Source organism: Lycium barbarum, chromosome 6 (assembly GCF_019175385.1).
Source record: "Lycium barbarum isolate Lr01 chromosome 6, ASM1917538v2, whole genome shotgun sequence".
In the NCBI taxonomy this organism is placed as follows: Eukaryota; Viridiplantae; Streptophyta; class Magnoliopsida; order Solanales; family Solanaceae; genus Lycium; species Lycium barbarum.
In genome coordinates, this window is record NC_083342.1 from 122,126,924 (window position 1) to 122,183,151 (window position 56,228).

At 34.7% G+C, this 56,228-nt stretch overlaps 5 protein-coding genes across 5 annotated transcripts; 4 read left to right on the plus strand and 1 right to left on the minus strand.

The window, feature by feature from the left end:
• Positions 1–545: 545 nt before the first annotated feature.
• LOC132598459 (transcription factor bHLH149) lies at positions 546–2,071 on the plus strand. Its single transcript, XM_060311329.1, has 2 exons — positions 546–704; positions 1,339–2,071. The coding sequence occupies exon 2, from the start codon at positions 1,398–1,400 to the stop codon at positions 1,977–1,979; it is 582 nt and encodes a 193-aa protein (XP_060167312.1). The 5' UTR covers positions 546–704; positions 1,339–1,397; the 3' UTR covers positions 1,980–2,071.
• A 14,518-nt stretch (positions 2,072–16,589) lies between these two features.
• Positions 16,590–17,210, plus strand: LOC132644562 (3'-5' exonuclease-like). Its single transcript, XM_060361153.1, has one exon. The coding sequence runs from the start codon at positions 16,590–16,592 to the stop codon at positions 17,208–17,210; it is 621 nt and encodes a 206-aa protein (XP_060217136.1).
• An 18,789-nt stretch (positions 17,211–35,999) lies between these two features.
• On the plus strand, positions 36,000–38,042 carry LOC132644565 (uncharacterized). Its single transcript, XM_060361156.1, has 3 exons — positions 36,000–36,572; positions 36,729–37,343; positions 37,497–38,042. The coding sequence occupies exons 1-3, from the start codon at positions 36,000–36,002 to the stop codon at positions 38,040–38,042; spliced, it is 1,734 nt and encodes a 577-aa protein (XP_060217139.1).
• A 5,609-nt stretch (positions 38,043–43,651) lies between these two features.
• Positions 43,652–47,547, plus strand: LOC132598460 (uncharacterized). Its single transcript, XM_060311330.1, has 4 exons — positions 43,652–43,867; positions 44,794–45,383; positions 46,399–46,452; positions 47,165–47,547. Exons 2-3 carry the CDS (start codon positions 44,840–44,842, stop codon positions 46,419–46,421), a joined length of 567 nt encoding a protein of 188 aa, XP_060167313.1. The 5' UTR covers positions 43,652–43,867; positions 44,794–44,839; the 3' UTR covers positions 46,422–46,452; positions 47,165–47,547.
• A 281-nt stretch (positions 47,548–47,828) lies between these two features.
• On the minus strand, positions 47,829–50,834 carry LOC132598461 (uncharacterized). The gene is made up of 3 exons (XM_060311331.1): positions 50,622–50,834; positions 50,402–50,550; positions 47,829–48,122 (listed from the first exon to the last, which is right to left on the minus strand). Exons 1-3 carry the CDS (start codon positions 50,719–50,721, stop codon positions 48,045–48,047), a joined length of 327 nt encoding a protein of 108 aa, XP_060167314.1. The 5' UTR covers positions 50,722–50,834; the 3' UTR covers positions 47,829–48,044.
• Between the last annotated feature and the right edge of the window lie 5,394 nt (positions 50,835–56,228).

The window sequence follows — 56,228 nt, forward strand, 5'->3', positions numbered from 1 at the left end:
GTATCTCTATTTCTGTTAATTGTGAAACCTGATTGTTTTCTATCAAATAGTTAATTCCCTGTTTCTTGTTTGCCTATATTGTAGTTTGCTAATTTTCTTGGAAAACTGTTGCTACTTGCTACGGTATTTTTACTAATATTGAATCCAATATTTCAATCTTCTTGGTTATATTCCTATCCCTTTTTTTTTTTGGAGGATATCAGTATCTTCTTTATAACCTATAATGTAAAAATATTACATTTTGAGTCACTTTAAAGGCAGGTAATTTCCTTGACTACATGTGATTTTATCATTCATTTTTCTCTTAGATTTAACCGATACATCGCCCGATAACCGTCTGATAATTGCTAATTCGATACCGAACCAACCAATATCTTATAGGTTGACTAGCGGATTAGCACTTTTAAAAGTCAATAACCGTTAAGTCGAACCGTTAAGCGTAATTATCCGTCCAATCCGCCCGACTAGGGGAAGAGAGAACCTCGGTGAACGAAAATGAAAGAGAGAGAAGGGGAAAAGGAAAAAAGGCAATAAACAAGAGACACGTGGGTTGTCGCCTTCTCCTTTTCCAATACAAAACTCACCCCTTCCCCCTTCCCATTTCCTTCAAACTCTCTTCTCTCCCATTTTCTCTCTCTACAATAATAATCCTTCTTCTCTCCTCGGCTACCTACCTCCCCGCCGCCGCCGCACTCACGACTCAGGTATTGTTTTGCAACTCAACTTGTGTTGTTTCGTTTTTGTTTCTTTTAGCTAGCGTTTGGCCATCCTCAAACATCTGTTTCCCATTAAATTTTGAAAATTTATCTCCACAGTTTTTTTCGAGTAAACAAAAATGCGCTCACATCACTTTTTGGGAGAAATTTCACATATCCACTCACAAAATTTTATTTTTTCACAAGTAAAATGCATTTTTTTTTTGGGAGAAATTTCACTTTCACTCACATTTTTTTTTTTTTTTTTTTTTGCAAGTAAATGCATTTCCAAACGAAACTTTAAGTTCCAAAAACTCAAATTTTCAATCTTCAACTTCAAAATCTATGGCCAAAACGGAGCTTGCTTTCGTTATTGTGCTCTGATTTTCAACTTTTCTTTTGTTTGAACTGAGATTCATGAGAATCGAAAAAAGTTCTGAATTTCTTTTCAATTCATTCTATGAAAGGAGTATCATATTACTACTACCTTATATGTGTATAGATTTAGGTACGGAACACAAAAGCGTTATTTCTGATTCACCTTATTTAGTATATATTTGCACACAGAAGAATCAGTTTCAAAAAAAGCTTATACTAACCTGTTAGCAGAATCTCATCGCCTCTTTTTCCTTTTTTTCTGCAGTTTGCATCTATCATCACAACCGTACAATTCACGAGAATCATTTCGACATTCGCATACTGATGTCGTCATCTTCAACCATCTCGAATCCCGATGCAAACTCCAATCGCACACGAGAATCAAAGCGCAAAAAGAGAAGAAAAATCGAAGTTGAACCGCAAAACACAAACCTTGATCAATCTAAGTGGAGAACTGATACAGAACAACAGATCTACTCTTCTAAGCTTCTCCAAGCACTCCGTCAAGTTCGCCGGAGTAACGACAATCCGTCACGCGCCGTCAGGGAAACCGCCGATAGAGTACTCGCCGTTACAGCAAAAGGACGGAGTCGTTGGAGTAGAGCTATTCTAACTGGTCGGCTTAGCTTAAGGCTTAGCCAAATCAATAAAAAGCATAAGAAAGCTAAGCTGAATAGCGGTAATAATATAAAGTCGAGAAAACCAGTGGTGAAGAAGAGATTACCGGCTTTGCAACGGAAAGTTCGTGTTCTAGGCCGTTTAGTTCCAGGCTGTCAGAAACTGCCGTTTCCGAACCTTCTAGAAGAAACTACTGATTATATATCAGCTTTAGAGATGCAAATCCGAGCCATGACTTTTCTCACTGGTCTCCTTAGCGCCGGTGGAACAGCCGATCGGCTCGGCTAAATGGCTCGTTATTCTTTTTTTTATTTGTTAATAATTGAGAGTTTTTATATTGGTGTATTTTATTCTATACATGATGCCTCTTTATTTTTTCCTGTTTTGCTTTCAAAGTTTCTGCCCTCTCTTGTCTCTTCCACCTTCTTTACCTTTGAATTTTTTTTATTTCTTTGATTATGTTTGTAGTATTCTCTTTTTTGTTTCTTTTGATGTCTTGCCGTTGGATTAACATTATATATCTATTTGTTAATTAATTTATTCATCAATTATTGGTTGATTAATTAGACATGCCAGCTAAATTCTTCTGTAGTCGAACGATCAATTGTTTGATTCCCTTCCAATTTATTTGCTAATGAAGTTTAAATAAATTTAAGTTCAAGTTGAGTAAATAGAAAACAACTAAGGTATTGGGTGGCAGATGATGATATAATGTAAATACTGAATAATCATGTCGATTATTTACTCAAAAAATAAAAATAAAAAAAACTAAGGTATTGGGTAAACCCGCCATCTAGGGCATTTGCCATTGGGTAGTAAAATAACGTATGGGTACAAAGAATCGATATTAGGTACCAATATCTGTTGATTGATTATTCATTGGCGTGCTTTCAAATCTTGATTATCTATTTGAAATGGAACTGTATAAACTGTTCACTGATCGAGCTATATTGAAATACTATTAACACTTAATTACAGGATTTGCTCATAAACAAATGGTTAGTTATACTCCTTCCGTCTCATATAAGTCTCATTTTAGCAAAAAAAAAACACGCATATTAAAAAATTAATAATGCAATGTAAAATTTATTAAATTATTATTACATAATAAAAATAAATCATTTTTTTCATGAATGAATAATAATCCTTTTGACATTGGAAATTTAACAATATCAAATTATTATGTTGCCTGTCTAATCATCATTTAGATATTATTTTAATTTTTTAATTTTTGTGTACGGATAGATTTGAAAAAAAAAACTAGTTAATTTCTTCTATCTTGATTTCTTAATATAATACTTATTATGAGATAAATATTTTTTATTAGGATGATACTTATTATGAAACGGAAGGATTGCTGTTAAGGCAATGGGTTGGAAGGATGAGGGGGATTAGGGGGCCGAAGTGGCTAACCAAACCCCACAATGCATGAGTGAAAGGCTGGCAAGTGGGAGAATAGGCCAAAAGATGAGTCTACAAAAGCGAGAGAGAGAGAGAGACTCTCTTCACGTGCTCCATTTTGAACTCCTCTTTCCTTTTGCCCCCACCCACTATCTCACCCCCATGTGACATGTATGAGTTAACGCTTTGAAACACCCACTATTTCTAATCTCTATTCTCCCCCAACCCCACCCCTTTATTTTCAGCAACGTGAAAGTTTTCTATGTTTAATAGGAGTACTATTTTCGTTTTTAGTAGGCGTTTGAATATGTGATTTTATCTCATGAGATGAAATTAGTATTTGGACATATAATTTCATCTCTAATTTCATCTCATGAGATAAAATTTTAAATCTTCTAAAAAGGCATGATTTGAAATCATATTTTCAAAAAATATAAATATAAAATTTGATTCGTACGTTTATATTTTGTAAAAAAAGACCCATAAGTTGATAGATATATTTACCAACCATAAGTTGGTAGATATATTGTTCGTACCATGTGGGAGGATTATATTAAAAAGCAGTTACATTACTATTCATGTTAAATTTTCCTTTTTATTGAACTAACGTTTGATCAATTGATATTGTATTTTTTTAAAAAGACCTTCTAGTAACGTATTAATTTTATTATGAATCATGATTTACTCATTTGGTAAGATTTTATAAGAATTGGAAAAATTTTAATGGTTTTCACAACTTGTGGGGTTTTTATGTTTATAAAAAAAAAAAATTGCTAAGAAATTCAAATTGCATGTCCAAACATGACTTCATCTCATGAGATGAAGTCATGTCGAAACGGCTCCATAATCGTAATGTTTGAGTTAGTTTACGCTCGGACTAATTTATAGGATACTTCTTATCTCTCATCATCCATCAATAGTCGGAGAGATGAAAAGAAATTACCTATTATATAGTAATCTTTTTTTATTTCTATTGGAGTTTAAATTTGTAACTTAATGCTTTTCAACACACTTCATTGACTACTAGGCCATATCCTTAAGTCTTTTTTTTTTTTTTTTTTTGATTTGGTATTATCTTGCTAATTTTCACTTTGAACCCCCTTAGAAGTTTGAAATGATTTATACTCAAGCCTTCCGAGGTTTTAAGAAGTGCTGTCCTTTATGATAAGGTCGAGAGACATTATTTGTCCAATAATAAAGGGTTATCTGTAAACAAATCTCTAATTTTGAAAATTGACACTTACTCATATATAAAAACAATTACTCCCTTTGTCCTAATTTATTTGACACACTTTCCTTTTTAGTTAGTTCAAAAAAGAATAACACATATCCTTATCTGGCAATATTTAACTTTAAACTTAGTACCTTTTACGCTTAACGAGATGATCTATAACCAAACAAATATCTTTGACTTGTTTTAGACTACAAAATTCAAAGCTCTTTATTTATTTCTTAAACTCCGGACTCAATCAAACTACATCACATAAATTGGAACAAAGAAAATAGATTTTTTCTCAAAAGAATTGTAAAACTTAAACACCAAAAAAGGAGTGTACATTTTCTCATACTTTAAGGGCTCAATATCATTTTCAAAACCTCGAAGGCATTAGGTGAAACTATCCTAACAGAAATACATACTTCAATATTTGCAACTTCAGAAATTGTACCTCTAACTTGCACAGGGGGCGGAGCTAAGGGTTCAATTTCTAACTTTTTGCCTAACTTTCCCTTTATAAGGACATGACACATTAAGAGCAAATTTGGTAAGACGACAAATAGTGCCACAACAATGAGATTAGGTATATATCCCACAATTTCTTCTTCAATTCTCTTTACCCGAACCAATATGTTCAATTTCACCTCATGATTGAAAAATTATGAGAATCTAGGAAGATGCTACTATATATTTATGAAATTATAAGGAAATAATGAAGTAAGAACGTGGAGTAAATTGATAAATATCCCACCAGAAATGTGTAGAATTGGAATCCCCTTATTCACCATTGAAAATATTCCACCATCATCCTACTTATAGCATGTACAAAAACTAAAATCTTCGCTATATTTTTGTTTGATTGGATACTATATCTCAACCTTCCCCTTTTAGTATCTCCATTATGCCTATAGATGGCATGAATTCAGAATGAATTTTGTCTTACTTAGTATAGTTACTACCAAAACTACTTTCAACATAAATATAAATCGATAATAGTTAATATATAGTACTCAACTAAAGGAAGCTATATGCAAATTTACTTGAGCAAAATCCTCAATTAACTCATTCAGTCGGGGGAAACTAAAAATCTCATCCTCCCTTTATCCGATATTACACCTAAATGGCTAAATATCCTACCATGTAAAGTGGAATTGAAGCGAGTATTAGATGATTAACTGAAAATCATCATCTATACATGCAATATTAATGCGTTTCTAGAAAATATGTGTGCCTTACAAACTAATAGTGGGATATTTTATCTCAAATATTGTTGAAAAATCGAAAAATAAATTAATATACCCAATTATCACTAATTAAGTATGGTGTGTGGGTGTTTGTAATTGTGATCCAAGCAATAAACCTTGCGTGCTACAAAATGAATGAAAGAGGTGTTAGCGTGGAATAATTGTCATCTATACCATGCCCCCAAATAGGACTTTTCTACAGTCAAAACAGCTAACACGTGGACCGCCATCAACCTTCATCTCAATTTTTCAAGTCATCAACTAAATCACAACAACAAAAAGAAATACAACAAGTGAGACTTTAAAAAAAAAAAAAAAGAATTAGTTAAAAGTAAATCACGAAATGGGAAAAAGACATAATAGAAAGGAACTATGAATAAATGTGGAAGGACTGCTTCAACTTTCCCACAATACTTATTTCAGTGGGGAAAAAAATAATCCAATTGCTCCAATCTCTTCATAGATGCATAATTTAAGGCACAAAAAATATTTTAGAAAATTCATCCAAGATACTTCATTATGCTGAGAATTAAGTTAAGTAAATCGTCAGTGAGGCTAGTAACAAGAAACTTCAGCAGTTTTTTCTTGCTTTAAAATGTGTGATTTCTATATACCTCATTAGATATATAAACTAACGTTAGCATAAAGAAGTGACACCAATTTCGGCTTTTGGATTTCGTTTGGTTTCGATTATGAAACAGGTTTTACAATGTGGGAAAAATGTTTGTTTGAATAGCCTAAGAATGTTAATCATCGTGAACACATTTTGTACTTTTTTGTTCCTGAAAAGCATTTTGTTTTACTTTCAGAAAATAAAGTACTAAGTATATTTTTTTATGTGACCAGCGAGATATTTTCTTACTTTAAGAACAAACATCGTTTCAGTTCTCACAATTCTTTTCTAATACAAATTTGTAATTACGAAAATGAAAAATGCTCGTGCATGATGTTGCTTTGACATTATTATACGATTTCTTCCATGCTTGATATGCAATTAATATCCATCTATTGTGAATGAGCAATATTAGCAGAACTAAGAGCAATTAAGCAAATGACATCTTCTCGCGAACGATAAGCGTGCGAATCAGTTTATTAGTAATTTCATCAAAACTGGTTTAATTTTTTAAAAGTTGTTTCTAGTGATTAGACTTCAATCATAAATCTATCTGTAACTTTTCATGTGATGTATGGTATGCACAAAGTTCATTGTCATTATCATTATCCATCAGGATTAGGTTCTTCAACTTGAAATAATTGTAATAAATTTTGTGGTCTTAAGAATTTTGTCTGTTAGTTTTCATTATCAATATCCATCAAGATTTAAACTATTTTTAAGTTGAAAATGCAGAGATTAACCAAGAGTCGTGTTATTTTAATTAAATATGTTATACAAGACTAGACAATACCATTACTAAACACATCTTGCTGGAAAATTTAAGTACTCTAGAGCTTCTTAAATTCGATTATAACTATTTCTTTCATCACCAAACTTTCGTTAGAATTTTGAGTGGTCACGTATGTAGTCAAAGTAAACAAACTTAAAAAGGGGGAGAAAAGAAGTGGAAAAAGGGGGTTCAAATTATCTACCAAAAGTGGAAAACACAAAGAAGGTGGCCTACATGGGAAAACAAAGAAGGGAATATATATATATATCGGGGTGTCTTAGTTGAAGTCACATGGTAGCATGTGGAATTGTAGTGTGTGGATATGTTGCTGAATTAATGGAAAAGCTAAAGATATTATGTTTGTTAGGCTGAGAGGCCTACACGAACCAATTAGAAAAAACTATACTGTATCACTCTCTCTCTATATATTTTTAGTGTAGACTATCGGTTTTTTTAAAAAAGTCGTATCAGATGTTTACAGCATAATTAATGCAGGACATATGTTTTGTATATAACAACAATTAAGAGATATCTATTCTCACTTTAATTTATACTCCTACTTGTGCGATTTTAAAGTTATAACTGATCTGATTCAGGGTAAATTAACATCAAGTACGAATAAAAAAAAATTTCAAAATGTAACCTTGTCTTATTGAACTTTAGCTACTACTTTTGTGTTGCTCACAGAATGGACATACTTTTGGGTCATGATTAGCGTAGGTATCAATCCTTATCGGTCTTTATGACCCTTGTTACCTTTACATTAACTTAAATAGCACAAAAAAAAAAAAATTGAATCAAACTAGTATAAAAAAAAAAAAGAACATAAGTAGTATTCACGCACGAAATTCGTGCGTGAAAGGACCAAACTGCAAAAACACAGTTTTGGCCTTTCACGCATGAATTTCGTGCGTGAATGGGGTCACCAAAAAAAAAAGAGAACATTAGTAATCATGCACTAATTTTGTGCATTAATGTTGGAGTTTTTTTTTTTTTTTTTTTTTTTTTTTTTGCGTTACCTTTCCAATCACGTTTTTTTTCATACTTTGGGCAAAGATTAGTCATGTTTTAAAATCCCAAAATATCAATATTTTATATAAAACTTAATATTTTTTTTTGCGTACAATAATGTCGGTTCATTACATGAAGTCCACCTAAACGTTTGGATCATCGTTTTAGGGGTTCTAAAGTGCCCCAAAGCAAGTTTTGAAACTTGTAATATTTATAGGGTTTTGATTTAAGTGTTTTATTATATTTGAATATACAAATTTAAATATTTAATTTAATAATAATTCATCCAATACGAGAGGTCTATACTAATTAAAAAATAATTCATTCCATTTAATTACAATACAATTGAATTAGGGTAAATTAACATCAAGTACGAATAAAAAAAAAATTCAAAATGTAACCTCGTCTTATTGAACTTTAGCTACTACTTTTGTGTTGCTCACAGAATGGACATACTTTTGGGTCATGATTAGCGTAGGTATCAATCCTTATCGGTCTTTATGACCCTTGTTACCTTTACATTATTATTTCTCCTAGACTACATGTGCAGAAAGAAAATGTACATTAATTTGTATCCGACAAGGAAGAAATTATTTTATACTGAGATTTAACAGATAAAATAGTTGATTTAGGAACTTTTGTGAACATTACTCAACTATTCCTAAATCAAATGAATAGAGCTATTTGAAAACGAAAATAAAATTAACAAAAGTTCTATTAAAAATGTTGATTTTGTAAAACAAATGAATCTATTTGAAAACGAAAATAAAATTAGCAAAAATTGGATGGAGAAATTTAATTAGTTTATCAAATAGGATTATGTGTATTATGGAATTAGGAGTAGTAAATTAAAGAAACGGGAGATGTTTTCAGTTGGGATTGGGAGTATGGCACACGTATATGAAAATACACACATGTGAAATCCAACCTGGGAAGTGGGAAGTCACTAGGCTAAGCCCATCTGATTTTGACTGAATGCCATTTTGGCACAATCATTGGATTAAGGACCACCATTTCTATGTATTTATTCCTCCTTCTACAGCATTCTCATGCCATCTTGTGGAGTTCTATTGAATAACATTAAGTAATAAGCAACTGATAGAATTTAAAAATAAAAAAATAAAATCTAATTGAAAGGCAAAAAATGAATATTGAAACAAACACTATAAGAAAAAAAAAAAAAGGTCTTTAACGGCTGAATATTAATGATGTTTTTTTAAGGAGTAGATGTTATTCTTTCATATTTATATATTTGATTTAAAATGACTTTAACGGTAACCAAAAAAAAAAAACTTAACTGCTATAAATGCATTTTTAACGATCGAGTTTATTTCTGTTTATAAAATAGTAATCGTTAAAAGTTAAATTTGTTGTGGTGAAATATGGATAAGAAGAGCTAGGAGGAATTGGTAGGCCAATAAGTAAACGTGTCCAACTTTAAAGCAGTCATATGAGATGTCTACATTTAGAGCCCGTTTGGATTGGCTTACAGCTTAAAGCTGTTTGCAGCTTATAAGCTGAAAAAAATAAGTTGGGGTAGTCCAACTTATTTTTTTTGGCTTATAAGTTGTTTTCAGCTTATAAGCTGCTTTAGATAAACTAAGTCAAATGGGTCCAATTATTTTTTTGAGCTTATTTTAAGCATAAAATGACTTTAAGCTGGCCAGCCAAACACTCAAAAAAGCTGAAAACAGCTTATAAGCCAACTTATAAGCCAATCCAAACGGGCTCTTAGTAGGCGTTTGGCCATAGAAATAATTTTTTTTTTTTTTTTTAAATTTTGGAGTTGAAGTTATATTTGGCCATAGTTTTTTAAAATAGTATATTTTTGTTGAAATGTACTTTTTCAACAAGGTTTTGGTTGTGAAAAATAAATTTTTCTTGTTTTTCAAATTTCATGACCAAATACTAATTTTTAAAAAAAGTGAAAAAAATTTCGGAAAAAAGTGAATAATTCTTATGGCCAAACCGATCCTTAGAAAGTTCTTAAAACAAACAAAAATATACTCTCTAAATCTGAGATGAAAGTCCAATTCTAGTAACAAGGCGGGTATGAATTACTAATAGTTAAATAATTGCACTTTTACCTTCTGTGTCAACTTAACAAATTGAGCTAATACGATTAATATTTGGAATAGGAGATAAAATTTGTCTTCCATATATACATATATGAATGAATAATTAAAAACAATAATAAATAAATATATCATTTATTTTTGAATTATTTTCGAGAAAGGTCATTTTCCACGTTACCACATCCACGTGTGGAGTAGTGTAGACTAATTAAACAATTAAGAAACCAACAAAAGATCCAAAATGGAGATGTTATAAATATGAGGGTCAATTTTTGTCCCAAGTCGAGGGATCAAATTTTTCATGCCTTTGTCCCGATACATCTCGCCATAATACTTGTCTATTTTAAATTTAATAGGAGTAACAAATATGCGACCTGCATAAAGCATTTTCTATCAATTTTGTCCTCTATTGATCATGAGACCAGTAGAAATTAAGGCCCATTCTAGAAACATATCTTTTTTTTCATTTTCATTTTTTTTTTGGGTACAACCATATGGTATTAGTACATACTGATATGATTAATTCATAGTTGCGTTGCTATGGCCTATTAAAGAGAAAAAATTGCCCTACTTTCTTCATTCTCGTGACTTGATTCTGAGATCTCTGATTATGAGTCGAGAACTTTTATTTATTCTATAATACTCTTTAATAATTTATTTTTCTTGTTTTAGTTCCCTCTTCGTCCCTCCTTTCTGTTTGATTATCGTTTTAGTGAATCGAAAGCCAATTAAAATTAAGAGGCTTCCCATCAATAAGACGGAATATGGGCCATATCATATGGCCAGCTATGGTCAAGATCCGCTTCATTGTGTGTAGGGTTCACACTTTGGATTTTACTTCTTCATTACATCCTTGCATTGAGTTATCTAAGTCCCCACCTCCCTAATCCTTCTTAATCTTTTTGATATTCAAAGTCATCAAGATATCCTTCAGAGAATTTAGAAATTGAGTCGTGATTGAGCTTAGGGCAAAAAGTAACTACGTTTTGGTCATGCATATTAGTTTCTTTTTTTAACTAATAAATATCTAAGGTGGAATTTGGTTTGACACTTTTGCAGGCCGGCCCTATTTCACAAAACATTTTCAGAAAAGCTTTTACGTTAAAAGTGCCTCGAATTTTGAGAAAATACTAAAAAGAAACTATAGGAACACACGTTTTTCCTTCACGTAACTTTTCTAAAACATTTTATAACCAAGGAAAAAAAAATACTGTCCAAAAAACTAAGTAGCTCGCTTTAGTATAGTTACTTGATGACATCTTTGGTCCATTAACCTAAGTACCTGTCGAGTGTTCTTCATCCAGCTGAATTATAAGTTGAAGGAACAAACATATTATGAATTCTTTCCTAGCCGTGCATAGAACTTAGTCTGCTATTACTAATTGTATGATATTAAGTTGGCCCTTTGTTTTTTGTTTTTTGTTTTTCCTACTGACTGGTGAGCTCCCCCACATCCTAAAACCCAAGTTAATTAATAAGTGGATCATTATCAAAAGGGTTATCCCTAATTATTTCCTTAGGCCCAAGGGCATAGCCAGAGGCTGGGTGTAAGGGAACCCCTTTATCGTAAAACACGTTTTATAAATAGGCATAAATTATAGTATGTATTTTTAGTTTATATATGAATTGTTGAATTTCCTTAACATTTAAAAAAGATCAAAAAATGCTTTAAGCCATCGATTCAAATTCCAAGTATATTTACCTGAATCCCCTTATTTAAATTCCTGGTTTCGCTGTCGCTGAGGTCCCATGCAGGGGCGAATTTATGTTTAAAAAATGGGTCACGTGAACACATGGTCACATGACTAAACTCGGTATATTATGTATATAATCCTTAAAATATATCTAACACTACAAGAGAACATGAAATTAGCTACGGCATTTGTCGGTAATCCCTAGCTAATCCGTCGCTAAATAGCTCCTCGCTAATTAGATTTTCTTATAATCCGTCGCTAATCCGTAGCTAAATGAGATTAGCATGGAATTTTGCTGTTTAGCTACGAAAATTTGTCCATCGCTAATTCCATGTTTTCTTGTAGTGTAATATTAACTGAAGGAACACATGGTCAAACAAGTCTCGGTGGAGCACTGATTAAATGATGGGTTTAATTCCTATAGGTTGTGGGATTGAACCTGACTAAATGCACTTTTGCGTCTTTTATTTTTAAATTTTCTAAGTCTGTAATGGTGAACCAATCCTCTTAAAATTCTGAATTCGCCTATGGTCACACGCACTGAAGAGATGCACATGCGCATGGGGTTGCAGTACGTGCAAAAGAATCCAAGCATTTGCTGTTTCGATGATGAGATATCCTTTTTTTTTTTTTTTTTTTTTGCTTTTCAATACCATTCAATGGCTTTCGTACATCAGCTATCACTTTTACTAGCTGCATATACATATGCATACTCTGTGAGTCTGTTCATTACATTATGCACATATACTCCAAAACAATGGTGAGGTGGAATTGCAGACAATAGTCACTCTCATCCATCTTTAGTTTCTCTGGTGTAGGCAGTAACACGTGCGCTTAGATTATGATGGCCATATTTATAACGACGATAACTCTCTACAGTTTTCGGTTGCAATTTATGACAGTATCCATCGGTCGCCAAGTTTGGATTTTTAGCGAAGATTTCAAGATTTAATATATATACGTAGTTTTTATTTGTTGGCACTACTAGAAAAAGGGGTTTCTCCCACCAATATTTGGTGCGAAATATGTGCTACAAAACATAATTTTCCCACCTCATTTCCATCGAGCCAGCTTACTTGGAAAAACGCATGGGAAACAGGTTCCCATTGAAATACTAAAAAACTTCATAATTTTTCTGTGTGAAAACACTACGTTTTTTCCACCGACATTCAGTACGAAATAACCACTGAATATTTTTTGGTGGAAAATCAGTGAGAAATAGAGATATTTTAGGAGTGTGGATACCCCCATATCGGCGGTGATGTGATCCTTTGATCTCGTTAGAATTTCTTGGACAATATATATATTCATTTTTTGAACTAGTTTTTGAGTTAAGTTAGACCCAATAATTATTTTTATCATGACATGAGAGTCACACTCATCTCAATTCAATTGAACACCATTCACCTGATGGCGGGTGTAGCTCCGCCCTTGGTGTCCTTTGATAAAGATGAACTATCCATATATGTAGAGCACCATGACAGAACTTTTTTCTTTCAATTATAATAAGTTAAGAGACGTAAATATTCTGATAAACAAGGCAATTTTAAAAAGTCTTACAAATGTAATGTCCAGAGCTAGTAAAGACAATGTTACATGGGCTCACAATACGTGCTGATAATTAATGCTGTCAAATATAAATATATCTACGTATTCACCAGAGATTTCCATTGTTTTATTCATTACCATCTTCAATTCAGTTAGGTTAGAAGCTGGAAATTTACTAGTTATTTCACTTTCAACATCTCTGGACCAGCACGCGCAAAACCAAGGACGTCAAACTTATAAGCCTATGTTTGGTACAAAAGTTGCTACTTTAGGGGAATTGTATTCAGATTTATTTCCTACAAGGTAGTGGTAAATTAATGCTTGATGATCAGTTCTGGGTGATATTTTGGGCAGATATATAATTGATTGTCACATGCACCATCGATTTACGCATCGCGGCACCACATGCCACAATGATTATATTGTGGTCCGTTATATATATTTGCCAATTTTGCTTGTCCTTACTCTGATTATCGTCGTCCATAGAATAGCATATTATAGTCTTTTCAAATGCAATAAAGTTACATAATATATATATATATATATTCATTTACCTTTGATATGAAGGATATTTCTATTGGTTTGCTTAGGTATCGTATCATACCGTAGTTATGAATGATCATGGTCGTTGCTTTCTGTTCATACAAAATATACAATATTGGCTGTTGGAATTGGGCTGTCTGTATAAACTAGGCTTTTTTTTTTATCCTTTTTATCATATTCTTGATCCTGTGTGGAGACAGGATGTGCTCGTTATACCTTCATAACAAGATGTGAGAGTATTTTTAATTAGTTGGATAGTATATGCTCAAGTTTTGTGAATTTAAAGAATGACAGTGCTTAGTGTTATATTTGGAGGATAAAGTCAAACTAACCTCAAAGATAAAAGGATTAAAATTTGCCAAAAACTCAGATGGAATACTATAAGTAGTACAATTTCAAGAAGTACTTTGAAATCTCTGGTAAACGGTATGGCTCTTGGAGTATACAGTTTTTATCCTAGCAATAACAAGAGCATCAATAATTAGAACAAAATATTTAATGTTGTTTTTTCCACTTCTAAATAAATATCTCAAGATAGTTTATTTTCAACAAAATAAATCTCGTTTATTACAGTCTGTTTGGCCATAAATACCAAAAACAAATTCACTTTTTTTGGAATTTTTGAAGTTGGAGTTGGAGTTGTGTTTGGCCATAGTTTTTGAAATTGTAGTTTTTAGTGAAATGTAGTGTAAAAAAGTGAAGAAAGTTTGAAAAACAAGTTTTTCTTGTTTTTGGTATTCCGGAATACAACTCTGGAGTTGTATTCCGAATATTTATGGCCAAACGCCTAAAAGTAATAAAAAAAGTGAAAAAAAATTCCGGAAAAAAAGTGAATAATTTTTATAGCCAAACGGCTACTAAGTTATATTTTTGACTTGTCAATTTCCACACTAGCGCATCCACGTGTAGACTGACAATTGTTGGATCTGGAGGACCACAAACAAATCCAAATGGAGATGTTGTCCCAGGTCAAGGGATCATATTTTCATGTCCTTGTGTCCCAATAAATCTTGCGACGTCACAAAAACGTCTCTATTTTTAAAATTTAATTTAATACTAACACATTTACCCCCTGTAAAAGCATTTCCTATCAATTTTGTCCTCTAGCATTAATGCTCATGGGTCCAACAGAAGGGCAAAATGAGAACTACGATCCTCTTCTTCTCATATTTTTTAATCTTCTTTTTGCTTATATAAACTTTTGGTTAGAAAGAAAATGTTCCTTCCGTCTCAAATTATGTCACAATTTTCTTATATTGGTCTCAAAGAAAATATTATACTTTTTATTTATAAATAATTTAACTTTAAACTTTCCAAGATCTTCAATTGTTTAATTTCAGTTCTTCTTTTTCTTTTTCAAGATCACTCCAATTTGCTTTCTTTTTCCTTGACTGCTATCTAAATATTAAAAATTTATAATTAAGCTCAATTGTATATTTTCCATTATTAAAATACTAGGAAATCATTTAACTTGGAGCATAAACATCACAATTTAGACATTTTCTCCAAATATGAGTTAAACGTGACTGTTGTAGAATGAAAATCATGGGCTTTTTTTCAGATAAAGGCTGGTGGCCCAAAGGCCTTGGTGGAGCATTAGTTTTCTGGAATAGAATCCGCAGATAGACACTTTTTAGCTTATGTAATTCAAAAAATAAGCATGGACGTGGAGTTTCAAATTCCAAAGGATAAAACTTCCTAGTTATTGTAATGGAGTTTACGACTATTATTCAATTACAAAATTGAAAAGTCGCTAGCTCGAACTATTTTTACAACGGAAATTTAAAGTATGTGTTTTATTTGGTCCATCCTAGGTTCAAACTTATCTTCAAAATTTAAAGCGAGTTCTTGAAGCAAAGATATAATGAAAAAATGAGTCGAGGGAATTAATGAAATGAGTTTAAAACTATGCACTGTTAAAATAATATTTACAAAATTAGTTCTCTTAAAGATAATTGAAATAACTCGATTAAATAACATTGATCGTAACTTAAAATAAATGGTTAATAAAATATAATACTCCCTCCGTCCCAGAATAAGTGTCATCTTAGCCAAAAACACGCATATTAAGAAATCAATAATGCAATGTGAAGTTTACTAGATTACCTTTATATAATAAAAATAAATTATTTTTTCCTTTTGATTAGAGCATGCATGCACGAGTAGTACTAATTCTTTTGATATTGGGAACCCAACAACCAAGTTACTATGTGACTTTTTTAATCATCATTTAGATGTTATTTTAACTTGTCAGTTTTGTCTAAGGGTAGAGTTGGAAAAAATTAGCTAATTTATGTTTTGGTTTCCTAAGGTGACACTTATTATGAGATAATTTTTTTTAGCTAAGGTGACACTTATTATAGGACGAAGGGAGTAACATGTTAAATTACACTGATAATCTACTCGTTGTGAATGTATATAATTAAACACTAATGAAATTATCGTCGAAACTTTTGACCCTACTGATTTTCATTTTCCAACATCCTATGGAGACGATGTATCAGAATTTAAAAGATAAACTCTCTCCTTGGAAGTTTAAACAAAATTAACATAGAGTAAAAATCAAACCTGTAAAAGCATTAATAGGACAGCTAAATTTTGAAGAACCCGTCAGTCATCCCTATTTACTTTTGGCAATCTGCGTGCATGGAGTATTTAATAGACCATTCATTTTCCAAAAAAGATTAATTAATAAACACATAATCTCCCTACCATAAAATGTCATACGAGCCATCTACCAAAATGCATCAATCCTGATTTTATTATCACAACTTAACAAATATGTACTCATCACATGGTAGCACTAGCTCTGGCACCACCTCAAGGTACCACATCAAATTTGGTGGACAAACAATTGAAACAACAGTGACTGACAAAGCTGCAATTGCCAATCAATGGGCTAGTGAAATGCTTTCCAAATATTCTGGAAAACAAACAGTTGTGGGCTTAGACACTGAATGGAGGCCCACTTTCATGCCATACACTAGCAACAAATCAGCCACACTCCAACTCTGCATTAACAACTCGTGTCTGATAGTGCAGTTGTTCTATTTGGACGAAATCCCACAAACCCTGAAAAAATTCTTGGCTAATCCTAATTTTATATTTGTTGGAATTGAGGTTGCTGAAGATATCCTTAAACTGAAGAATGAGTATGGGTTGGTTTGTAGTAGTAAAGCTGATATTCGTGATGTTGCTAAGAATAAGTGGCCTGGTAGATTTTCACGTCCAGGTTTGAAGGATCTTGCTAATGCAATATGTGGGCTTTATATGGCTAAGCCAAAACATGTTTGTCAAAGCAATTGGGAGGCAAGGGTTCTTAATGATGGACAAGTTGAGTATGCATGCATTGATGCGTATGCTTCCTACGAGATTGGTCATAAGCTCCTTATGGAAACTTGAAGCTAATTTGAAGTTTAAGTGGTCCAAATATGTGGTTTACTGTTATGTCTGTTTAATTTGTCAATGATATTAATCAGCGACGTCTGAAGTAAAAATGTTTTTGTTTCAGTGTGTTTAGGCTATTGCCGTGTGTTTCTTTATGTGTAATCTCGAATGCATCTAAATTGCCATTCGTGAAAGTTGATAACTCCATCGATAGGAGCTTGAATTACTAAGATAGAATGAAGAGGAAGCTTAAGGAATAAGAAAACTTGAATAAGAAGCTAATGTATGGAGCATGAATGAGAAGAAGAGAGGAGAGAATTCAGTTATAGAGAGATGATTTCTAGAATCTTCAATGATATAGAAATGATTCCATCATATGAAATATACTCTACTTGCTTGTATATATACACCTCACACTTAGTTGAACTACCTTGAGTTAGTTAACTCTAACTACCTAACCATCTAGAGTAGTTAGTTATAACTACCTAACCATGACAGCTTGCATAATCTTTACATGATGTATGCTCATGTTAACACTCCTCCTCAAGCTCATGGTTTAAACAAGTTCATTACTCCAAGTTGTTTGAGTAGGTGCTAGTGTTGTGCCTTGCCTAGTCCCTTTGTTAGCAAGTCTGCTAGTTGATCATCAGTGTGCACATACTCAGTTTTAAGTAGCCCTTGACAGATTCTTTTTCTCACAAAATGACAATCAATGTCTATATGCTTGGTTCTCTCATGGAATATAGGATTGGCAGCAATTTGGATAGCAACCTTGCTGTCACATATCATCTTCACTGGTACTTCAACTTCTACTCCAAATTCTCTCAATAGTCCAATTAACCAAGTTACCTCAGCTGCACATGTAGCCATGCTTCTAAACTCAGCCTCAGCTAAGCTTCTAGACACAGTTTCCTGTTTGTTTGACTTCCATGACACTAAAGCTCCTCCAAACTTGACTAGATACCCTGTAATTGACCTCCTAGGCTCCAAACATGCACCCCAATCTGAGTCACAATAGGCTATCAACTTAGTAGCATCTTCAACGGGAATGAACAAGCCTAATCAAGGTTCCTCTTTTACATATCTGATTACTTTAAGTGCTGATTCCATATGTGAAGTTTTTGGACAATGCATATATTGACTTAGTACCTGAACTGAGAAAGCCAAGTCTGGTCTGGTCATGGTAAGATATAGTAGTCTTTCTACCAGCCTTTGGTACTTGCTAGGGTCCTGAAGCAACTCATCATTTACAGCCTGACTCTTCTTATTGTTTTTACTTGGAGAGGCCTGACTACTATCCTCGGGCTTTTGTTTATTTGTTGTTTAATCATTCTCAGTATTGTTGCTTCAGGTGCATTGATCATACTGGAATGAGGTCAATTTCTGATTAAGTTCAAGAGGAGTACCAGCTGTTTTCGCTCCTCCTAAACCAGATTATGCTATTAGCTCTAGAGCATACTTTCTTTGAGATAGTATGATCCCTTTATTTGATCTTGCACATTCAATTCCAAGAAAGAACTTGAGCTCACCCAAGTCTTTCATCTTGAATCTCTTCTGTAAATTTCTTCTAGTGTCACACAATAGTTGTTGACTGTTACCAGTTATCAAGAGATCATCTACATAGACTAGAATGATCACAGTGTCACTACCAGACTTCCTTGTAAACAAAGAGTAATCATAGTGACTCTGTTGGAACCCCATATGCAACAAAGATTCAGTTAACTTCAAGTTCCACTGTCTAGGGGCTTGCTTAAGCCCATACAGTGACTTATGTAGTTTGCAGACCTTATGAGACTCCCCCTGTCTGGCAAACCCTTCAGGAATCTTCATGTACACCTCTTCTAGGAGATTACCATTCAAGAAAGCATTATGAACATCCATTTGGTAAATGAACCAGTGCTTGGCAGCAGCTAAAGCAACAACTGATCTAACTGTAACCATTTTTGCAACAGGACTAAATGTTTCTCCATAATCCAGACCCTCTTGTTGGCTGTATCCTTTGGCAACAAGTCTAGCTTTGAACCTCTCCACTTGACCATTAGACTTGTATTTGATTTTATAAACCTATCTGCAGCCAATAGGCTTTTTTCCAGAAGTTAAGTCAACCAAACTCCAAGTTTTGTTGGCCTCTAAGGCATCAATCTCTAACTGCATTGCTTGCACCCATTGAGGATCAGCAGAGGCTTCCTTAAAGGAGGAAGGCTCAACATGAGCTGAATAGGCAGTCAAGATATGTTTATAAAAGGGTGAAAGATGATTATATGACACATGATTGGATAGGGAGTATAGACAGGAATTGCTTGTGGATGTGGTGATATAGTCTTGCATCCATAGTGGTGGTTTGACAGCTTTGGATGGTTTCCTGGTAGCTATAGGTACAGGTGGGGAGACATGAGTATGTTCATCTTGTGGAGGTGATAGTGGTGTAGGTGTGGGACGGGACCTTGGTTCAAGGGATTCAACAGTAATAGGACAGGGCTCACTATGATGTGATAAAGAATTAACAGACTGAGACAGAGTGGGAGATAGGAGGTTTAAGACAGGAAAAACTAGGTTGGATGAGGTTTGCATGTGTTTAAAGGGAAATAGTTCTTCATGGAATATTTCATGTCTATTAACAAACAAGGATTTATTGTGCAGGTCATATAGGATATATCCTTTCTGAGTGGATGAGTAGCCAAGGAGAGCTGCTGGTATAGCTTTGGGAGAGAACTCGTCAGAAATTTTGGGACAAGAGCATAACATAAACATCCAAGAACTCTGAGGTGGCTGAGTGATGGAGGGTGTGAGTACAACAGCTCAAAAGGTGATTTGAACTTCAGTAATTTAGAGGGAATTCTATTAATAATATAAACAGCAGTTGAGACACACTCTCCCCAAAATCTCAAAGGAATAGAGGCCTGAAATCTGATAGCTCTAGCCATGTCAAGAATGGTTCTGTGTTTCCTCTCAGCAATACCATTTTGCTGAGGTGTGTACACACATGATGACTGATGAATTATCCCATAGTCATTAAGCATAGTTTGACACTCAGAACTGAAGAATTCTCCCCCATTATCAGTTCTGAGTGTTTTCACGGAAGTGGAAAACACATTTTTAACTTAAGTTAAGAATTGTCTGAGAACTACAATAGTGTCAGCTTTAGAGGTTATCGGAAAGATCCAAGTATATCTAGAGAAATCATCCACAATGGTTACAAAGTACCTTTTATTATTCTGGGTAGGAACTCTATAAGGTCCCTAAATGTCACAATGCACCAGTTCAAACAAAGATTGTGAGATATGAGTACTGATAGGAAAAGACAGCTTAGGTTGTTTAACTAAAGGAAAAATAGGGCAATGAGAATGATCTGCAGATAGTGAGTTTCTAAAGAACTCATGCTTCTTTATTATATCAACAGGAGCATGTCCTAATCTCTTATGCCACAAAGAACTAGACTCAGATAGACCAGCAGTATTAGCAACTTCCCTTATAGGTTGAAGTGAAGACTGATGAGATCCTCTTTCCCTTAGTATGTAAAGGCCACACTCTTTTTTACCAATCCCCTTGACCTGTCCAGTGTAGAGATCCTGAAAAATGCAGAAATTAGGAAAGAAAGATGCTGAGCACTTTAGTTCTTTTGTGAGCTGAGATACAGATAGGAGACTATATTTGAACTCTGGCACAAACAGAACATTGGTGAGGAGATGATCTTCAAATATATTTGACTCTCCAACATGAGACACTGGCACTACACTATCATTAGGTAGATGCACTTTATTCCTATTAGCATTTCAACTTTTGATGTCATGTGATTAGAGGCTCCAGTATCAACAATCCACTCTTTTTTCACATATTTGGACACCAAAGCAGTTAAAACACTACCTCCTACTGCTGCTTTAGCAGATGTTTCTGGTGATGCAGTGTCACTTCCCTTTGACAGCAACTGTAGAATATGCCTGTATTGATCCTGAGTGAAGAATGCTGCAGGTGGAGCCTGTGCTGGATTTGCAGCCATGTGTGCTACAGGTTGACTAGGTGCAACTTGATTTGCATGTGGTCCATTTTTTCTCTTTGTTTTCCAACCTGGTGGATATCCCACTATTTTGAAGCACTGCTCCCTAGTATGTCCCTTATAACCACACACTTCACATATTATGAACTGTTTCTGTGACTTCAAATGGTTCCCAGAGTGACCACTGCTTGGTGCACCACCACTTCCTCCTGGAACAGTACCACCTACATGACCACTTCCAATTCCACTCCCTTTGTGACTGAAGAATGTTGTTCCTTCAATACTTCCAGACCTCAAACTTGCATGAGCAGCACTAGCTAGATTTCTTTGACTTTCCTGATCAACTATGAGCGAATAAGCTTTGTTTAAGCTCGGAGTGGGGGACATCATGAGAATCTGACCTCTAGCTTGTGTATAAGACTCATTAAGTCCCATAAGAAACTGTAGGAGTCTCTGGTACTCAAAATATTCCATGAATTTCTTTGATTCAGGACAAGGACATCCAGGACAAGGCATTGTTGCATCAAGTTCATTCCAAAAGTCACTTAGTTTTGAAAAGTAATCTGAGACTGACATAGTTCCTTGTGTGCAAGTGTGAATTTCCTTATGCAGATAAAACACTTGAGATCCATTGACCTTATCAAATCTTTCCTTTAACTCACACCAGACCTTGTGAGCATCAAATGCATACACAACACTACTAAGCAAGCCAGGTCTGACTGCACTCATGATCTATGAGAGTACTACAGCATTGCACTTCTCCCACAGATCATGCAGTTCTTCAGAAAAGCTATTTTTTGGATATCTACCATCAACAAATCCTAGTTTTCCTTTTCCTACCAATCCAATTCTCATGTACCTACTCCATAATGCATAGTTTTCTGAACCAATTAACTGCATAGTAATCAGAGAACTACCTGGTGTATCTGTTGACTGCAAGTACAAAGGATGAGTGTGATCTATCACTGATCCTGATGCAGCTGTTGCTCCAGTGCCTGTATTTCCATTTGATTCATTTGTATTGTTGTTCATATTGTTGTTTCCAGTTCCTAGAGTTCGTGATCCTTTAACAGTTACATTTGTCAAGATCTTCTCCTTCGAATGAACTTGAAATCACCAAATCTAACTGTTTGATGCTTATTTTTTACTCGACTTGATTTGCTTCGAATCTAAGCAGTTTTGGAAACTATGAACACTGATTTTTTACCTCGATCTAATCTACAATCGCGAGAGGCTCTGATACCATGATAACTCCATTGATAGGAGCTTGAATTACTAAGATAGAATGAAGAGAAAGCTTAAGGAATAACGAAACTTGAATAAGAAGCTAACGTATGGAGCATGAATGAGAAGAAGAGAGGAAAGAATTCAGTTATAGAGAGATGATTTCTAGAATCTTCAATGATATAGAAATGATTCCATCATATGAAATATACTCTACTTGCTTGTGTATATACACCTCACACTTAGTTGAACTACCTTGAGTTAGTTAACTCTAACTACCTAACCATATAGAGTAGTTAGTTATAACTACCTAACTATGACAGCTTGCATAATCTTTACATGATGTATGCTCATGTTAACAAAAGTTGAATGATATTTGTACTTTAATTTATGTTTTATATTCAGTAGTACTTTAATTTGAATTGTTTGTCAGGTATTATCTTCACATAGCCTTATGTTTATGTTTTTACTCGAACGAGGTAATATATTTTGCACATATCATTCTAAACAAATTTAAACTAAATGGAGTCCGAAAGGATATTCCTATACTAAATGTGTCCATTTAAGCTATCCCCGCAACTAAGATAAAATTACCACGTGCCTTCCATTTGATGACATAATTTTAGATCTTTTGAATCATTTGACTGTTTGAGTACTTCATTAAGAATACCCTTTTCATGGTTTGATGCAAAATTCTTCTTAATGTGTCGAGTTAGAGCATGTTTCACGAAGCTTTCAAAATCTACTTGCATTGTAAAAAGTATTTTTGTCAAATGAAGATCATCAAAACTATAATTAAATCAAATTGCTAGAAATTATGTCTGACAGACAATAAAAGCTTTGCCTCTGTTGCCCATCGGGTAGGGGTGTACATGAACCGGGTTGGTTCGGGTTTTTCAAATACCAAACTAAACCAATTGTGTCGGGTTTTCAAATTTATAAATCAAACCAAACCAGCAATAATCGGGTTGTTTCAACCTAACCAGCAATAATCGGGTTGTTTCAACCTCAGCTTTTTCAGGTTTTTTTGCCGAATAAGTCTTCATACAAAATAATAACTTTTACTTCAAGTATTTCTTTAATCTTAGTAAGATATAACTATATAATTGAGGTGTTTCTTAAAAATACAACACAAAATGTGAGATGAGAGATGAGTGATGACATTGTAATTTAATATTCAACAAAAAAAATAATGATATCACATAAAATAAATATCGCTAGTTAATAAGCATAAAAAATGATCATAATCTAAAAATACTAAGTCATTGTAAAATAAGTACGACTAATAAGTATTAATTACATGACAAAGAAAGAAAGAAAATTAAGTTAGACATTTTTACTATCTAAACCAATGCAAAACTAAAAAAATTGATATCCAACATTATTGTTATTCCTAGTGTTAGATTTTTTTTTAATTAGCAGTAGTATTGTTTTGATTTTGATTTGGCCTTTATTTGAGTTACTGACATCTATTGGCAATAAAATTTATTGGACCATTCAAAATTCTAAGTCAAGCATAAAATATATTATGTTAAAAGACAAAGACTATGAAAAATTTAAGAGATATTTATAAATTACGTTACAAATAAATATTTTTATGTATTAAATATTTCTAAAAGTTTTACGGAAAAGGGCCTAAAATACCCTCAAACTATTGAAATTGGAGCAAAAATACCCTCCATCCACCTTTCAGCTTCCAAATACCCTTACCATCCACCTATTGGGTCTAACATACCCTTATTGCTAACAGACCCATTTCATTAAACACGTGGCAAGTTTTTATTGGTTGGCATATAAAATTAACTAAACTAATTACTTTTTAATAATCTTGATTGGATAACCCATGTCCCCCAACCCAACCCGTCCCTTTTCAACTAACCATTTAACAAAAATGAATAGAACCCATTTCATTAAAAAAAACATTCAGCGCCGCTATTTCTTATATTCCAACTTGAACCACTTTGAAAACCCTAGAAAATTTAAACCAATTTCCAGCCAAAATGTCCCTATTTTCTGCGTGAATATGTTCGTTAGGTGAAGATTTGGATTGTACGAATTGTGTTCCTCCTTTGAAGTAAGATTTTGCTGCTTATTGCTTATTTATTTTCAGTTAGGGTTTAGAATCTTTTTTATTTTGTGCGAGATTTGATATATGTTGTCGTTTTTGTTGATCTTCCATGTGTTTTATGCGTTATATGCTTGTTTAGTCATTTTTTTGTTGATGTTACTCTATCACACTATATAAAGTGTCACAAGTTAGGGTTTTTTTCATTATTGTTTTAAGTTGTAATATTTTGTTGATTGTTATGTCAAGTTGGAATCTTTTGTTGGTCAGACCACTTTTTATGCTTTTTCCTCTTCATTTCTTGCCTTTTTTTTTTTCCTGTTTTTGTATTGTGTATATGTGTATCTGTTGGGTGTCTTTATGAATGTTAGGTGTAGTTTTTTTTTTTCATGCACAGCTCAATTTTTGTTTGTTTTTGGTACTTTATTCAATGCTTATGTCTATGTATGCTATTTTTTAAAGCATGTGGTCCCTCTTCCGTTGTCCTTGTCTTCACATAAATATTGATAGATTCCCTATTTCCTATTCAATTGTTGTGTATGCAGCTTTCTATTTCCCTTTCTTTAATGTTTCTAATGGTTCTCTTTCCCTTTATTTTATGTTTGCCATATGCTTTTCTTGAAGTATGGTTGACAAGGTTGATTTAGTATTTAATTATGGAGGCAAGTGGGTCCTGAATACTCAAGTTGTCTACATAAAAAAACAGAACCATGTGTGGGAGGGATATGATCCGGACTTGTTGTCTTATATAGATATATGTAAAAAATACACTGAAAATTAGGTTTTAGGGTGGTAAAACGGCTATTGGTCACAGGGCATTCTTGGAGATATTTTTTGGTTGAGAGTGATGCAGGCATTAGAACACTTCAATCTTCTCTGTCTAGTGAGTTTTGTGTGCTGCAATTCTATGTTGTAGATGAAAGTGAAGATAATGTTTCAGCTCCCAACATCATTCATCATAAAGAACCATGCTTTGTATCAGTAGATGTAGGAACTGATTGTGAGTCAGGTGAGGAAGAGGATGATGATAATGAACCAGTTCCTAGTGACTATGACAGTGAAGAATAGGAACTTTTTAGAAAGGAAAAGAATAGGGAAGTGAATGAGAAACTAGACAGGTTTTTAGTGTTAGAAAAGGGTATGAGCATTAAGGATCTTGATGAAGCTAAAAGAGTTGTGAGCTATTATCAGTTTCTAATAAGAAAGGACTTATAGTTGATCATAGTGACAGTCATAGAGTTAAATATAACTGCGATAATGGTTATCCTTTTGTGTGTTTGATTTCTGAAGATAACAAAAGTCAGGAATTTAAGATTAAGACCTTGCATTTAGAACATAATTGTCAGCCAGCATTTAAGAATAGAAGAGCTACTCAACAAGCTTTAGCACATTACTTCAAGAATAAAGTGCAGAATAATCCTAAGTACAAGGTGAAAGATATGAGGCAGGATTTGGTTGATGAAGAGGGTTAAGAGACTTATTTTAGAGAAATTGGAGGGTAGCTACCTTGATGATTTCAATAGGTTGGAGGCTTATGCTCAAGAATTGAGGGATAACAATTCTGGTATTGATGTGGTGATAAACATATCTAAAGAGGCTCTTTGAACAAGGTAAAAGAAGATTTCTGAGAATGTATGTGTGCTTCCAAGCTTTAAAAAGTGGTTGGAGATGAGGTTTGAGGCCATTTATAGGGTTGGATGACACATTTTTTAAAGGGAAGTGTAGGGGAATTTAATTGGTTGCCCTTAGTCAAGATTCACAAAAGCACTTTTATCCTCTAACTTGGGCAGTAGTGGATAGAGAAACATCCGGAACTTGGAAATGGTTCATTCAGTTGTTGAGAAATTCTTTAGAGCTGGCAGATGGTGAAGGATTGACACTAATGTCTGATATGCAAAAGGTATTTGTTTTCCTGTATTATTAGTTTCTGATTTTTTGTTTTGTTTAGTTGATGTACTTTAACTTGTTGTGCTATGATTCTTACAGGGATTGATTGATGTTGTTACTCATATGCTTCCTAAAGCACACCACAGATGGTGTGTAAGGCACATTGAAGCCAATGGGAGCAAGATGTGGAGGGGTGTAGAGATGAAGAAGTTAATGTGGTGGTCTGCTTGGAGCACATACGAAGAAGAATTCTATGATCAGTTGAATGCCATAGGTGTTGTGTCTGAACAAGCTGTCAAAGATTTGTTGTGGTACCCAGCAGATCATTGGTGCAGGGCCTATATTGACGCAGTCTGCAAGAACTTCTCAGTTGAGAACAATTTTACTGAGTCATTCAACAAGTGGCTTCTAGAAGCAAGGAACAAACCAATAATCAAGATGTTGGAAGATATTAGAATAAAGGTATATCTCTTTGAATATAAAGACTTGTACTTTCAGTTTCTTCCCACTTTATTAATCAATTATAATGACTAGAGGAGCTTCATTAAGTCCGGCACTATGCTTATATGTCCAGTTATAATCAATTTTAATGTCTAGCTTCATTATATGTCCAGTTATAATTTCTGGTAAGTGTACTTTCTTGATTTGGAACTTATAGCATTTTTGTTCAAGTGTTCTGATGTTAGGCTGTTTCTACTAAAGTGGTCATTGTAATGGAGATGATAATTGTTCTGATGTTTGGCTGTTTCTTGATTTGGAACTTATAGTTACTGCTTAGCTGCATAGTTAGTTGATAAAAGTACTTTCCCTTGATAAAAGTACTGCTTTCCTTTTAATTACTTTTAGTTACTGCTTAGCTACACAGTTAGCTGCATTGTTGCTGCCTAGTTGGAACTTTGGAACTTATAGTTACTGCTTAACGGCATAGTTACTGCATAGTTCAATATGTCTATATGTTGCTGCATAGTTACTGCATACCTGAAGTTTAATTACTGCATAGTTGGAACTTTGGAACTTATAGTTTCTGCTTAGCTGCATAGTTCAATATGTCTATATGTTGCTGCCTAGTAGGTGCATAGTTCAATATGTCTATATGTTGCTGCATGCATAGTTACTGCATACCTGAAGTTTAATTACTGCATAGTTGGAACTTTGGAACTTATAGTTAATACTTACTTGCATAGTTAGCTGCTTTCCTTTTGGTTTGGAGCTATTAAGTTTATTCTATATGTCTCATTCATTGTCATTTATTCTGAATGTTATGAATAGGTGATGACTAGGTTGAAAGATCTTGAAGATGAGGTAAGAACTTGGACTAGAGATTTCAGCCCATATGCCATGGATTTGTATAATGATTTCAGAATCATTGCACAGGGCTATCAAGTTCAAGGTAATGAAGACTTAGGGTATGAGGTGGTTTAGGGTTCTGATAAACATGTTGTGGATCTACTTAGGAAGAAGTGTACATGTAGGACATGGGGCTTGACAGGAATTCCATGTCCTCATGCCATTAAAGCTTTACTTCATGACAAACAAGAACCACTGAATGAGATGCATTGGTGGTATTCAAAAGAGGCTTACATATTGGTGTACATGCATAAGATACAACATGTTAGAGGTGACAAATTCTGGAAAGTTGATCCATCTCATGCTATTGGAGCCACCAGAAATACATAAAATGGTTAGCAGGCCAAAGATTAAGAGAACAAGGGAAAATAATGAGGCAAGGAAGAGGGAGGGGCTGTGGAAGAATTTAAGAAAAGGTCTGAAAATGACATGTGGGCACTGCAGTGCAACAGACCACAAAAAAAGAAGATGTCCTCTGGTAAAATATTTTTTCCTTAATTATTCAATGTTTACACTATCCTATTTAAATGTCTAACTTGACAATATTTGTAGCTTCAAAGAGGTGCACAAACAGTCCAAGATGTGCCCTTATCAGCACCCCAAGGCAGTCAAGATTTTGAATTTCTTTTCATGCCCAACTCTAGCTTTAATGCCTCTTCCAGCCAACATAACAACCAACCAATCTCTGAAGTTGCTAGACCTTCAAAATCAAAGAGAAAAGCCAAAGCCAAAGCCAAAGCTACTGCGCATTCAAAGAGGTCTGCCAAAAATAATCATGCACCTTCAACTTCAAATAACCAACCAGTTGCACCTTCAAGAGCACTTGTTGATGAACACGATGATGCAGAAATTGATGATGAAGATGAGCAGCCAATTCTTAGGCCTAAGGTGATATCTGAAGCTAAAACTAGGCTTCAACGCAAGAAGATGCATCAGCCACCAACTGGTTCAAGGAAAATTGGCTTCAGGGGAGATGAGAATAGTGTGAGCAAGTCTACTAATATGCCATACTCACCAAGAAAGTTGGGTTGGAGAGGTGAACCATGTGTGACCTCAAATCAGTTAGAAGTAGCAAAGGAGAAGAAAATTGGGAAGTTGAAGGCAAAGAAGGGCAAGCATTAGGGCATAAGTGACTTGGTTCAAGTAGTTGTTTGTTTTTAAGTTTTTCAATATTATGTAATGTCACAATTAAACTTCATATTTTGTTATTTTTTGTTGTGAATCAGTCTTAGAAGTGGTTGTATTGATTTACTTCAAAAGTTTTTGGGTGCTTAGTTTTTGTGGGTTTCCATATATGTCAATGAAGTAGTCTTGTGGTTGAACATTTTGCAAAATATATGACAATGCCATTGTTAGTTATTCGGTTTGTCTTGTAGAATGGAAATTTTGTTTAAACCCGCCGTTGAATACGTTTGCCATTGTTAGTTATTGATACCTGTTGTGCTGTTTATTCAATTTGCCATTGTTAGTTACTGATCATGTGTTTATTGTATTTGGTTTGCCATTGCCATTATTCGGTTTGTCATATTTTATCAGGAGTGTCACTTGTCCTGGTTAAGATCAATGGAAATTATGGTGCATACAACAGCTAAAAAGATGAACATTTATGATTTATATAGCTATATTTCTCCGAGCATAAGGGTCATTGAGAAGATGAATGTAACATTTTTGGTATATCATGAAGTGAAGTTGCTGCAAATTTCCTAAGCCTAATCTTTTTGTACTTGTATAGTCTACCTGTCTGCTCTACCCTTGATTGACTCTTTACTAGAGTGCTGAAAGAGAAGGCATTTAGATTACTTGAACGAAACACCGTGTGCTTATACATGTCTAGTAACAACAGCATACCCAGGCATTACAACATCATGAACTCTACAAGACTGAAATCTTTATGGAGTTCCAGTAGTGAAAGTGTTGTCTAGTCATATAGAACTTTTCCAAACTAGAGAAGATGAATTAGTTAAGCAACTTAAAAAAGTGTAAAGAAATTGAGTTAAGGACAACTTATGAGCAAATGCAGAAATTCTTCATTAGTAACCAAAACACCAGCATTACAACAACTAGTGCACAATAAATTTAGTGGACATCAACACCAACTCACAAAAACTAACCTAACCAACCCAAAACAAAAACAAACAAAGACACTACAATTCTGCATTTTGTTGGTAGTTACAACAACCTACAATTACACTACATTATCTTGGCAATTACAAAACCAACAATTATAGCCCAAGACATTAGAAACAAGCTTATCAATTTGTGAACTTTCAACTCCAAGGTTTCCACTTTCTTCAAATTTGAACTTTCAATACCACTCTTCAACTCCAAGATTGACACTTTATCCTCCAATGTAGAAACTTTCTTCAAATCAGAAAATTCAGTATCATCTATATTCTTCAACTCTGAATTGATGTTGGACACTTTGTTGAGTTCTTGGCTTTCAATACCACCCATACCCTCCACGATCTTCTTCAAATGGTTTATTTCCTTCTAAATTAAATCCAATTTAACTTTTTTGTTGTGGATCATCGTTGACACATGAGGTGGAAGTTTACCATCGATCCAATCCCAATAACCACAAGAGTTTGACACAGGAAGACGACATTTGTAGAATCGACGTCCACCATTCTCAGGAGTCGTAGCAGTAAAATATCTTGCAATCAATCCGCACTTACAAGTACGAGACTAAACTTGTTGAGGAGAAGAAACAGACGAGGACGTGCTTGACATTTTAACAGAGCGAATGCAACAAACAACGATTGATTCGACGTGTTTACCGGACTTGTGTAGTCTCCTGAGTAAAGATTGAACTGCTTCTATGGCATACACTCCTAAAAAAGGAAACAAAATTAAGTTTTCAAGACTCACAAACATGAAAATTTAAAACTTTTAACCAAATATAGAAATTTCAAAAGATAATAATTTTTTTTTCATCAGAAAAATTAACTAGACCATGTCATGAAGCTCAAGAACAGAAATTAACTGAAAGAAAAGGGTATATATATTTGAGAAGGGGGGTAAATAAATACCTGTACTTGTAGAATTTTCTTGACTTTCTTTTTCCAATCTTCACAGTGAATGGAAATTTTGAAGACCAATGTCTGTAGAAAACTAAGAAGAAAATTGAATAATTCTAAAAACCCTAATAAGAAGATGAAGAAGAAGGTGGCGGCTGATTTTTTCGATGAAATGGGTTGGAGGGTTTCTTAGTCTATTAAATGGTTAGTTGAAAAGGGGTGGGTCGGGTTGGGGGGAAATGGGTTTTCCGATCAAGGTTATTAAAAAGTAATTAGTTTAGTTAATTTTATATGCCAACCAATAAAAACTTGCCACGTGTTTAATGAAATGGGTCTGTTAGCAATAAGGGTATTTTAGACCCAATAGATGGATGGTAAGGGTATTTGGAGGCTGAAAGTTGGATGGAGGGCATTTTTGCACCAATTTCAATAGTTCGAGGGTATTTTAGGCCCTTTTCCGAAAGTTTTATAAATGTAATGTCGGGTTGGTTCAGTTCGGTTTGACTTTTTTTTAGTTAAAGCCAAACCAAAACCAATTTTAGTTGGGTTTTTTTTCCAATACCAAACCATTAGTCGGTTTGGTGCGATTTGTTGGTTTTTTTTTGTACACCTCTAGCGTCAGACATAAGTTTTACGTTTTGCTTATAAGATAGAACTTGTGATCCATTAATTGAGCAGGTTCAATATCTTGAAATATCTTAAACTTTTGCCTTATAGATAAAACTAATCTATATCTACATCTTATGCTTGATGGACTACTAAAGCTTTGCCTAGCAGCAAATTTTCTGAAGTGAAGGCTATTTTTTTAAAAAAAAAATTGTTAAGCGAGCCAAAATATAAGAACCACCGCTTAGTGAGGTCATTTGTGAACTTAACTTGCGTCGTGCTAGTACTGGGCCATTTTCTGGCATTGGGCTGGATATTCTTGGATTGGATGAGATTTTTACCTACTACATCAGATAGTAAGCATTATATACAAGAAATACGAATTACATATTTTTTAAAACATATAATAATAATCTATTTATACACTAACCCTCTCCATTAATTAAAGGATATATTTCCATCGATACTCATTTACTTCACTCCCTCTTTTATCAGTCTTTCATAATTTTCTCTCTCCTCATAATTATCTCTTATGAAAAAGAAGAATTATCTCAAAGAGTCTCCCCTCTATAAGGTTGCCACCGAGAGAATTCTAATATTTTTTCTTCAAATGTTATTTATATGCTTTCAGCTTTTGAAAAAATGATTATTTATTTCAATTATATTATATGGGAATATTTTATGTAACGTTAGTATTCCATCAATATGTTATATATTTGTTTATACATTTTGTATACCTTAACGTGTTGGTTTGTTTTTCTACGATATACATGCTATCCTTAACAAAAGACCAGTTGCACTCAATACTTCACCTAGAACCTAAAATAGCATGGCTGCTTACGATTATAAATATTTGGCTAGTAATCTGAAATAAATTAAAAGGAGGGGTCGAGGAGGTTAATGTGGATTTTTTTTTTTTTTTAATAGATACTACTCCCTCCATTCCATATTAAGTGACCTTTTAGGCTTTTTATTTTGTTTTAAAATAAGTGACGCTTTAGGATTTCAAGAAGAAATTAATCCTATTCTTCCAAACTTACCCTTATTTATAATCAAGAATCATTAAATAACTTTTCTTTTTCTAAGCATTAATTAGGGGTAAGTTAGTTAAAATATCCATAATTTTCTAGGAGTAAGTAATTTCTTAAAGGGTGTGCATGAGCTAAAAGAGTCACTTATTATGGAATGGAGGGAGTACTGATAATATTTGACCAAACTGCTTTTTGGGAATTTTACACTGTGTGCCAATTATGGCAAAATATTTACCTGATTTAGCCCATGTTTTTTTAATTACCCGCCATAGCCATTTTTTTTCCTCTTCAACTTTTTTCCTTCCTCCCATTACACTTTTATATGTGATTTTTTTTTCCATTTTACAGCTACAGCTATGTTTTTATTTCTCCATTTACTTTGTTCTTGCTAGATGCAGTCATTTCTGGTGCGGTGTTTAGCATATGAGGCTAGATGCATGCACCTTCTTTTCATGTTCTGAAAGTCTCTCATTCATTCCTGATTATGGAAAAAAAAATCACATATACACGTTCCTCCGTGTATATGTTAAACTTCCCCATGTGGTTCAGGTTCTGTCCTTTGCGTTGGAAGTGAGTGGCACCGATTCCCCAAAGCTTATACATTATTATACACTTTTATACTAGTCTTATACATTAGTATACACTTTTATACAAAGGTTTATACATTGTCTACAGTAGATGTATAAATTTATATATTGTTGTATAATATTGTATACTAGTCTTATACATTATTATACACTTTTATACAGGGTGTATACATTGTCTACAGTAGGTGTATAAACTTGTATATTATTGTATAAAGGTGAATATTCAAGTTGGGCCATGAAATGTTAGGCTATAGGTTTGTAATTTAAAATATGGGCTATGAATATGTAATTTTGACCCATAAATTGTTTATAAGTGAAATTTTCCCTTTCATTTTCCAATATCAATAGGAGAAATTCTTCTTCTAGGAAGTTGAAGCGAATTAAATTACGAACTAAGCGAATTAAATTACGAACTGTAAAAATCAAACGTAGAAAAAGCATTAATTTGACTGCTAAATTTTGGAAAGCTCAGCCATATTTACTTTTGGCATGGAATACTTAAAGAGGAACCATTCGTTTTCTTGATCACTTAACTACAATGAATAGCGTCAAAGTGAATGGTATTCCCAAGTAGGGTTTGTTTGGAAAGCCACCTGGTAATTGGAATTGTTGTAATTACCCAGTATTCTAATTACAACTACCTGTTTGTTTGTCGTAACTGTAATTACAAGCGTGTTGTTTGGTTGCACAATTGTAATTACACAGTTTGTTTAACTTAAAAATAAAACTTAATTATCAAAAATTTAAAATTAATATTAAAAAATGCGTGCCTTTATAAATGATATTAAATTAGTTATTTAATAACACATTGTTTCTTGAAAATATATTAATTAATAATCATATATTTGTAACTAATGTTGTAAAAATTAATTGATATATATTTTTCAAATTAATAATATTTTAATTTTAATTAATTATAAAAATTAAAAGCAGACTTTTTTTGTGAGAACATCATAGATGGGATGTTTGACAAAAAAAAATATAAATATAATGTCATAACATATTCAAATGTTTGACAAAAAAAATCTATCAACTGTAAGTGAAAAATAAATAACATGCAATGTGAAATAACAAGTCAATAGTACTAAAGCAAATAAATTTAAATAGAAAATATAACCTAAATTCAAAATCCAAAAGAAAAAGTTTAACATAATACTCTTTTGTCAAATTCCAACATTACATAAGTAAGTTCCAACGTGACTTAAGTAAACATAATTTAAAAGAAAGGAAAAATAAAGTCTATAACCTCATTCATAACGAAATTCTATTTTAATAACGTCACTCATTATATGTCAAGTTTGTTAATGACTCATTCTTTCTAATAATAAGAGGTGTGGTTTCAAAAATTAGAATAATAGCAGGGTTATGTTAAATTAATAAAATAAAAATGTGAGCAATTACATGGAACTACAAGAAGTAAATGTTGGGATTGAGAAAAAAGGAAATGATAGATAAATAATATAAAAGAAAAATATATTTTAAAAAATAAAAATAATTAAAAAGTAAAAATAAAAAAACAAATTAAAATAAAACTAAAAAGTAATTCCGGAATTACAGGGTGTAATTACATTCAATTCTTAGCCCTCTCTTGAGAATTGGAGAGTGTAATTACATCCTCTCAATTACACCCAATTTTCACCTAACTGTGTAATTACTTGGTCAAACAAACAGACCAAACTGTGTAATTACACCCAAATTCCCATTACCTGGGTGGCTTTCCAAACAGGCCCTTAGTACAAAATAAATAAATTAAGGTGATACTCTCTCCATCCATTTTTACTTGTAATGTAATTGACTTGGCATGCCCATTAAGGACCCATAAATAGAATGACAATTTTACTATATCACCACGAATTATTACTAAGTAGCCTAATGATTGAAATTGATAAAACATACTTTAAAAACTTTCTGAGACCATTGGCAGAGGAACAGAGGGAGAGGGAAAGGCAGCAAAGGTCATCAATCTAAGACCATAGGAAAACGGGGAATTCCCCAATTGTAAGATGCAAAGAAAATGTGAAGTGTGAACGTGCTACACAAGGGATAATCCCACTACAATTGCAACAATCACCACTGGCAGAACCAGCACAGATGACTCCGACGGTATTGGAGTGAGAACTCCGGCAAAGAGTCATGGGCTGATATTGAAGAAGAATCAGGTATCGTCCAAACCCTAGCCCCAAATTCGACTACAAAGACATGGAGTAATGTTATAGGGAATACATTGCCTACTGAGGGGGGTTTGATTTGAAGGGAGCAAAAATACCTACTCCAAATGTAAAACTCACAATGGATGGTGTGAAAGAGGAGGAGATTGGATATTGGTACTCCGCAGTGGTTTGCTTTGTTCTTGGATCAAACCCTCCACTAACAATCGTAGAAGGATATTTTAAGCATATCTGGGGGCCCTTGGGAGTATACAAGGTTGCCTAGATCAGTAAAGGTGTGTTCATAGTAAGATTCCATAGTGGAGAGATTCGTACTAAGGCTGTTGAGGAGGGAATGGAAACCTTTGATAGAAAATCAGTGGTAGTGAAGCCTTGGAAGCCAGAAATAGAGATGAGTAGGGTTATGGTAGAGCAAGTGCCTATTTGGATTCGACTAGTAAGGCTGGATTTGAAGTACTGGGGGAAAACAACTTGGATAAAGATTGCCGGAATAATTGGAACTGCTATTAAGGCAGACATAGCTACAACTATAAAGGAAGAGCTCATGTATACCAAGGTCATAGTTGAAGTGCCTCTGAATCAAACATACCCTGAATTTGTGATGTTTGAAAATGAACTGGCCAGATATTTGAGCAACAAATAAAGTATGAATGGAAGCCAATACTATGTGATCACTTTGGAATTTTAGGCATGACATACAACAATGTAGAAGGCTTCAAAAATGGGCACGTGTGGCTCAGAACCCTCATGAACCTAAACAACCTTCTGAGGCTGATCCTGCTGCAAACTAAGAGAATGAGAAGGGAAAAACTGTACAAAATGGCCCAAGAAAGAAAAGGAAACCACAACTAAAAAGAGTGTTCATCCCTACTAGGAATATGTTTGTACCTCTTGGAGAACAAATAGTGAGTACTTCTGCAATTGTTACAGAGAAGCAGATAGCAACAATAAGCACATATGAGGGGACTAGACTGGTTCAACCTCAAGTCACAAGCCCAGCAAAGGGGTCTGCTGTGAATCAGGAGGTAACTACTAAAGTAGTTATTAAAAATAACGCTGGTGTTAGTGGAAAAACTGTAAAAGGAATGGGTCCCTATTCTAGGAGGGGAGGAGGGATCCTCCCCCAAATGGATAAAATTGGATTCTGGAACAATAGGGGCATGAACAGACAAGATAAACAGAGGAAGATATCTCTGTTTATGTATAATAACAAAGTTGGTCTGTTTGGGCTTCTAGAGACAAAGATTCAGAGATCAAAAGCTTCAATAGTTGCTCTTAATCTTTGTAAAGATTGGTCCTTTAGTACAAATCTGGCTCACCATCCTAGTGGAAGGATTTTGCTACTTTGGAACCCTTTATTGTTTACTGTTGGTATACTGAGAATGTCAGGACAGCTAGTGCACTGTGATGTGGAGCATAGGGGCACAAAACATAAATTTGTGTTAACAATGGTTTATGAGTTTAATGATTAGTCCCTTAGGAAGGATTTATGGCAAGATATTAAGCAAATTCATGGTACTACACAAGGTGCATGGGTAGTCATGGGTGATTTTAACTGTGTTCTAAATAGCAATGAAAGAGTGGGCAGACCTTTACCACTTTTATAGATTAAGGACTTCAAGCTCTGTGTGGGGGAATGCTCACTGCAAGAGCTTAGATCCTCAGGAGCATTCTACACATGGAATAACAAACATGATGAAAAAAGCAGGGTATACAGCAAAATAGATAGGGTATTGGTGAATGGAGCTTGGATCTCTACTCTCCCAAGTTCAGAAGTGCATTGTGGGAATGAGGGGCTAATGGACCACTGTCCAGCAATTATCACCTGGGATAATAGGAATCAGCACCCTCCTTACAGATTTAGCTACTTCAAAATGTGGAGAAAAGCTCCTGATTTCCACCAACAAGTAAAAACTAATTGGGACAGAAATATAGAAGGTATTCAGATGTTCAGATTAGTAGGCAAGCTCAATAGGCTCAAGTCTACTCTCAGAGGTATTAACAGAAAGCATTTCACGGATGTGGAAGTCACAAATGATAAAGTAAGGGAAGCTCTAGAGGAATGTCAAAGAGCATTACAGAAAGACCCTACAAACTGCCTATTAGTATCTACTGAAGTCCACCTTGCAAAAGAATACCAAAGATGGGATCAAGCCAGAACTCAGTTTTTAAAAGCAAAAGAGCAAAGTGCACTGGTTGAAAGAGAGAGACTTAAATACAAAGTATTTTCACAACATGCTTAAAGCTAGAACAAATGCTAATATAATCTTCACAATCAGAGATAGAAATGGAGACACCATCACTCACCTACCTGGTATGGCCAATGCTTTTGTGGACTTTTACACTTCACTAATTGGCACTTCATGTACAGATAGGTCAGAGTCTGCAGTTCTACTATCAAGAAGGGCCCTGTGGTCTCAGATGAACATAAAGAATTACTGGTAGGTGAGGTGACTGATATAGAGGTGAAGAAAGCTTTATGGGCAATTGGAGGGGACAAGGCACTAGGGCTTAATGGTTATGGCAGCCAATTCTTTAAAGACTACTGGGATACAGTTAGTAGTGATCTAATAGCAGGTGTTAAAGAGTTCTTCAGAGCAGGCAAGATTCTCAAGGTCTGGAACAACACTGTCTTGACCTTAGTACCCAAATCAGACCATGCAGAAGCAGTAGGTTACTATAGGCCTATAGCATGCTTCAATACCATATACAAAGTGGTTTCTAAAGTGTTATCAAACAGATTGAAAATAGTTTTACCTAGCATTATTTCAGCAAACCAAAGTGCATTTGTGAAAGGTAGAACTATAGTCCAAAATATCCTAATTTGTCAGGATTTAGTTAGACTATATAAAAGGAAACAAACCACCAGCATTTGCTTGATTAAAATAGATTTGAAGAAAGCATATGATATAGTGGAGTAGGAGATTGTAGAGGAAATGCTCCATGCCCTAGAATTTCCTTATTAGTGTATCAAATGGATCATGAATTGTTTAACTACAATCCAATACACAATTGTTATAAATGGAGAATTGTATGGTAATAATATCAAAGATGGATTGCGAAGTACTGTTGGATAAACTTACTGCCTGAATAAGGAGATAGGGCACCAAGCATCTCTCATATGCTAGAAGAGTGTTATTAATTAACTCTGTCCTCCTCCACATTCATAGTTATTGGTCCTCCATCATTCTTCTCCCAAAGCAAGTATTGAAAGCTATAAATGCCTTGTGCAGGAACAGTTTATGGGATGGGAAAGTGGCTACAAATAGGACTCTTTTAGTGGCATGGGATCTGGTGTAGGGCAAAACATAAAGGGGGTTTGGGAATCACTGATTGCATCAAATGAAATAAAGCTTCTATTACCAAATATGTTTGGAACATAACTCAAAAAGCTAATAACCTTTGGGTGAAATGGGTGAGTCATGTGTATTGTACTTAAAAGAAAATGAGTGGTGGCAGTACTCATACCCCATGGACTGCTGTTGGTATTGGAAAAAGATCTGTAAAATTAAGGACTTGTTAGCCCGTAGCTTTGTCCAGAATGGGTGGCAATGTGGCACTGGGAAATACACAATCAATAATGGTTGCAGATGGAGGATGGGAAATAGTGAGGTGTGGTACTGGGGAAGATGGGTGTGGAGCAGAGTAAACTTACCTAAACTAGGTATAATCCAAGATGATAAATATGCCATATGTGGGGTTATGCAGAGACAGTACAACACTTATTTTTTGAATGCAGATTCTCCGGCAATTCCTATAGACAATTCTCAACTGGATAGGAACAAGAGGTTACAACAAACTGATATTCAGGGCATGTTGAAGAGTTGTCAAGGTGCATAAACGGGAAAGGGTGCAGGGAGGTTGGAACAACTATCCTTGCAACTCTGGTTTACTGGATTTGGAAGGCAAGAAATAAAGCAATTTGGGACTTGAAGATACCAACACCAGATAACTGGACAAAGCAACTGATATAGGAATGCAAACTAAGAAAGTCTTCCTTTCTGTGTAGGAAACCAACTTAAGTGTTAAAGAAAGGGAATGGATAGATAAGCTACTCACTTAGAAGTTGTATTTTGTTTCTTTGTTCCGAGCATGTATAGTTAAAGTATATGAGGAAAGGTAGTAAAGGAGCATACATGTAACCGGTTGTGGTGATTCAACAATAAAAAAAATTCTTCACCAAAAGTTGTGCAACTAATAAAATTAAAATTCCTTGAACTTTCCAACCAATAATTAATAATAAGGTAAAATAGGTATGAAATGGTAAATTATCTCTTGGTTGCCAAATTGGACAATTATTTTTAATATACAAGACATGTAAAAATGGACAGAGGGGGTAGTACTTTTGTGCAGTGGCGGATCATCAACCCTCGAGCAACAAATTAGCCACACTCCAACTTTGCATCGACGACGATTGTCTTATTGTCCAGTTGTTGTATTTGGACGAATTCCCACAAATCCTCAACACATTCTTTTCTAGTACCAATTTCGTATTTGTGGGAGTTGACGTTGCTGAAGACATACGTAAACTGAAGGATGAATATGGTTTGGTGTGTAAACAAAGTAGCGATCTTCGTGTTTCTTATGACAATTATTGTCCTTGGGCGTTGTCTTATTCTCCAGGTTTGAAACAACTTGCTTATGAAATCTGAAGTCTTGATATCTCTAAACCAAAACCTGTTCGCATGAGCAATTGGGAGGCAAGGGTTCTTAGTGAGAGTCAAGTTGAACATGCATGCATTGATGCTTATTCTTCCTACAAGGTTTCTCACCAGCTATCCTTTATGGATCGAACTATTAATCGTTATTAGTAGTAAATTTGGAGTTTTAGATATGTTGACTGTCGTCTTTGCTTGTTCTTCCTTGTCGTCAACTTTATCTTTTTAGGTTTATTCGGCGGCATCCGAATTATCTACTTCCAGTGTTTAGGCTATTTACGTTGTCTTCAGTGTGAGGGGCGACCCACATAGAAAATTGTGGTGCTCGAGCACCCCTTAAACCCGTCTCGGAATATATATATATATTTCTATATAAAACTGTGAAAAATAGATATATTAAATTGGTAAGCACCCATTGCACAAATGTGCTTATGGGTGCTTTGGTTTGGATGTGGAATGTCAAATTCCATGTTTGTGTGAGGTTAGGGGTTCGATCCTCCACAAAGGTTATTTTTGGATACTCTTCTAGTTCTTATTTTTGTGTCTCATTGCTTTGTTTCTTAACTTTTTTAATGCATATTCTTCTTTTTTATTTTTACCAATTGACTTTTTCTTTCACTACTTACTTTGTTTTTTTTTTCTTTTTTCTTTTTTTCCCTTTCTAATTTGTCAAACTTCATCGCGGCAAAAAGTCTAAAAAGAAAAAGAAGAGAAAAATTATCACGTCCTAACCTGAATAGAGTAGTTTTTCTTTATGCTGGTTTTCCTTTTTGGACAACCGTCATTTATCGTTAAAGGAAAGCACCCAGGACCTTGAAATCCTGGATCTGGCGCTGAGTGTGTCTAATGCATCTTGGTTTTGTCGTATGGATTATTAATCGTAATTATGTTCAATTAGTTCTCCATTGTCTAATTGTGTTGCTGGTATCCTCACATTTAGTGGCGAAGCCATGAATATCATAAAGGGTATTCAAGGTTTAAAACTAATATTTTTAATTCTTAAACGGATGGAGCTTAGTTATTCTTCAAACGGAATGTGGTTAATCATTCTTGAAAAAGAAGGCCATTATCCCTCTAAATTAAATTAAAATTAAATTGCAGAATCCAAAAAGAAATCCTTATATTTGAAATGGTTCAGATAGACTTATTCAACAGGATTAAGAAGAACTTGACTTGATTCTGGGTAAACGTAAGTAAATGTATCCACCGAAGTATACATTACCTATACATGTAGACTGTATATGTTGTGTATAGATATGTATATTTAATATAAAATATACACTACCTATACATTATGTACATATTTTTGTAAATTAGATGCCTAAATGATATTTGGCTATAATTTTTACTTTATTCTGCATAATTGGACCATGAGTCTATGACAGAGAACAAGGATGGCCGGACATAAAGTTAAACTATACACGTGGCTGTAGAAAAGTTTCAGAGCTTTTACTGGGCCATGGCCGGATAACAATGATGGCCCAATCCAACCTCCTTCCAGTTGTTGGGCCGTCCACTTATAAAGCCCTGTTATCAGATTAGGCTGGACTGGTTTAGTTTGTCCCTGTCCACTTGATATGTTTAGCTATAATCGAGAGTTGAGCCCTCACGGACTATGAAATTTTTCCTCAAACTAGGAAAAGGCCTTTTTTTTTGCGCGGATTGCCCTTTATTTGGGTTGGTCTTTAATTTGGGATATTTTCACAAAGAGCTACCTTTTAGCTGTTTCTAACAAACTATAACTACAAGTTCATTATTTACAATTCGTAGCTGGTTTTTTCTATATTTAGGTCCTGGGCGCGTCGCATAAATATAGACTAAATACACGGAACTGTTGAGCAAATAATGCCTCTATTTAAGGGGAAAAAAACTTTTTCAAACTAAACAGAAATCTATTTTTAATGTTCCATAAATCACGCAAATCTTATTCTCTTCCATATCTAATCACATATCTCATTCAACATCTAATCATTCACATAAAATTTGAATTCAAAAACTCTCTTCATATTTTTTCCCAAAATATAACTAAAAAAAATCCCTTTTTAATGTTCCATAAATCATGCAAAGCTTGATTTGTTCATCAACTGAATTACACGTTTCACCGTGTAATTGCAACTTTTATATTTTTCTGAACTTTTTAGTTGTTTTTCATATATATTTTGGCTATATTTTTAATTGTATTTTGATTATTATGTTCAATATTATTTATTCTGGTTTCCGTTGACTATATTTAAGATATATTTTTCATATATTTTGACTATATTTAGAAAAATTTCATAAGAAAAAAAAGTTGCAGTGAAAACGTTGCTACCTCAATTATGAACTCAATTATGACTATATTTTGGCTATATTTTTTAATTATATTTTAATTAATATGTTCAATATTACTTATTCTAGTTTCTGTTGACTATATTTCAGATATATTTTTCAAAATTTCAGGAAAAAAAAATTGCAGTGAAAACGTTGTTACCTCAATTATGAACTCAACTTGAATTCGATATTTCAACAGATGAATTCAAATATATATATTCGTCGTTTAAAACACAAAAATAACAGAGAATCTTACATATTTTAGGAAATAGAGTTGAATTTTGGGGGTAAAAGGTTGAAATTAATGAGCAGTTAATACAGAGTAAAAAAAGAAAGTGAAAGAAATCAGAAACTGATTTGAAAAGCACGAAATTAGGGGAGATGGGGAGTTAGAAACGTGTATATTTAGGAAAAGGGGGGAGAGAGAAAGTGTGCAGCTAAAAAATAGGGGTGTGGGGAGTGGTAAGTTAATTGGTAGAAAAGTGGGTAGTTATAAGTTGTAAAAATATAATATTATAATTACTAAACTTAATTATTAAAAAGTATAGTTATGTTCCATAAATATGTAACATAATAAGCTATGCCAAGTAAAAATTACCTTTAATTTTTGCCCTTCAAATTGGTGGTCTTTAAATTTTACCCCTCACCTAACATCCCAAGGTTGTGGGTTAGAACCCTAGCTCAGTTAAAAAAAAAATTAAAAAAAAAATTGCAAGGCAGAATTTTGCAAATTTGCCCAGTAAAATTTTGCCTTAAGGCAGAATTGGGCTGCACAGGCAGAATTTCTGAATTTGCACCCATGTTGTCACCTTCATGTTGTCAGAATTTCTGGATTTGGCCATGGAAATGGATTTCAGAATTTGCACGGGCAGAAATTCTGCCTGTGCAGGCCAAATTCTGCCTGAAGGGCAAAATTTAAAGACCACCATTTTGAGGAGTAAAAATTAAAGACTACCCCTAGCGAAGGGCAATCTTGCAAATTGCCCGGAAAAGGACACTACCTAGCCTTTAGGAATTTGTTTAGCTCATGTTTGAGATTAATACAGTGATTTGACCTTTCGGCCCAAACTATTCTTAGGCGCTAGCTTAGCAGCCCATTCACTACAAAAAAAAAAAAAAAAAACCAGACTTTATTGTGATGACTAAAATCGCCACAAAGAGCAAAAGTTGCCACGAAAGGTTCATTACAAAACGATCAGACTTTTTTGTCGACTTTAAGTTCAAAAAGTCGTCACTAAATGTTCACTACTAAAAGATCAAAAAGACGTCACTAAAGCCAAAATTCAATATATTTTAATTTTGTCACTATTAGATTTTCTGAAATTCCTATAGAACCCAAGGGAAATAATTATGACACGTCATGTCTATGAAACATACTACTAGTAGATAATGTTTACCGATTTTTTTTCTTTTTCTGTCTAATATTTTTTTTATTAGCAGAGTTCGAATATTTTCCTTTTTTCGTGTCAAAATATGACATGCAAATTGGAAAATCGTACATAAATTTCAAAATTCGGATTAAGACAAATAATAAGACCGTCAGAAAAGGGGTCCCACAAACCGCACATAGATATGCCAATTGCCCTCAACATTATCTTCTAATGTTAGGAATGTTCCAAGCATCCTTTGACCATTTACAAAAGGTGAATAACCATGTCTTAAGGACACGTTTTTTCTTACCAAAACGACTTCGTTCCTTCTCGTCTTCTTCTTCCTCTCCAAGCTCAACATGAAATCCATTTCCATGGCCAAATCCTACCCATGTTGTCACCTTCAATGTATGTATACCCATCTTCTTTCATTTCTTCCAATAATGCTCTTTAAAGCTGCTATTTTTATTTTTTTTCAAGAATGTATCTTTCTATGTCTGATCTCTTTGTTATTCATATATTTTTTATACCCATATCGTGTTTTCTCATATTTCTTCTCCTTTCGGTTATGTTCCTTTTTTTTTTTAATGGTAGTGTTTGAAGAAAAAATGGGGACAAGGGATTTAAGTATTTTTGGATTATTTGAAATAAAAAAAATTAAAATGGGAAACCCTATTAGGAATTGTGACCAACTTCCTTTCCTTTTGTTTGGATAACAAAGAAATTAGTACAGTAGTAAATTTATACTCTCTTTTGGATAAATGCTTTATTCCAGCTGCACAAAGGGACAACTGTGATTTTCAATTTTTTTCTTTGTCATTTTCTATGTCTGTCTTTCTATGTTGGTGAAACGAATCTTCCATGTGATTGAGATTGTCTTGGCGTTGCCAACTTGTAACCAAGTACTATTAATATGTACAAGGATATATCCTTCTAAAAAAAAGGTACAAGGATATACATATGTATATGTATATTGTATTTTTTTTAAAATCAGCAAAATATTGAGTGCTGGAGTATTTCTTCAAGATCCATTTGTAGTTTGTGGAACATGAGAAAAAGTAGAGATTTTTTTAAGCTGTAGGATAATGTTGTTTACTTGCCTAAATTTGTATAGCCTTTTTAGCTAAGTAAATATATTTAAAATGGCAAAAAAGAAGTTTTCATTTGAATGTTTTGGTGTTTTGTGCCCATGTCTTTTGTTTTATTAAATAACCAGATTGGCTGTTCATTGTCTTTAGTGATGTAAAGTCATATTTCCAAGATTTGGAAGCAAGAACAAATTTGTTGTACAATGGCTTAGCCTTTCTGTTCCTAACTTATGTTTTTGTTATCAGCTAAAGGAGTTGGAGAGAGGTAGACAAAGAAGTCTTAGGGTTAGCTATGGATCATATACAGTCAAGGGAAAGTGATTTCGAGATAGATTTGGAGAGTGGGGGAACAACTAGTGATGAAGATGGAAGTAATAACTATGATCTGACTGGTGAAATTTCTAATAAAGAGTTGTATAAAGCGGGGAGTGGGCTTCGTGGAGTTCAATTATCCAATGGATCTGTAAGAAGCCAAGATGGTTCAAATACATATAATAAGAAATTTAGTGCTGATGAGCTTCCTGTTAGGTGTACAGAAATTTGGTCAAATAAAATCAGGGAAGAGATGGAAATTTTGAGGGACAACAAAATGGATATTGACAAGACAAAGAAGCCAAAGCCTCCTAAACCACCTAGACCCCCAAAGGGTCCATCATTAGATGCCTCTGACGTTAAGTTCGTCAAGGAAATATCTGAGCTTGCTATATGGAAGCGGAGAAGGACCGAAAGAATCAAGGCATTGAAGAAAGTTAAAAAGGAGAGTGGATCATCTTCGAAGATGAATATATTAGCAACGGTGATCACAATTCTGTTCTTGTTGGTTATTATATTTCAAGGTACGCTTCATGTCACAGGGCATCTGAGATTTTAATTCGTCAGTAGTATTGAGAGTATGAACTTCTTCATAACATTTGTTATCATGGAGATCTGTTGAATATTCTTCTTTTGACTTCTAAACCAAGTATATTGTTCCTATTTGGTTTATCTTGTATGAAAGCTAACAGAGTTTAGTGTTGATGCTATAGCTCTATGAGCTTACTGGTTGTAAATTCTTATTATTCCTTCTGTTTTTCACTGTTCTTGTTCAATGTTCCTTATGAGAACTGTCGACATGAATATAACATGGTATGCACACTCAGAAAAGTATGATGAGTTGCTAAGGAAATTTAATAAATAAGGAAGAAAGGGAGAGATCAAAATTCTAGCTTGCAGCAGTTGCCTTTATACAAAAATATATCTCCTTGCTTATTGAAAATGCTCCGAAGATTATATTAGCTTAATGCATGTAGTCAAATTAAGTTTGTCGTTTGTAAGAGCCAAAACCTCCTGATTTGCAATTTTAAGATTTCCTCTTCCTCTGGTTGAATCAGATAATATCAGAAGCTTACTGAAACTTGTTTTCTTCATTTTCCTTATTGTTTTTGAATGAAAATCTTAAGCTGGTTGAAATTGGCACACTTCTGGTGTTTCAATTGTAGCTGCATATATTTTGATGGCATTAAATAGGTTGTTTCTGGTTTTCCAGTTAGGCTATACAAGGTAGCTGAATGTGCTTCGTGAACAATGGCATATGATGTCTGTTCAAAGATTTTCCTAATATGTAGCTGAACTTTCTATATCACTGTTTATTGGAAGGGCCATTTTCTTATATCAATTTCTTGAAGATGTACTATTTACAGCTTTCCGGGAATACAGTTTATAATACATGTACAAATGAATTAGAAAATAAAAAGAAAATTGCATGATTTGGAGCTAAACTTCCTTGAGATGATCGTTATCTGTTAACAACTTGTTAAACTAAATGTGCTTTAGAAAAACTAATATTCACTCCTTGGTGGAAATTTTTTACAGGTGTTTTGGGCACTCGTGTATGACATCAGTGTGTATGTCGCCTTTAATTCAGTGGTAGGTTCACGTACAATTTCTTCTAAACCTTTCTGTCCGACTGGTCTATGATGCGGCATCTCAAACAGTTCTCATTCTACACTTTTATCTGCTTAACAAGTACCATTCACTTTAGATACTCCTGTCTGCTCAACAATCAGCCAGGGGCAGTTTTACAGGAGGTAACAAAGGAACTCCAACTTTTCAAAATCATATTTTAACTCTTCCTCTTCCGTTTTCTGTAAAAAAAGATGTTGGTCATGTGTTCCTTCCTCAAAATAGAAATGAGCTTTCACAAATGTCTAAAGAGAAGCATGGTTTATTAGGCACTTAAACAACTACCAGACCATGACATTATCTTGCTACATGAGAATTGTTTTCCTCCTTATAGGTACAGGAACTTTACCATGCAGCAACCAACTGCTTTACTGCAAGTTGGGAATGCTAGCGTAGGGTTACATCTCACTTTTGACAAGAAGGAAGCACACTTGATCATTTTACCATACCTAGTCTGTTTCAGTGTAAAGTGCCTATAAAAAAGTCTTGCTTGTAGATTTAATGTGTAAAGTAACAAGTGTGGTTTCTTATTCTCAAATATTCCCCTGGCCCCTAGCCAAAAAATTGAAATACAAAAAAGACACGATATGAGATGAGTCTGGGGAAAAGAATGATATCACTACTAGAGAAACAGGTTTGATCATTTAATAACTGTTACTTTCTTGCACCAATGCAGATCAGGGTTTTGTGGATTTGGAATGACGGAGGAACTGACTCGAACAAGTAAAATCATTTTGAATCTTTTGACAAATAGTGGCTGCTTATTGTACAGAAATGTAACAACTACTATGGATTTTGTAAAGAGCTCCTGATATTTGTAGGTGCTCTTAAGTAGCTAGAAAGAGGCACTCTGATTACATGCCCCTCGGAGCCATGCATGATTTTGGTGTTGTACTCTGGGAAACAAGAAGTTTAGAAAAGGGTCATTGCAGAGCTTCACTTGCGGAATAGAATTAACATATCTTGATTTGAGATATGCGCGGCATCACTGTTTAGGTCCTATTAACTCTTCGTGTATGTATGGCTCCTTTTCTCTATGTGATTCAATTTGACTTTTTTCAGATCAAACATCACACTAAAACATTATATAACAAGATTCCCAAAAGATAAAGAGATTGCTGCGACTGTTTCTAAAGCAGGTGAAAAGATTTCCCCGAAAATTATGCTCAACTAAACTTCATTGAAGAGAAGTTTTCAGTTTTTGCAATACCTTTAGAAACAAAGGCCCAATGTTATAGCTTTTTTAAATTATGACTTACTATTATTCTAAAGCTACCCTTTAGCTTACATATAAAACACGATAATATCGAATGGATGCACTAATGAATTAACACACTCAATAAAAGGAAAATAAAGAAGGCATTCGTTATTGATGTATGCTTTACAATGCAAATCCTTAATCGTCCTTTACTGATAAAACACAGTTCCTAAAAAAAAGCTTAATCAAAGTCAAATAACTGCCCCTTAGAAATTTCCATATCCAAGGAAGTACAATGCATCAGCATCAAGGCAGAAAGTGTTTCTTCAAGAAAAGGACCACCAGCAAGATGAGTTAATTAAGCTTTCACAGGCTCAGCTCTAGGCCTCCAAAGTCCCAGCCTGTATTTGTGGGTGTACTTCAGTATCAGCTTCCTCTGCAATAGCAAAAGCAAAGTGTCATGAAGGATTCATGGATGCAAAAACACAGCAAAAAGAATTGATGGTTGTAATTCAAACGACAGCCATATCCACTATGGTGCTATAAGATCAGAAAATAAAACAACATATAACTAGTTCTAAGTACTAGTCCACTCATTTTCTAGGGTTATCACTTTGGCGAAGAATCAGAACATCTCACATTGATCCCCAAAAGCAAGATTACACAGCTAAAGATTGCAAAGCGTTAAATTCGGCCACCGGGAAATAGTAGACTTCATCTGATCAGCAAAACTTCCACTTTCACTGCAGTTTATCGGGTTTTGGTCTCAATACAATATTCCAAACTCAGAAAATATCTGGTATTATCCATCTAGGCTTAGTTGTCATAGTCAACAATTCTATATCTTCAAAGACACAACATTGTGCAAGGTGAGCCAACTTAAATATTCACTCTAAGCTATGAATTTACTTTCAACCTTCATAATTATGTGTGACAACTAGACCAAAAAGTTAATTTTTCTACACTTATCATTTCCAGTTGTTGGGGCAGTCCAAAAGTGATCAAGTGTTATTCATTCTCGATTATTATAGACATGTTTTTAAAACTAACTTGAGAGTACAGATGTTTTGGAATACCCAAAGAGTGTTAAAAACGAAAACAGAACGAACCCAAGCCTCGCTTTCTCCACACTATCTTATAGTATAGCTCCACCTATGTCCTTGCTGGAATCCCTAGTCCAAGACCAACCATGAACCTCTGAGGTGTGCAACACAAGCATGTTGTGCATAATGATAATGGTGTGAGATCTCATAGATTAACTTTGCAGTTTGAAAAGTAAACTTCAAAAGAATCAAACTAACACAACGGACTAATTGATCATCTCAATAGGATAACTTGCATGGGACATCATCTTTAATCACATTACATCATTAAAATACATGTTTAAGCACACCACTAAGACAACTTATGCTCTTTTCCAGTAACAGTTCATCCTCAGCTATGAGGGACAGTAAACTACGATTTTTTTTTGTTTTGTTTTACAGGAAAATTTACAAGGGACCAAACTTCTCCATGGAGACACTATTCACTCAAGAGCTCAGTGACCCACTAAATCAGATCATAAAAGCATAAGAAGAATTTTATGTCGATTAACATTTAGATGCAAAAGCTTAAGAACCAAAATTGGATGCTCTTAAATGCATATCAGAAAACAAAACTGGATTCTAACGTATGAATAAATAACTACTATCATACACCAAAAACACTTTGGGCATTTCAAGTGAACTGGAAAGTAACATTTATAGATATCTAGCACAAAAACTAACCAACTCAATCTTATGCGTATGAATTTCAGATTCCTCTAGGAGGAAATCTGGATCAAGTCCCGAAATAAGGCACATATTAACTTGGAACAGTAAGTCCAATTCAGGAAATGGTCAATGTCAAAAAATAGAAAGTACCATCATTAACATACTGATAGGTACAACCAAGAATATATTAAACTTCTTTTGGCTAATAAATGTGAAGTGTTACCATAACAAAAAAAAAATATACACCTAGAGAGCACCTAATGCCTTGGTCACCTTCTAGGAAGAGTGCCTAAGACAAAAGACCTCTAAGAAAAGTAATTACAAAATTGGCGTATGAAAGTCTCGCATCTACGAGCTCTCAGGTAGCCCCTAAGCATGTCTACATCTCTCGTTCACTCCTATTTGTATAGGTGGTATTGCAAAATTACTATGTACAGTATTGCCTTTAAAGAACTTCAGATTTATAGCACTCCGTTATAAATGTGTTCTACCATCCTGACAGAGGAAACAACCACAGAGATCTAAGCCCTTAAGTTTCGAAGATTTACTTTAAAGCTGGAAAACAGTTCACATCCCAGCTGGTCTCTATTTCACTTTCTCATAGTAGTAATTTATTTGTCTCATCGCCGTCTTCTCAACAAGCACAAAATGCATAAAGAATGTCATGTTCATCTTCCTCCTCCTTTCCATTTCCACAAAATTCACAAAAGATTATACAAGTAAACGCCAGTATTTTTGGGATTGGTCATGTGAACTTTGAGTTCATGTTGCTCTATTTAAGCTCGTGGAGTGATAACTTATACGAAAACAACAATTATGTGTCAGGGATCCTAATCCTCAATTAGTTGAGGAAGCACTAATCAGTTATGACCAGTTATTCGCTATCTATATTGCTCTACATAAAAAATATTGAGATTTTCATAATGAAGCAATATAAAAAGGAAAGGGATAAAAAAATACTGACATGTTTACAAGGGATGCCAAGTTTCTTGAGTTTAAGAGTACGAGTAACTAGAAGCTTCGAGAAATCTCCAATCTCTGATTCAAGTTTCTCTACATGCGTCTCTACCCCTTTCCCTACTCCATTCAAGAACTCTGGTATCCCAACCTTCACTGCACCCACCAAAAGTACCAAATTATTATGATTTACTACCAAATTGAAAGGTTGAAATTGAATTAATTACCTATGTAAGGATTGGATTTGGAGGAAAAGCTAGCAAGCCCAGATGGCAATGAGTTTGAAAGTATTCTTCTGTTGGAAAATAGAAATTGCCTCCACGCCATTGTTGAGCAAAACTGTGGATTAAGCTTTTCCGGAACAAAACCCTTACACAACTGTGCAAAGATGAGGGAATGATCAATGTAGTCCTTAAGGTATCGGGGTTGTTTATTTTGGTACTTAATACATGTATTACCTTTGGTATAGGGGTTTTATAAAATCGGGAAAAAAAAAAAAAAACAGATTTTTAATAGAAGTCATTTTTCTAGATTTTTTTTACGAAAATCAATTTTTCAGATTTTTTAAAAAGTTTGCCACGTAGGCACCACATATTTATGAAAGTAGAGGAGTATTTTTTTACCCTTTTCCCTAAAAACAATTGCATTTGGTCCTAAACTCAAAAATTAATATAGTAGATTTTTAATTAAATGGGAAATTTACGCTCTATGTCTGCTGGGAGAAGTATTTATGCCGTGTAGCACATATTTTGAGTGTATTACCCGATTTAGCTCATATTTGTCTATAAATACATTTTATACACTATTATATACTTTTATACGAGGTTGATAAAATTTTGTTGTTAACTTTAACAATTTGCCATGTGCACCTCACATGGATGGGAGGACCCGATAAAAAACTGAAAGAAGGAATTGACATTCAATAACTAGTTAAATTTTATCTTAATTGCCAAAAAAAAAAAAAAAATCATGCCTAGTTGAATAAGAAAGCAGGACTGGCAGTAAAATTTGATGAGGTCCACACCCATTCAATTGATGAAGAGGAAAAGTGAAGTCTGGACATGAGTTTGTCTCTAACAAGTTGGTCACTTGAAGACTATGTCGCGGACATCTTGCACTTGAAGACTATGTTACGACATCTTGCAATTGAAGACTATGTCGCGACATTTGCAATTGTTTCCTTCATTATGATTGGTTAAGAGGGAGCCAACTTTTCCTATAAATAGCCTTCAGGCTTCTCATTCTACACACCAACGAAAAGAGAGAAAGAGTGAGGCATCACAGACAAGGTTAGAAATTGTCTGTGAGGGAAAATAGAGAGTGTGAGCGATATTGTAGTGATGTGTGAAAATCTTAAAAGAGGGTTATTTCTTTTGAGTGTGTAGTGGTCTTTGGAGTATTTTACTCAGGCCTACAAAGTGTAAAATCCTTGCTATAGTGATATCAGTTGCTCCTCTCGGCCCGTGATTTTTTTTTATTTATTTTTTTTAAATTAAGCCCGTTTGGGCATTTTATTAAAATGAAGCAAAAAGCAAAAAAACAAAAAGGCTGAGCCCAAAAGTGACCCAGCCCCACATCAACAGTAAACATCCAAATAGAACAAAAAAAATGATTTGCCCTATCTGCTTTTTGTTGCCTCATTTATCACTTTTGCCTTAGCTTTTCCTTTAGGTGCACATCCGCCTCTTCTTCTTGTCATCACTTCTCATCGTTGCTGTGCTAATGAGGTTGCAAATGCTCTCAAACTCCTTCATTGTGTCCTCGAAATCACAGGTATTTTCCTTGTTTCTTGAATCTTGTACGCATCTGTCGAATTTGACCATTATAGCTGCTAACATTCTAATTGTTTTCATGTATATGCTGGAATCATGAATTTCCCTTTTGGGTTTCCACGTAAAAATCTTGGTGTCATTATCGCTCTTTTTATTCTTGTTAATTGATCGTATCACGTTGCTACTTTATTATTCAGCTGTTAATACCGTGAATATTATTTCTGTGGCGGGTTTATTCCCAACAACTGGTATCAGAGCACAGGTTCTGCTCATTCACGGAAATATTTTTTGCGGTGGGTCGTACTATACTCGGTGAAAAAAAAAATCTGGAGTAAAGTACGAGGTAGCAACATTCAACGGTGATAGCGGTTTCTCAACATGGCAGAGAAAGATGAGGGATTTGCTCATCCAACAAGGATTGCACAAGCCACTAGTGGGAAAATCCAAAAAACCCGAATCCATGAAAATTGAGGATTGGGAGAAAATGGATGAAAAGGCAGCTACTGCAATCAGGTTGCACTTAACAGATGATGTGGTCAATAACATCACCGACGAAGAAAGTGCATGTGGTATCTGGACAAGGTTGGAAAACCTGTACATGTCCAAGACGTTGACAAACAAATTGTACCTAAAGAAGCAATTATACGCCCTACATATAGGTGAAGGTACAAATTTTTTGTCATATTTAAATGTGCTTAATGGATTAATCATGCAGCTAGTCAACCTCGGAGTAAAGATCGAGGAGGAAGATAAAGCCATTGTGCTCTTGAACTCATTGCCATCTTCTTACGATAATTTGGCAACAACCATCTTGCATAGTAAGGACTCAATTGAGCTGAAGGATGTCATATCAGCTCTTCTACTCAATGAGAAGATGAGAAAGAAGCCTGAAAATCATGGTCAGGCTCTCATCACAGAAAGTAGAGGCAGGAGTTACCAAAGGGGTTCGAGCAACTATTGTAGATCTGGAGCTCGTGGGAAATCTAAGATTCGATCCAAGTCAAAAGCCAGAAATTGCTACAATTGCGATCAACCAGGTCACTACAAAAGAGATTGTCCAAATCTAAAAAGGGGCAAAGGTGAAAGCAGTGGCCAGAAGAATGACGACAACACAACTGCCACGGTGCAAAACAATGATAATGTTGTTCTCTTCATAAACGAGGAAGAGGAATGCATGCACTTGGCAGGTTCAGAGTAGGAATGGGTGGTTGACACAGCAACATCTTACCATGCCACACCGGTAAGAGACCTTTTCTGCAGATATGTAGCAGGAGATTTTGGCACTGTGAAAATGGGTAACAGCAGTTACTCAAAGATTGCGGGGATCGAAGACATTTGTATTAAGACAAATGTCGGATGCTTATTGGTTCTGAAAGACGTGCGCAATGTACCTAATTTGAGGTTGAACTTGATCTCGGGAATTGCTTTGGACCGAGACAGATACGAGAACTATTTTGCAAATCGAAAATGGAGGCTCACCAAAGGATCATTGGTGATTGCAAAAGGAGTTTCTTGTGGCACGTTGTACAAGACAAATGCAGAAATATGTCGAGGTGAACTGAATGCGGCTCAAGATAAGATTTCTGTAGATTTGTGGCACAGAAGAATGGGTTATATGAGCGAGAAAGGATTGCAAATTCTTGCCAAGAAATCATTTATTTCTTTTGCCAAAGGTACAACGATAAAACCATGTGACTACTGTTTATTTGGTAAGCAGCATAGAGTCTCATTTCAGACATCGTCTGAAAGAAAATTGAATATACTTGATTTGGTATATTCTGACGTTTGTGGTCCAATAGAGATAGAATCGATGAGTGGTAACAAATATTTTGTTACTTTTATTGATGATGCTTCACGAAAATTGTGGGTTTATATCTTGAAAACCAAAGATCAGGTGTTTCAAGTTTTCAAGAAGTTTCATGCTCTGATGGAAAGGGAGACAGGTCGAAAGCTAAAGCATCTCTGCAGTGACAATGGAGGTGAGTACACTTCAAGGGAATTTGAAGGGTACTGTTCAAGCCATGGGATCAAACATGAAAAGACAGTTCCTGGAATCCCACAATGCAATGGTGTAGTTGAGAGGATTAATCGCACCATTGTTGAGAAGGTGAGAAGCATGCTCAGAATGGCTAAACTGCCTAAGTCATTCTGGGGTGAAGCAGTTCAGACAACTTGTTACCCGATCAATAGGAGTCCATTAGTTCTATTGGAGTTTGACATCTTAGAGATAGTTTGGACCAACAAGGAGGTGTCCTACTCGCATCTGAAGGTGTTCGGTTGCAGAGCTTTTGCACATGTACCGAAAGAGCAGAGAACAAAGCTGGATGCTAAATCTGTTCCCTGCATATTCATCGGATATGGAGATGAAGAGTTCGGGTACAGACTGTGGGATCTTGTAAAGAAGAAGGTCATCAGAAGCAGAGACGTAGTCTTTCGAGAAAGTAAAATTGGAACTGCTGATGATCTGTCAGAGAAGGCTAAGAATGGTATAGTCCCTAACCTTGTTATCATTCCTTGTATCCATCCCATAAGTGCAGAAAGTACGATCGACGAGGTTGCCGAGCAGGGGAGCAACCTAACGAGATTGCTGAGCAGGGGGAGAAACTTGGTGAATATGCTGAGCAACTTGAGTACCCTACTCAGGAAGAACAAGAACAATCTCAACCTCTGAGGAGATCAGAAAGGCAAAGGGTAGAGTCATCCAAATACCCTTCCTCAGAGTATGTCCTCGTTAGTGATAAGGAGGAGCCAGAAAGTCTGAAGGAGATGTTGTTCCATACATAAAAGAGCAGTGGATAAAAGCCATGCAAGAAGAGATGGAATCTCTACATAAAAATGGCACGTACAAGCTGGTTGAACTTCCAAAGGGCAAAAGACCACTCAAAAGCAAGTGGGTCTTCAAGCTCAAGATAGGTGAAAATGGCAAGCTAGTCAGATATAAAGCTCGATTAGTGGTAAAAGGCTTCGAACAGAAAAAAGGTATTGATTTTGACGAAATTTTTAACTGTTGTCGAAATGACTTCTATTCGAACCATTTTGAGCTTAGAAGTTAGCCTAGATCTTGAAATGGAGCAGTTGGACGTGAAAACTCCATTTCTTCATGGAGATTTGAAAGAGAAAATCTATATGGAGCAGCTAGAAGGATTTGAAGTATCAGGAAAGAAACACATGGTGTGCAAATTGAATAAGAGTCTTTATGGGTTGAAGCAGGCACCAAGACAGTGGTACAAGAAGTTTGACTCATTCATGAAAAGTCAAACTTACACAAAGAGCTATTCTAATCCATGTGTATACTTCAAAAGATTTTCTGACAACAATTTTATTATTTTGTTGTTGTATGTGGATGACATGTTAATTGTAGGACAAGACAAAGAGCTGATTGCCAAGTTGAAGGGAGATTTTTCCAAATCATTTGACATGAAAGACTTGGGCCCCGCATAACAAATTCTGGGGATGAAGATTGTTCGATAACGAACAAGTAGAAAGTTGTGGCTATCTCAGCAGAAGTACATTGAACGTGTACTAGAACGCTTCAACATGAAGAGTGCTAAACCCGTTAGCACGTCTCTTCCTGGTCATTTGAAGTTGAGCAAACAGATGTGTCCTACAACAAAGGAGGAGAAAGAGGGCATGGCCAAAGTTCCTTATTCGTCAGCAGTCGGAAGCTTGATGTATGCAATGGTATGCACTAGACCTGATATTGCTCATGCAGTGGGTGTTGTTAGTAGGTTTCTTGAAAATCCTGGAAAATAACACTGGGAAGCAGTCAAGTGGATACTCAAGTACTTGAGAGGTACCACTGGAGACTGCTTATGTTTTGGAGGATCAGATCCTATCCTGACAGGATATACAGATGTAGATATGGCAGGTGATCTTGATCATAGAAAATCCACTACTGGATATTTGTGTACTTTTTCAGGAGGAGCTATATTATGGCAGTCAAAGTTGCAGAAGTGTGCTGCACTCTCAACAACTGAGGCAGAGTACATTGCCGCCACTGAAGCTGGCAAGGAGATGATATGGCTGAAACGGTTCCTTTAAGAGCTTGTATTGCATCAGGAG

What these genes read in the sequence shown, in the direction of transcription:
- LOC132598459 (XM_060311329.1), top strand. Translation starts at nt 1,398, where the DNA reads ATGTCGTCATCTTCAACCATCTCGAATCCCGATGCAAACTCCAATCGC.
- LOC132644562 (XM_060361153.1), top strand. Translation starts at nt 16,590, where the DNA reads ATGTACTCATCACATGGTAGCACTAGCTCTGGCACCACCTCAAGGTAC.
- LOC132644565 (XM_060361156.1), top strand. Translation starts at nt 36,000, where the DNA reads ATGTTTGTACCTCTTGGAGAACAAATAGTGAGTACTTCTGCAATTGTT. An exon ending in ATAAATTTGTGTTAACAATG is followed by an intron (nt 36,573 to 36,728) that starts GTTTATGAGTTT and finishes CCACTTTTATAG; the next exon opens with ATTAAGGACTTCAAGCTCTG. An exon ending in GAGAGAGACTTAAATACAAA is followed by an intron (nt 37,344 to 37,496) that starts GTATTTTCACAA and finishes ATGTACAGATAG; the next exon opens with GTCAGAGTCTGCAGTTCTAC.
- LOC132598460 (XM_060311330.1), top strand. Translation starts at nt 44,840, where the DNA reads ATGGATCATATACAGTCAAGGGAAAGTGATTTCGAGATAGATTTGGAG. An exon ending in GTTGGTTATTATATTTCAAG is followed by an intron (nt 45,384 to 46,398) that starts GTACGCTTCATG and finishes AATTTTTTACAG; the next exon opens with GTGTTTTGGGCACTCGTGTA.
- LOC132598461 (XM_060311331.1), bottom strand. Translation starts at nt 50,721, where the DNA reads ATGGCGTGGAGGCAATTTCTATTTTCCAACAGAAGAATACTTTCAAAC. An exon ending in CAAATCCAATCCTTACATAG is followed by an intron (nt 50,551 to 50,621) that starts GTAATTAATTCA and finishes TGGTGGGTGCAG; the next exon opens with TGAAGGTTGGGATACCAGAG. An exon ending in TTGGCATCCCTTGTAAACAT is followed by an intron (nt 48,123 to 50,401) that starts GTCAGTATTTTT and finishes TTGCTATTGCAG; the next exon opens with AGGAAGCTGATACTGAAGTA.